This window comes from Papaver somniferum, chromosome 7 (assembly GCF_003573695.1).
Source record: "Papaver somniferum cultivar HN1 chromosome 7, ASM357369v1, whole genome shotgun sequence".
NCBI classification, from domain to species: Eukaryota; Viridiplantae; Streptophyta; class Magnoliopsida; order Ranunculales; family Papaveraceae; genus Papaver; species Papaver somniferum.
Window position 1 is genome coordinate 37097145 of NC_039364.1, and position 72089 is coordinate 37169233.

At 38.3% G+C, this 72089-nt stretch overlaps 2 protein-coding genes across 2 annotated transcripts; both read right to left on the minus strand.

The window, feature by feature from the left end:
• Nucleotides 1-19621: 19621 nt before the first annotated feature.
• LOC113296997 (CBL-interacting serine/threonine-protein kinase 12-like) lies at nt 19622-21802 on the minus strand. The gene has a single exon (XM_026545370.1). The coding sequence runs from the start codon at nt 21516-21518 to the stop codon at nt 19911-19913; it is 1608 nt and encodes a 535-aa protein (XP_026401155.1). The 5' UTR covers nt 21519-21802; the 3' UTR covers nt 19622-19910.
• A 3130-nt stretch (nt 21803-24932) lies between these two features.
• On the minus strand, nt 24933-34313 carry LOC113296996 (threonine--tRNA ligase, mitochondrial 1-like). The gene is made up of 20 exons (XM_026545369.1): nt 33967-34313; nt 33635-33872; nt 33493-33552; nt 33181-33270; nt 32312-32386; nt 32042-32170; nt 31842-31931; nt 31016-31104; nt 30836-30932; nt 30666-30752; nt 30013-30097; nt 29413-29507; nt 29007-29039; nt 28820-28906; nt 28252-28344; nt 27279-27371; nt 26942-27163; nt 26337-26408; nt 25777-25848; nt 24933-25334 (listed from the first exon to the last, which is right to left on the minus strand). Exons 1-20 carry the CDS (start codon nt 34269-34271, stop codon nt 25239-25241), a joined length of 2208 nt encoding a protein of 735 aa, XP_026401154.1. The 5' UTR covers nt 34272-34313; the 3' UTR covers nt 24933-25238.
• Between the last annotated feature and the right edge of the window lie 37776 nt (nt 34314-72089).

Below are 72089 nucleotides of genomic sequence, written 5' to 3' on the forward strand. Positions count from 1 at the left end.
CGCGCCGCTGAAGTACCTTCTCCGAGTGCGTTGAATGTGTTCCTTGTTGGCACCAGGGTCTATCGCGGCTCTTGTGGCAATCGATCAGTTAATGCTTTAAGAAAAGTGAGTATCTCTTTCTGAGTTGCAGCCATATCCGTTTGAGTCTTAGCAAGGACTTCCTGCCTCTCCATCAAATCTGCAATGGTAATGGGAGATGGCCCTCCTATTTCTCCTCTAGCTCCTCGTCCTGATGAAGGGGTGGCAGTTTCTCTGGTGACGGTTGGAGGCGTTACACTTGAAGAGATGCCAGGGTTTGCGGATGCTCTGTTTCTGGTGATAGGAGGTGTCACGCCCAATGGAATATCTCCTCCTGCTCCGCTGGTGCTGGTAGTAGAGGAAGTAATTCCACGAGATACATTGATGGTATTGACTGGATGCACGACGACACCACTGATTGGGATATCAACACCGAGAGTGTTGTCAACGCTAGTCCCGTCAGGATTGGTTGCTGATCCATACCTAAGATCCACCATTTCGAAATTGATAAGATTGAATTGGATTTGAAAATTGATTTTGCAACCGAGAGATTAATCTCCGACTGTGGTCGCCAATTTTTTATGGGTGAAAACTATTTCTGCCGGTTTTGGTAATTTGAGGTGTGTGGATGAGAAATGAATCTAAACCCTAAACAAATGCACTGCACGGGAGTGCTTGTGATTTGAGAAATCAATCTGTACAACTCTGGCCTAGACCAAGATATGGTCGTTCCAGACTTGCTTCGGTCACAAAGTGAAGGAGATGGGGTTGATGTTAGGGAGGGAAGCGAAGAAGGTGTTGAGAATGTGGAGGTGTTGGCTGTTTATGACTTATATCAGAAAGATGAACTGGCTTGCAGAATGTAAGCTATCAGTTCTGGTGTTTGGATACAGTTGTATCAACACTTGGTTTCTGTTGTCTTGTGTTGTTTTGAAATAGGGAGGGAAACCTATTTATACAAGTCATTGAGCCTTACCCACGTCTCTCATGGGAAGTGGAGAAAGTGGAGTGATGGAGTAGTGGAGTGATGGAGTAGTGGAGTTGCATGTGTTAGTGTCACACGATTAGTCTTGCCCACTTTTCCCATCATCACTAATCGTTCATGTCTTCCTGACACATTCTTGTGATGGCGCATTGTGCGATGCACGCTGTAAACCACCAGAGCAATACCCCAGAATGTATCCCCCAGTTTGTGACATGATTAATGTCTCGAGTGTGTGGATCGTGGGACCCATAAAAGGTAGCATGTGATGCTATATTAAATAACTAAGTTATTTAGGAAGTCGATATTTTTGAAATATCATGTGTATTCTATGCAGGTAATGCATCGAATATAATCAACATGTGTGAAGCATCGTTGTTTTAAGGCTTAACGGAGTAATTCACGATTAAGCGTCTTAAAATAGATGCATGTCTATCCATCTTCGAGTGATCGTTTGGAGGCTGTACAGGTAAGTCCTGAATTGGCCGATCACTTTTTGTGTAAGAGTGGTGGACGGTGATCGTGGCGATGCCTCACTAGTCGCCTAACTCCTGTATTAGGTTGTCCGACCAAGCTGGTGAAGTTGGACGGACGAGATGGATTGCGACCCACATCTGCGACCGTTGGATTAGGGTTTAGGAGGTGCTAAAACACCAACCTTTAGCTTGGTCGAATCCAAGCATGGGAGATATATTTGGCAGGGCCGATCGGGCATGCGTGTAGACGGCATGCTGGTGTAAGCGTTTATACCTCACTGTCTCATGAAGGTGCAATCTAGAACACTGAATTTGTCAGGCAAAGAGGAATGGCTGAGATTGATTTGCGACAGAAATCTCATGCCGCAAAGGCCGCGCGTCATGCCTACTTCGGGCGCGCGTTTCGAGACGACCAAGCCTGGTCGGTCTTGGCCGATCAGTCATGCGTGCAGACGGCGGGATGGTGTACACGTCTGTACCTTATTGTCCCATAGAAATGTGATCTAAGCCACTCAATTTGTCCGGCGAAGTTGAGTGGTTGAGATTGGTTCGCAATTGGGAAGTGTGACCACGCCTAGTTTGGGCATGCGAATCGAGGCAACCATCCATGGTATGCCTTGGTCGATCGGGTGTGGAGATAGGTGGGCCCACAGTGATCGTATTGATACTCACATGACCTTCTTAGTCTACTCCTGGACTCTCCATTCGAGCAGGAGAAAATGGACGCTCGTGATCGACTTGCGACACAAAACCCTAATTAGGGTTTTTGGCCGGCCGCGTGTTAGCTAGTTTGGCTAACCGAAAGTACGTGTTATATACCTCATCTGGAGAGGCCGATTGTGTGGAGCACTTATTAGGCCGGTGCTGAGTGTGGTGGTATGTGTCCAACCGTCTCAGGGTAAATCTAAGCCATCCAACCATGCTGGTGAAGTTGGATGGTCGTGATCAATTTTAGGTTTTTAGTGGAATTTTCTGCAACCCTCAATTCTCCACGCTGACCCAACTTCGGACAATCGTATGTTGCAATCTAGTCAGGTAAGGGAAGAGTCGGTCATGCAGGTAGGAAGAAGGTCCGCCGGTGTACTAGACAAGCTTTGCCTAACCGGTCATGGGATAATCTACGCCGTCCAACCATGCTGGTGAAGTTGGACGGTCATGATGAATTTGAGACTGTCGTAGGCGGTCTTGTGCGCACGAGCTTTTCCAAGCTGCTCCACACCAGTCTGGATATCCCATTCTGGGTTGGCGTTTGGTGATTATTTTGTCAGGCGTGACTTTGCACCTATGTGGCCGACTTGCGTGGTCGTGATTATTTCCAAGACTGACGTAGACAGTCCAGATGCTCGATCGGGTTAGTATAACACTCCGATAATTGCATCTTGTACGGGTATTTCGTATATGCTTCATTATTAACGCTTGGAGATTCGTGTTGCTCTGCTGACAGCAACACTCAGTCGTCATGCCGCACCAATAATGAGAGTGGAGCAGTACAGAAAATACAAGGCTGGTCATGCATTAATTGATAATGATACTAGGAATTACCAATAGGTACTATTCTAGTGTTCTTAGTTAGTGGAAGGTCCACCCACTAAAGCCCAGTAACGGTAGGTCCATAATTAAAAGAAAAGAGAAAAATGGACCTAATTTTTTAAGCCCAGGTCCTGCACACGTGTGTAAATATTATGTGCATTTTTAGAATTCCCAAAATAGCCTTTATTATATATAACAGAAACATAAGCCAATTTCTCTCCATATTCTTTTTCTTCTCAGATTCAGTTTCTCTTTCTCTCTCTCTCCCCCTCTCCCTCTCCTCTTCTCTACTGATGCGGGAAATCTTGTTTTTTCTTCATTAATTTTCTTCATTCTTTAATTTCTATTTTTTTGTATTAGGATAATTCTAGTGCTCATTAGATCTGATCTCATCTCATCTGAGTATTTGCTTGTTTTTCAGGGCAGGAGATGTGTTTGGAAGGAGAGGAAATCGACAGCTTAAACAACTCCGGAGACTTCGTGGATTATTAGAACGATTATCTGTTGCACTCATTGTTCTTTTGATCTGTTGTATCTCTCTTTACACTACTTTCAAGAGTACTACCAATCGCCCTGGGATTCACTCCGGTGTAAGTTCTCTCACACTCTTTAACTCATTTATGTTTCAATTCGCGTTCATAGACATGAATCAAGTTAAGCCCCAGGTATTCAGCAAAAAAGATTTTTATATTTGATGAGATTTAGGAATAAATTATCATCATCAATAAAATTATTGTTGTATTGTGTGCTGGACACAATCTGAATGATTGGAAATATTGGGAATGATGATGGTGATGATATGAATGGGAACCTATTTTCTTTTTCTTTTTCTTGATCTTGCATTGTTTGGTGATTTTTTCGATCTGTACATATATATGGTCCTTTTTGATGTTTGATTTTTCGATCTCCATGCTTGATTAGTTTATTCTCGTGAAAATAGGTCAGATCTAGATGGATCCTCACATTTTTTGTTTATTTCGTTATGAGATTTGCCTATACTAGTTTCTTTTTGTTAGTTTTAGATTTTTTTCACTTTGTTTTTCTTTATGAACCATCAATACATATATGATGTACTGGTAGTTTTTGATGAAAATAGTTCAGATCATGCTTGTTTGTTGTTACAAATTGTTTGGATCAGCAGTACATATATGGAATACTGATAAAAGTTGCTTTAATTTTGTTGTATTTATAGTTTTTTAAATTTTTTTTGCTTGATCTAGAAGTACATATATGCAATACTTAGATATAACTGTTTTGATTTTGTTGTATTTGTAGATTTATAAGTTTTTTTGACATGCAGTTGAATTTTACTTATGAATCATAGATACATATATGGAATACTGAAAAGAACTTCCTTAATTTGATTATCTTTTTGTTTTTCGCTTCAAAACCACGCTTGTTTGTAGATTCAGATGTTATTATCCACAAGTACATATGTCAGATACTGATATGAAGTGCTCTTTGTTGTGTTTGATTCATAGTTTTGTCACCTTTTTAGTCTTATCCTTCAGTAAGTATGTTAAATACGGTAATATGTATTTCGATTCTCTTATTTTTCATAGATCTGTCACCTATTCTTGTCATGCAGTTGATTTGTAATTCAAGAATCTTTAGTACATATGTCACATAGTGATAGTAAGTGCTTTTTGTTGTGTTTGATTCAGTACGTGTGTGAAATACTGAAATAGATTCTAGTTTTGTTGATGTGTTTTACGCGGTACGTATTCATATACAGGTTTGTACTCGCCATTTTGCAGGTACAACCATGGTTTAATTTCCCTCCTTTTGGTATTGCTTCTTTTTCTCCCGCTGATGTACCTATGAAATCCATGAAAAGTAGATTACTGTGTAGAATATGCTTTCATTGGTGTTTCCTTTTGCCGTGTGTTGTTTTTGCTGCTCAAAACCACCGTTACTCCATTGGTACTACCTTTTGGTATTGCTTCTCAACCATATGTATCAAACGACATCAAAGTTGGCTGGGAGACAACCGGCCGTTGATGATGAGCATATGGAGTTGGTACTATGGTGTTGAGCTGTTAATATTGAACTAAAGCCCCAACTGCTATGGAGTTGCATTAGCCAATACAGTCTCCATGAGTCGTGTATACAAATAACTAACCTTAAGTTAATTACTATCAAAGAATATTCCTATCTTGCAACGATTGTCGTTTTTAAGAATGCATTTTAGCTCCAGTCTGTTCTCCCTGACACCAATGTTGATCTTTTTTTTATCAACTCTATATACAACTAAATGGTTAACCATTTCTTTATTTTTCCTTTGCAGGAAGATTCGACCAAAGATGAGAAAAATGCTATTGAAAAATCGCCACAATAATAAGGATTTTCCGGTGTAGAATGATTGCTCTCACAGGTTTGGTTCAGTTAATATGTTAACTTAACTTTCTTATCATCTGGACAGTTGTTAATGCTGACTAAGTTTAACACATCAGATGAAACAATGCTTTTGATAAAGCTTAGGAAATGAGCATAAATTGGAGACATGGCGTAGAACTCAGGAATTGATTTAGATGTCTTTGAAAAGAATTCTTCTTCAGTGGAACATTAATTGATTTTTTCCATGACCATTGTCTTCTATATTGATATTAGCTGATTTAGGAGTTTGGGTTTTGCTATTTTATTATCCTATCGAGTATATATTTCCATGACAATAATAGAGCCTTGCAAGCAGATTAAATTTATTAATATGTGCGCATATCTGAGTTGCATAACAAATGTGGCATAGAGAACTTCGTTGTTGGAACAGATGTGTACTTTTCTCAGTAACACTCAAGGTTGGGGTTCCTTCATTGATCCACCGAATTGCAATCCATGTGCTTGCTTAGAACCATTTTTATTTTAGATGTTAAATTAATGTCTCCTGCGTTTCAGATTCGGCTCTTCTTAGATTTGATTAAGCTACTGTTGATAAAAAATTTCTCATTATGTGGTAACAATCAACAGGTAAAATCATTGATAACCTCCCATGGTAATTTGAATTTAATTACACCCATTTTAAATTCTTTCTGGCTATGATTGAGGAAAACTACTAATGTTAGCTTCGAGGTAAAGCGCAGCTTATGCTGTAAATGTCTTCTCATTGTTGATACTAATGTTTTTTTTTCTTTTTCTTAATGTATTAAGTGTTTGTGTATTAGATTCTTTGGATTAATGGAAGGGGCATCAAGAATGCCAATTATGTGCTTCCAGTTTAGTTTTTTGGTTGTCGATTAACTGTAAGAAACTAGCAAAAACAAAAAACATAGTTGCACGACTTATTTCAGCAGAAGTAATATAGTTTTTCAGTTATATTATGACTGGATTTCTATGAGATTGCTGCTTTTGTTGACCAGACTTCGATGTATTTCTGCAGGATTTATTGGTGGAGACCGCAACAGAGCAGGATGGCTCAGTCAGTAATATCACCGTGCAGCCCACAGTTTTTCAGGTTCATTAAATTTTGGATTTATTGGTGGAGACCATTTATCGTGCATTATGAGTTTTATTTGCATTGGTTTGTATGGTTCCTCAAATTAGACTCTGTATGTTTGGGCATAAGTTATGGCCCCTATGATGAACGTTTTAATTTTTGTGTGTCTGCAGGCATTGACACTAGCAGTACGTAAAGCGAGTCAATCTATATGCAGTTAAGAAGAAAACGATAATAGAAGATCCTTGGTTTGCCCCCAGAAGCATGGCAATACAGTCGAAGAAAAATTATAATCATCACAATGTATGTGATGTTACACGTTTTCTAATTTATTTGTCATTGATTCTTACAGATTTGTACTCTACCTGGAAGCAGTGCAGCAAATATGTACTCGAATTTGTAATCATTCAGATATATAATCGGATTTGTAAGCAGTACGACAGATATGTACTCAGATTTCTAAGCAGTGCGACAGATATGTACTCAAATTTGTAAGCAGTGTAGCAAATATGTACTCGAATTTTTAAGCAGTGTACCAGATATGTACTCAAATTTGTAAGCAGTGTAGACACACACGTTTGGTAGTAATGGGCATTATGGACATTTCCATGTTTTAATTAATTTTGGACCTCCGGGTAAAAAAAAAATCTGGTTGGACCCTACTATAAATAACTATATGGGCCTAGGACCAAACAAGAAATTTTCCATAATGATATAAGTTTATAGTAAGGAAGTATTCACCATTTTATCAGTGGCTTTATCCTTTGCAGGATGTTAGCGCATAATTTCGGCCTTTACAATTTTAGCCTTTAAAGAAAATCCACCATCAACACTAGGTAAATTAGCGAAGTGAAGAAGTATTCATCACTTATCAGTGGCTTTATCCTTTACAGGATGTCAGTGCATAAATTTGGTTTTATAATTTTAGCCCTGAACTAAAATCCACCATCAACACCAGGTCACATACTGGTGAAAAATTGTTATAAGTCCGGAACCGTAGTACTTGTACTTTGTACACGTACTGGAGTAGTTATATGTCGATGGTGACTTAGTCGTACGCATACCCGGTATCCATACCACAAAAAGTCTGGGAACTCGTGAACCTGGATTGGTACGCATACCTAGTATGCACACCGAAAAAGAACTATTGGTATTGAAACCGGTGTGGTATCCATACCCGATACGTAAACCGGAAAAGTTCTGTAAGATCCGGAACTTGTTTTTATCTTAAGAGTACACATACCCGGTATATTTACCATGATAAAAATAGTCATGAACAAGGTAGAATACATGTACTTGCTCTGTCGAATATTATCAGATGCACATAAAAATATTTCTGTGAGATAATTAGCATTTGAATAAATATCTAAAAACACTATATAGATATGATTGATCAAATTATAACCTATGGTTGTGATTCCAACTTAAAAGTCTCGAGTGTTTATGAAAATGATTAAGCTTATGGTTCAATCGGCTAGTCTTGGCTAACCGTCCATGAACAATGTCTTTATATATTGTTCGGTTACGGTTCATCCTAACCAGAGTGTATATCTTGTTATGTTAATCTCATTTCAAAGATTCATCTAACGATGGATATTGTTTGCTTGGTTCCGAAGATATCTTAGCTTAAACCAAAAGCAACATATACTTTAAAAGTCTATATAAGGGAGAACCTCAAGAAACTAGGATTTTTGAATCCCGACACTGTTCTTGTGTGTCCTGGTTGTAAAACCCTTATAGGGTTTAGCGACTAAAAAGATTTCATTGGGATTCGTGAAGCCAGGTCCAACTGTCTTTTATCTTGATAGTTCTTGTATCCAGATCTTTATTTGATTGTCGAGCTGCTCACTCGAACAACATAGATAGAAATCACAAAGTACTCTTCGTCTCAGACTTTTTGGTTCCACATGTTTAATACTTGTGAGGTGAATAATAATCTAGGCTGCTCTCCGGGAAGCATAAGTCCGGATTTTGAGGTTATCTAGACTTTGTCCATTTCTATCGATTTCCAGTCTCACTTTGATCTACGATCAAAAAGGAAATCACACATATATGCTTATTTGTGGGAGGAAGATTGGTTTAAAGTCTTCAATTGAGTTGAAGAAACTCTTAGGTTGTAAAGGACGTCAGCTAAGGGATTCATTTTCCCGGAGTCCTGCTAGGATTCAAGAGGCATAAGGAGTGTGACTGTAACTGAATTGTTGTGAGGGTTTAATTCGGTCCAACTACATTCCAGTCTGAAGTTAATTGGTAGTAGGCTAGTGTTTGTAGCGGTTTAATACAATTTGGTGTTCAAGTCTGAACTAGGTCCCGGGGTTTTTCTACAATTGCAGTTTTCTCGTTAACAAAAAATTTGGTGTCTGCGTTATTTCTTTTTCCGCATTATATTGTTTATCTTTATAATTGAAACATCACAGGTTATACGTGAATCAATCAAAGTAGATACATCCATCCTTGTTTGTTGGATACGACTTGATTGATTCTTGGATATTGATTTTTGAGATCGTCCAAGTACTCTCAAATAGTGCCAGGTTCACGAGCTTGGTTTTGTAATCTTTCTGATTGTGAAACAAAGAGATATAAGCTCTTCATATAATTCCTTGATTGAGATTCATTAAGTTGAACTCTCGGAGTTGTATTCGATTTTAGTCTATACAGGTTGCCTAAAAAAAAGTTGGTGGTGTATTTTGGTACCTCCACATTTTCAATGAGTCACACACATAAGTATTTAAGTGATCAATGAAGTCTTAGTAGTGTTTGAGAGAGTTCTAGCAATGCTAAACATATTAAAATAATAAGTCTTTAAGTATCTGCTAAACATTGTCGGGACAGTTGGTACAACGGTTTGCCAACCGTAGGGCTTGTTCACGAGTCAGGGTGCTAAGGTTCGTGAACCGGGTTCGCCAGCCCTACTAGACTACCGAACTCAGTTGACCACGGTTCGTGAACCGGGTTCGCCGACTGCTACCCAATTTATCCAACTTATAAAATCAGTTCGCCAACCAGGTTCGTGAAATGTTCCAACTAAACTTACGGTTTGCGAACTGGTTCGCCAACCGACCTGTATTTCTGTACCTCAGATATCTATGGTTTGCGAACTGGTTCGCCAACCTACCCTAAGTAGAAATTTCTGTAAGTTCATATTATCTCTTATGATGTTTGAAACATTTCCAAGTGATATAATAATTTGCATGGGTACTTTTTAATTTATCCACAAATTAATTCATAGAACTAATATTGTTAAGGAACTTTGAACATCTAATCGCCAAATCATATTTCGAGATTTTCCACAACACAAGCTTGACTCGAAACATATTCTTTGTGTATCTACTGTAAGTCATACGACATAGTTTCAATAGATAGAATGATGGTATAATGAGCAAAATAGAATGGTTCAGTCTTCACATACCTGATACACAAGTTCTCCAAATATCTTTGTCGATCTTCAGTCTTCAAGGGTGATCTCTGATACTCAACTACAATTCTAACATATCCGAAACTTGACTTAGTAGATTAGAAATCAAGATATAGTTCCGATCACCTAACATTGATAACAAGCTTGAGATAGTAAAACTTGTAGGTTCAACCGAGCAATACTCTAACAGAAGATATGCCATTAAGAATGACGCATCAATTGTGTAATGTATTATTTAGGAAAAATATGGTATTTGTAGTGAAGCTGAATGGATGTCTAAAATTCCTAAAGGGAATATTAGTCCACTATCTGGAAATGAGTTCTGCAGAGAAATGATATTTTTGTGCACAATGTCGGATTTAAAGTATAAAATGGGGCTTCTACTAGCTTATGTAAAGATGATTAGCTCATGTCAGAACCACCACGTAAATTATTTACTAATCTATATATGGTTGCTAGATCCACATTCATATTTATTGTTATTATTTGCAATGGCATTGTTTTTGAAATTTTGTGCAAGCTAATGACCCCTTAAAAAACTGTCTCCTGCTGCAACAATTGAGTTTGAAATAATTTCTAATTGTCTGGCAGATTTTAGCATATATTCTCAAGATGGTGATGTTTGCACGAGTCATGAACCGATTCGTACGGATCTACGCGTCCATTTTGAAATGGAAAATTTGTTGGTTGGTCCTGGGCCCATATAGTTATTTATAGTAGGGTCCAACCGGAATTTTCTTTTATCTGGAGGTCCAAAATTAATTGAAAATATTGAAATGACCATAATATCCTCTACTACCAAACGTGTGCATGTGTACACCCTTATTATATTGAGTACATATCCGCTGCACTGCTTAAAAATTTGAGTACACATAGCTTATATACTTATAAATTCGAGTACATATCTTCTGCACTATTAACTATCAAAATCAATGGCAAGAAGCTTCACTCTCTTAACTGGTTTTTCGTCCAAGTTTTACAAACCCAATCTTTGAATATTCGACCAATGTTTCCATGTTTATCTCAAGTTATAAATCAAGCTTTTGCCTTTGCCAGACATCCCTTGTGCACAGCCTCGAGCCAACACTAGAAGCTACACAATACTTGGGCAGAACTGTTGCCCTCTTTACTGATTACTCGCCTCAAACTCTTGTCGAAAGTCTGGTCGAACCCTTGTACAACCAATGTAACCATGGCTGATAACTGCAAAAGACTTACTTGGATTTGTGAATACTGGTTGCACAATCCCTTGTCTGCATTTTTAACATCTCCTACATCTGACATACTAAGTTGGTCGCAGCTGATCTTGAAACTGTGAAGAAATGCTCTTTCCGGCCTTTCTACAAACAACCTGTGTGCAGTTTGCTTATATACAGTTCTGAGCTTGATGTTGAATCCTAAGCTCTTTCAATCTCCTTCCCTGCGACAATAATTAAATTACACAAGCATCCACATTTCTAATTCATTCAAAAATCAGAAACATTCATCATCACTTATCATCATAACGGCAGCAACTTATCTTCTCTTCACTGCTTTCTCTTGGCAGAAAAACGACTTCAAAATCAAACCAAACTCTCCAAAATTGAATACCCAATCTTTATTTCCTTCTCAGCTTCGAGATCCCAGTCCTGATCTCCCTTGATCTTCATTCCAATCAATGACAGACAACAACTCTTTCCCAACTGGTTTCTCGGTATTAATCTCTCACTTTGTCGTGTTGTTCTGAGCTTCTGGATCACGCCTTTCCTCCTCAAACACGACCACAAGAACCGTGACTAGATGTTGGTCGACTTTGTTGGACAACGGTGAACTCTTGGCAGCAGCTCTTCGTATTTGGTTGTAGACTGAGATGAAATGAGCGGAACTGGTCGAGTGTATTAGGACCTAGCTTTGTTGTTGCTGCGTATAAGACTGGCCCTTATCACAGCAGGTGGCTACCCCGATTAATAAGTGTGACTGCCTTGGCTTCAAATCCATTAGCACCTAGCGTAGCCAAAATGATGAATTATGCCTCTTCTCATCTTCTTTCATGTAACATGACTCCAAAATGCCTGCAAAATAAAACAAACGTAATATACAAAAATACAATAGGATTAACTAAGAAAAGCATAAAAAATTGACATTCAAAAGATGTATTTAAGGCACTTATCACCCATTACCAATGAAAACTCTTAATACGTGTAGGCGTTTAGCAAACCATACCAACTAACGAAGAGTAATAATCCTGCAAAATGTTTTCCAGTCTATAAATGATGTACTCAATTTCTTGACGGTACATCTGCACTCAATTTATTCGGTACTTTCTTTTTCGAACGCAACAAATAACTATTTCTTGACAGTACTTATACACCCAATTTATTGACAGTATACCTACACTCAGTTCATGTTTTACATTTACACTTGAATAAATTCAATTCATACTGTATAATCCAAAAAAAAATCGTTCTCGAACCGACACATAAACTGCTTAATAAGCCAATTCCATTACCAACCCAAAAAGATCATATAACCAATGGATAATGCTAAGAAACAAAATTCTTTCTTTCACACCATGACAGTGATTGCGTTACAAAACACAACTAATGCTATCTAAACCTATGTGTAATGCTAAGAAAGGCAAGTCTTCGTTTCACAACTATCAGTACATATTGGATGCACTCATATTTTCAGTGGATTTTAAACATAATAACACGGATTTAATGTTAAGAAAAATATGTACAGGATCCTATCAATGTCTCCATAATGAACAATACTTCACTTAGTCCAACTTGGGTAATTATAGACTGAATATACTTAAAAATTGAAACTAAAATCGTTATGGGTTGTCCAGCGGATAGACGACGGTGCTGGTATACTAAGAGAAAAAGGTATAGAAAGGAGATAAACTGTTTATTAGTTGTTTTTTTTGGTATTCCTCTATGCGAAAAAAGAAACTTAAGCAAGAGTCTTACGTAGTTGTGTTGATAAGGTGTACCAATCTCTTCTTGTAAGAATGACTTTATGCAACCATATCAACTAGCACGTCTTGTTGATCCCCCTTCTAAGTGACCAACTGAGATGATCAAAAAATGTATAAAAACTCCAAGCGGATTACTTGGTTATGCGTAGTGCAGAATAATAGTTATGGAGCAAAAAACCAGCAGCTACTGTAATGTTCTATGAAGTGTAGACTATGATTTTTACAGAGTGCAACATTTATACACTGATTTCTCGTCAGTGTAGCGTATATAAACTGAATTTTCAGCAGTGCAGCATATACGCACTGCCAAATTATACCAAATGAAGCTGCAAAAACCTTCTACAATACTTATCTGGGAATAATACAGTACATTCATTATGGACTCCATCAAACTCACTAAAAATGCATGAGAATGCAATACATGCATTACACACTCTCATCAAAACACACTAAAAATGCATGATAATGCAGTACATACATTATGCACACCCATTAAAACACACTTCATACTAAACAAGATTACATAAACAGGAATATCGAAACACTTACATGTTTGCATTATATCGTCCCAAGAACTTCACCGGAGTTTGATCCTTCAGAGAAAGGACGCAACCATCAGGAAATTCAGGAAATCCCATTATACGCCACGGCCACCACGATCCATTCCTACGCCTAACCCGAACTAAACTACCAACAGACAAATCGTTCTTCTTCGACCTATATCCACTAGACGGATTCAAAAACTAAAAATCAATTGCATATCAAAACAAGTAATGAATATAACAAAAGCAAAACAATTCTTTTTCAGTACGCCATATATGCACTGCTGGATTCTTTTGCAGCACTACATATATAACATACTGATATAAACAGTACATCATATATGCACTGCTGGATCACACCCAAGATCAACTGAAAATAGAATCAACTATAAAAGAATAATCATAATAAAAAACTTAAGAGCTACCTACCTGAATTATGTTAGTCTCTAGATCCGAATAAGAACAGAGCATGAATCCAACGACAAAGGCCTGCACCAAATTAAAAGAAAGACATATACCAATGCTGATTCATTAGATTATCAAACTGATACTTATTTTTTTTCTACACAAAGCACACACATATACACATAATTTAGATGTTACACATTTTATAGACATACAACGACCGTATTATATTCAGTACATCACATATGTACTCCTGATTATGAAATTAAAACAACAAGAAAAAGTATGATTTTAACTGGGAAAAAAAATAATCTACCAAAAACGGAAAATTATCTCAAATTGACAATCCACCCAATCAAAATAATATCAATTACAAAACAGATTCATAAACAAGAAAAATTCAAAACAAAGAGATGGATTTTACACATCTTAAACATATACAACAATTATAATACCATCAGTACGACATATATGTACTACCGGATCCTGCAACCACGGATCTACAATCAAACATCAACAACTCAGATCTATACAACCAATCTTTAGCTAAAATCACCGAGAAAGGAAATGAGATTACAGATCTAAAAACTAATTGTGAATCGAGTTAGGAATTCAAAGTGAATTTAGTGCTATTAGGGTTTTTGAAACCATAGATTTTTCTGTAAATTCTTATCCAAACTGATAAATCAAGGATTACGACCGAATTAACAATCAAAATAGATGAAACTTATCTTATTTGTTGGATTTTATTGATGATTCATTCAATAAAACTCGTCGGTGATGCTTTCAAATGGAGTTTCTTCGATCTTCAACGCAGAGCTGGAGTCGTGGAAAGAGAAAATGAAAATAAAAATGAAAATCTCTGTGACTGATTTAGTCTTATCGTTATTATGTATGAAGGGTAATCCAGACATTTATCGAAAATATTTTCCTAATTTCGCACGTGTACAGGACCAAGTGATAAAAAATTGGGTCCATTTTTCTTCTTTCTTTTAATTATGGACCTCTGGTTATTGGGCTTTAGTGGGTGGACCTGCCACTAACTAAGAACATTATAATAGGATCTATAGGTAATTCCTACACGAGTCATGACCCCTTAAAAAACTGTCTCCTGCTGCAACAATTGAGTTTGAAATAATTTTTAATTGTCTGGCAGATTTTAGCATACATTCTCAAGATGGTGATGTTTGCACGAGTCATGAACCGATTCGTACGGATCTACGCGTCCATTTTCAAATCAAATGACTCGATTGAATGAATCGAATTTAACTTGAATCGTGAATTCTTCATTGACATATCAGCGATACAGAGATTTCTCTTTGCCTTTGCAAAATTTTGTCCCACAGAAAGTGTTTAAAATAATTTAAATTTAAGCATATTTACACATCCATTATAAAGGTGGTGAAGTGCATAATTTTTGGACTCGTACGAGTCACAAGTCGATTCGTACGAGTCTACACGTCCATTTCCAAATCATTGAATAAATCTGGTTGGCTTTGAACTTGGAGCCCAAGGTATGAAACCTATTTTGAGGCATACTAGATTTTTTTGAGGCATACTAGATAATGCCAAAATGGGGTCACTAAATAAAAAACAACATCACCCCTCATCCACCATTTTTGATAATGGCATAACTACCCTTATATAATTAGTGTAAATGATTATGATTATAATTGATTAATTATGAATTTTAAGGATTGATTAAACATTAAATTATTAGTGGTGAATTAGTAGAAAAAACAAATTTATGTGAGAGAGTTGGGATTTTTGAGAGGAAGAAGAAGAAGTGAAGAAAAAAAGCTTGGGTTTTGACTTTTGAGATTTTATTGATTAGAAGTGATCAAAATGTGTGATTCAAATCAGAGGTAAACTTCTATCGAGGTTTAATTTCCTTTTATAAGTTGAATATGCCAAAAAATTGAATTTTTAAAACTCAAATCTGCTGACCAGATGAACAGTTCGGCTGATAACTTTTGAGCCGAACCTCTATTTTTTTGAAATTATACCTAGGTTCGGTTGATAACTTGTCAGCCGAACCTAGGTATAATTTCAAAAAAACAGAGGTTCGGCTCAAAAGTTATCAGTCGAACTTCACTCAGAAACTGAATCATCCACTAGGTTCGGCTTGAAAAATTGAGATTCGGCTGGAAAATTGAGGTTCGGCTGGAAAATTGAGGTTCGGCTGAAAATATTGTAAAGTCGCATTTGCCGAACATAGTGTTTCTCTAAATCATACACTAAGTTCGGCTCAAAATTAATACTGCAAGATCAGCCGAACTGATCTTCTGAAAATCCTAATTTCATCTTTGAAATCATATTTTACTGATCAAACAAAATAAAATCAATCAAAAACAAGATGGGTTTGTTACGCATACATTCTAAAATACATCTAAGAGCAATTGAGATTTGGATTTCGCATTCCAACATCGCTCACTTCGATTCGTATTTCCTTTGTTTGATTAATTTCTTTATTGAATTGGAGTCATAAATGTTTAAGTTTAAAGTTTATTTTGATTTTTAATTTTAGGTTTTTGAGGATAAGGGAACTATGACAAATTGAAATTATTTAGGGATATATAGATAATTACACTACCTTTAGACACCCCTTATAAACCCACCCTAGATAATATAATGGATGAATATGCCTCAAAGAAAATGAATATGCCTCAAAATAGGTTTCTAAGGTATGCTAGCAATGACTTTTACAATTGTACCACCTAGTTGTTTTTATATATATTGTTTATATATTATATGAATACATTACTTTATATTTTATGCATATATAAAATACTATCATGAAAATTCGATCACGGTTTTATATACGAATCGATTTTTAAAAATGGAAAACGAGCCAGGATCACAATTTTAAAACCTTGGTGACATGATGGAATGGCATTTGAACTCTAAAAAAGAGATTCAGTTGTTTAGGAGGCTAGTCCAAGACACAACAAGTACTATACCCAAATAGAGAAGGGGCAAAAAGATCCTTTCCCAAATATCATTTTCCTTTTCTAGTTATCTCCCTCTTACCTCATGTTGACGCATGCCTCTTGCCTATACTCTGACAAGCGCTCATGTTTGGTATAGTTTATTAAGGGTTATTTCCAATCCTCCTCTGCTGATACATAAATTTCAGTTGGTTATGGCGTCATTTGGAAATTTTTGTAACTATCTTGCACTGTTGCCGCTTGGGCGGCTATAATTGGCCAGTACATTCTCATTCTCTGCAGAAGACGATAGAGTTGTATGCTACTTGTTTGTCCGCATGACTCTTCGTGAACGCGGTCTATCGTCTCTCTTGCCTCCTTCTTCTCGATATACCGCGAGAGGGCGCTTCCTGATGTCCTCTTAGGACTTTGGGCATATTACTCTCATATTTTTATGAGAAGATTTCTTTTTCAAGAAGAAAAAATCCTATCAAAATGGTTGGATTATAATCCCAAAACCATTCTTTCAATCTTCGAATTGCTTGGTACTCTTGTTGGTAGTTCGTTACTTCTCTTCACGAATTACTCTATATTAGTACATTTTAATTGTATTTCGAACTTTGATCTTGATGTTTTTGAAGTTCATGTAACCTCTATTTTACCATAAATGAAATTTTATGAAATTTATCGAGAAAAAAGAAACAAATTCCCAAGACTACTTAGAGTTATAGGAGGCTACTAGCACAGGGCTGCAGAGGAGCTAGATGTATGTTCATTCCATTTCCATATTTTGCGCACGAGTAAGTAAAAAAAGTTAGTGATGTTTTATCAAGCCTTTTTCTTCCAATCTTCAATAATTAGGGGTGGGAAGTGGGAACTCACTTGAAGTCTAAAGATTAAAGTTGGTTACATCACATTGCACTCTGTCATTTCCATTATATCAGGAATCATTTGATTAAGAAACACCATTACAAGAAATGAATTAAGATCTTAACCAAGAATCTATTATTATCCCCACCAGACATTCGTCACCACTTGGAAAAATATACACCAAATCAAAAACTGAAACGATCCATGTAAGGCCAGAAATTAATTACTTTAAAACAAATGTAATCTTTCATAAAAAGAAAAAGATCTAAATTGTAGTACACTAAATAATTGAAAATTAATACAAATGATGAGAGGATAGAAAAAATATCCTACCAATGATTCTTCTTGCTTTTGCTAAAGTTGCAATGTTCCATCGTTTTTGTCAGTAAAAGATGTGTTTCTTAAAGTTAATGGTGTTTTTAGGCAAAAAACTATTCATTCGTGAGTTTTTTATAAAAATATCTTGTGTTATATATGTTAACTTAAACACAACACCTAATCACAATATAAAGTTGCAGAAAAAAAAGAGTGATTTTTGTTTTGTAGTTTTAATGGATTGGAGACTTAAAGTTAAAGCCTAATGAGTTAAGTAATACAAACATGCATAAAAGAAAATATAAGTTAGTGTCTTTAGTTCCCCACAAGATGTCAAGAATAATCCTACAATAATCACTTGCACTAATTTCTGATTAGTAGTCCTTAAGTTATGGCACTGATGTTGACATACTCAGCTCTAAACCACTGGATTTTCTTTAACAATGGATCTTCTACAAGTCGGTCGTGATAGCAAATTTGCCATTTGCAAATGATGATATTACTTTGTAATTTATACATGAATGACGACAATCTTTATTTGTTGATTAAACAATTTAATGGTCCTTAAAACCTCTGATGAATAAACAAATTGTATCTCAAATCTGTATTAGTTTATGTTCTTTCTCATCACACACAGTTGACTTAGTCTTCACAATTTCTCTAATAAGGTTCAAGAAAAACTGTTAAGATTCTTTCATGATAAATTAAACAAACAAGAAAAAATATAAAAAAAACGGCTCAGATTCATGCTTCATTTCTCTCATTTCATTACTGTTTCTATCTGTGCTGTTTCATCTCAGTTTTGGGTCTCTGTCTTTGAAATCATCTTTTATATACTACAGAGTGGGAGTATTCTGGTGCAACTGATAATTTACAACTATGCTTTTGGCTCTTGTAAGAGACTAACCAAGTTTAATAAAGGAAATAGGCTATTGATAGCCAAGCAAAACTAACCAAATCTTTTGGAAGACTCTGCAGGACGAAATTCGGGTCATGAGAAGAAGAAAACAACTTAGCTTTCTTTCTTGAGTGGCGGAAAGCAATAACCAATTTTCTTTGTCTCTATTTTCCTAGGAAGGATGTTTTAAGCCATGTAATTGTGTGTTTCAAAAGTAAAATTCAATACTAGCACCTATCAATCAAAAGAACATACCAGTCTAAACACCACATGCAGTTTAGGAGCAGAAGTCTGTGTAACGGAGGGAAATCAGTGTCGTATTCAATCAGGACCCTAACTATTAGATTCCTCTTCAGACCACATCAACACTCAAAGACCTCACAGAAGTCTCGAATTCAATGATTCGCACATACTTATGTTCAACAACCTCCAATATCACATACCGTGTATCATTTCTATGGTAAAGAGGTCGGCAGATGTAAAACCCCAAGTCCTAATTTCAACTTCTAGCGACTTTGCCATATCTGTGAGGCACAACTGTCTGCTAAAATCAGACTTATCAGTGAGGTCTAACCATATAAGGAAGACATTCACTGCTAATGATAGCTAATAGTACCCACCAAGGGTTGTCTGCCATTACATAATCTCTTTAAGCAATCCCAAATTCAATTTGGTTATAATCGCCTTTCAAACCAAAACATATCACAAACGCCTATTTTGGACAAAACCTTTAATGCTTTAGTCATGTGTATACTTTTTCTCTTGTCAGTATGCTTAAATCTGTCAAATAGTATCAACTAATCAGCTACATGTACATACTCAAAGAAGGAAAACAAGACCAATAAAGAACGAAATTGGATGCCAAACAATATAGGTTTTCATTCATGTCAGTCTCATTTATGAAATTTCATATGAACATTGTGACAGTTAAGAACTTGAGAGACCCACTGTTGATGATCCTAATCTAATCCCTAATTCATGTATGTCGTCGAATTAAGAAACCAACCCCATTACAACAAAAAAATAAACTACGAACAACAAACAAAGAAGAGAATACAGATTATATTATACAAAGAACCCACAAAAGGTAAATTCATAAGTAACAAGGACATACTTGTGTTCTTCAAATATCTCTCTAACTCCTCATTCTGAATCTGAAAGAGTAAATATAACCGGAGAGGGTGTCGCCATAGACTCTGAAACAGCAGAAGCAACAGCAATTGGAGAAATGTCAGAAGCAACTTTTGTTAATGCAGGCTGCATATGGCCTCTGAAATGATGAAAATCTTCATAGTCCCTTCTATCTCCACCAAATGATATATCAGAAGCAACTTTATGCAACCCACCAGGTTTGCGAATTTCTTCACATTCTGCTGCTCTATCTGCTGCAACAGATAAATCAAAAGCAAGTCTTTGCAACCCAGGTTTCAACTCATTGTTACAAAAATCTTCATATTCAGCACGATCGCCGCCTTTTTTCTTCACCTCAACAACTCTTAACGAAGGAGTTAATTCGAAAATCTCAGCTGCAATTGTTAATGGACCTTTAATACCTTCCCTTGACCCTTCAATACTTACTCTACAGTCTTTAGTCCTTACTGTAAAACTAACAAGTTTAGCAATTTCTTCTAATTTCGAGATAATATTTGAAACAGGAGCACCGGAAACAATTCTAGCTTCTTCTCCTGTTTCCTCAAATAACCCGGATAAATCAAACCCTGGTGAAAACGAGATTATATCAAACGCATTCAAGCTGGCCGGTCTGGGCAACCCCAAAACTCTCTTAGGGTGTGACTGAATTTCATTTTCTACTGAATCTTGTTGTTCAGATTCGGATTCCGAATAAGATTTCTCAGATGATATAGACTCAATATCAGCTTCTTCAACACTACACAATTTATCATCTTCAATATAAAATTTGACAAGTTTGAAACCTTTCTTAAACCATTTATTCTCCATTACTTCTGGAATTGTAAATCTAGTAGCAGGATTTGTATCAAGCAATCGAGTTAATAAACGAACTAACTCAGGAGAAAACCATCTGGGACAACGAAATTCACCTTTATAAATCTTCTTGTACATGGACAATATATTCTGATCATGGAACGGCAAATAACCTGCCATCAAAACAAACAAAATCACACCACATGACCAAATATCAACTTTAGCCGCATCATATCCTTTCCTGGCAAGAACTTCAGGAGCAACATAAGCTGGTGTTCCACAAAAAGTATGAAACAACCCATCTTTCATTTGATCAGAAACAGTACTTAAACCGAAATCAGAAACCTTCAAATCACCATTTTCATCCAACAATAAATTCTCAGGTTTTAAATCTCTATGAAAAACACCTCTATGATGACAAAATAAAACGGCAGAGATTAATTGCTGGAAATATTTTCTTGCAATTTCTTCTTTTAATCTACCTTTAGCTACTTTCTTGAACAATTCACCACCGCGGACATATTCCATGACGAAATATATTTTCTTCTTAGTCGCCATTACTTCGAACAATTGAACTATATTAGGATGACGAACACGTCTCAAAATTGAGATTTCTCTTTTAATATGCACCATTAAACCGCCCTTCACAATTTTCTCTTTATCAAGAATCTTAATCGCAACAGATTCATTTGTTTTCACATTCCTAGCATGATATACCTTTGCAAATGTACCATGCCCTAATAATTTCCCGATCTCATACCGGCCGAGAAGCAGTGCTGTTGATTCTTTCTTCTTCTCAGCAGCCATGGCCCTAGGATTCTTCTCAAACCCTAGGATTTTGATTGATTGTTGCTGCAGCCCCTTAACCCTAGTAGCTGAGATTTGGCTCAAATCTAGGGTTTTTGTATCTTCTGAATTTTGAGGTTTGTGGAATTCGGAGAAAACAGAGAGAGAGATATCAGAGATGAGTTTGAGGAGGTTCAGGAAGATTTATACAGAGTGAATGAGGTGGATGGAAAAGTTAACGGATATATGTAACGGTGAGTTCTGTTAGACAAGATCAGCGAAGTGACAAATAAGGTAAATATTAACGGTAAGATATTGGGAAAGACTAGACCATGAGATGACTAATTAGGGTTCAAGTATCGATGGAAATGACAGCCTCCAGTTTGGTGCCACATAGAAGATGTTCTGTTTTTTGCTGATCTGTGAACCGAGTGAGATTCAGCAATCATGTATTCGTGTGCCACACGTTAAATGAGTGATAATGTGGAACGTGATTGACGGTATTAAGTTGGTACGTTTTATGATTTGAGTGAATCGGGGAATATGCCGATTGCGATTATGGTTTTTGATTAGAACGTGTGGGACCGGATGTACAAAGTGTGGTCCCACTTTACGTGGTGTGCATACTAAGAGTACCATCATATGCGATGTTGGGGTGATCTTAGTATTGGCATCGTTTTTTGACATCTTAACACCCGACAAGTTAAGTTGCCAAGTACATATTATACAGCAGCTTCCTATATTCTTCTGAGCTAGTAACTGCAGCTTAATATATTTCTTGGTCGGATGCAAATGTACTAGGAACTAGCTCCTCAATCAGTTTCAACTGTGGGACGCACCTTAGTTTCCTATGAATAATGATGCCAGATCCTTGGAAGGAAATATATGTGATTATTATTCCTGATTTGACAAGACTCAAGCCCGTTGAGGAGGGAAAGGTATGAATAACCAAGTCTAGGCGAGTCGGCGAGTCCAGCTATCATTGCATTCCGGTGTATAACGAGTATGCAGTATAAGATGTCAGATTTTACATCCATTTATATGCATTTCCTAAATTTGATAGTTTAAAGGTGTGTGTTCATTGTGCACTTAAGTGCATCGTAGCACTAGTCATTGCGAAAATAAGTTGAACTTCAGTTCTTAATGGCCTTTGGGCCATGGATTCCAGTAAACTTAATATTATAGCAGACTTGTTCATATACGCTTCGGCTGTATGAACCGTTTTTGTGCATGTCTTGACTTCTAGAGTAACCAACCAATCATGCTCTTCCTTAAAAAATATTTTCAATTTGTATTTTTGATGAAATGGAATTGGTTTTACAATGTCGATCAAGATAAAGCTGTTTACTGTAATCGTACAATTTATTGTTTTAAATCCAAGAATCAATCCTGCACAATGAGGAGGTGATATAGTTACGGAATCAAACTAGAAGTTATCTAGTATTGATTTTTAAAACTATTATTTGGAAAGGCCTAATTTGTATTCGTAAGATTAACTTAACTCAGCTGACTTTTATTTCCTGCCGACCAATATCTAAGAGTTTAACAACTTACAAAACAGTTGTTGGATTCAAATCAAAATCAATACACGTAAAAATGAATCAGATGATAAGAAGAGGTCTCATCATGTGAGGAAATTATACAAGTGCCACATCCATTGACCCAAATATAATGGCAAGAAAACTCTTTATCCTGAAAAAAAAAAAAAAATATAGAGTCGGTTACTGTTGATAAAGATAGATCATTAATACCGTATTACTCAACCAAAACATAAACAGAGAATTTAGATAAACCAACTAGTCAATGGGTTGACCAATATAAATGCGACGGTTGGATTGCTAATACTGAATTGCACCTATACAATGCAACGCATCTTAACAATGTGGCACGTCAGTGGGTCGTCAAGCTGCCAGATGTTTTCTATTTTGTCATGTGCAGTAAAACACCAAGAAAACCGGTAAACACATGGCAGTCTCACAAGGGATTATGATTATATCCTACGATTCCTACCTATAGCCAAACATTCTGAGTTTCTAATTTTAAGAAAGACAAATTATACATAGATTCTGCAAATCTGGTATTAATGAAATTGTGTTAGAAATTTGAAAGAATCGTGATGAAGCTGTAATTAGAAAAAATTGGGACCACCGTTTGATTATGACTAGCGTTGCAATTTTGAATACGCGATGGAAAAGTGTAGAGTTTTAAGGGACTTTCTAATGAAGCAGACAGATGTTTTTTTTTTTTGTCTTCTCAGGTTCATTTTCAAGGTGGTGTATGGTGGTGGTGGTTAGTGGTAGTGGATAGCATACCTGTGTAGAAAATGAAACGAGAAAATTAAGGGTCTTGTATGGAGTGTATGTTGAGTAAGTCGACTTGCTAAATATGACAGATCAGTTCCTTCTAAATGCAACCAACCAAAACTCAACTTGCACCAAAAACGGAACAGGGTGTCTGTGACTGTGAAGGATGAAGAATCACTTTTTAGGGACATTAAAGAAAGAACCTTATTTTGTTTGTAAAAAGAAAAACATCTGGGATGAAGTTTGGTCCACATTTTGAATGAATTCCGTGGAAAACCAGCCTGGGAAGTAGTTGTTAAGAAAAGATTAAGATTAGATGTTCTGGCATTTATTACATGAGCATTTTTTTCCTGCTTGAATCTATTATCCAAAATGAGTGTTGTGTGTTTGCCACCAGCCCACCACCATTAAAACATATTTCTGCGTGACCTTTCACAAATGACACCAGCTCTCAAGAACCGACCCTTAAAAAAATTTGAGCATTAGCTTAATAAAATCTACAAGATCAGAATTGGAACAATCCTGCCACAATAGTGAAGGGACAGAAGGAGGTCGCTGCAAGGGACCATCAGTTCGTAAATAGCTCTCCCTGTCTTTCATGATACTCATTTACTACATAAAATCTGTGCAGCATTAAGTAGGCCGAGCACATGTGAATGCGTGGACAAAAGCCCCTTTCTTCCTATACCGAGCAGGAAAAAGAACACCATTATACATGACGCTAGCTCCATATGGTGATGCAAGATCAACCATATCACGACATTCAGGGTCTAGAGCCCGTCCATGTACAGAGATTATAAAAAAACAAGAGTAGAAAACCTTAAGAGATGAAGGATACAAACAAAGGAAGCTAAGCATCAACCTTTTGGAGCAAACTTACCTGAAGAAGCAGAAGCAGAAACGTTACCCGGACAACAGGGTTTTCTACTGGAAACCGAGATAACAAACCGGTTATCAGCCATCTCCAACAAAAGGAGAATTCAAACAAGGCAATCCCGGACGATAGAAAGCCTCTAACAACAATAGCTTTTGGATTTTTAGCTCCTAGGTCTTCAAAAGGAGCTGTCGTAGACAACTCTTTTGTTGTGCTGTATCAACAATTTTACGGGCTATTATACAAGTAACTTTCAAAAAAAAAAAAAAAGGTTTTGCTTGATTCTAATATAGAGTGGAATTTTCAAACAACAAACTTAAGATAGCCTGCAAAATCACTAGCATATCAAAAATGATTCAGATAGATTGAGCTCATCAATCATAGATTCATATCAAAAATGATTCTTATACAGAGCTTATCAATCATAAATTCATACGTGAGAAACCAATTAACCATCGCTGACAATTCATTCCCAGCAAACAAGAAACACTTGCTTCTCATTTTCGTTAATCACTATCTGGTTCTCCTGTTTAATCCAAAAAAATGTTTTGTTGTGATGACATTTTAACGAAAAGCTGCGGCCTCTTCCTTGAAGAATGTGAGTAGCTCTTCAACGCTCATAACTGAACGATCTGCGTGGTCTCTAACTCGTCGGCTCACCTACAAACCATTGAAAAATAAATCCAAGTAATTAAAAATAGAAAACAGAACAGTTTACAAGGCCATCTGCAGGATAAACATGACATAATTAAATTTGTAGATAATGATCATGACCAGCTTATCATATGCAACTGGCATCAGACGTAACATCATCAAAAGTACAGCCATACTCAGCCATGAACTGCACTGAGCAAGATCTGAACCAAGACTCGACAGCACTATAACAGATAATTCTTGGACAGTTTATTATCCTAACAGATTAAGCTAGAACAGGAGACCACTGAGAACAGTTTGTCAAACCCGACCCCACACCCCTATGCCAGGTTTTTAGAGCACCAAAGGTACTCACCATAGACTATGGGCAACATGATATATAACAGGACATCATGGATGTAAACATTGTAAAGTAAGAATGCTTAAACTGCAAGTGAAGTAAGCTAACCGTTCCATTATTGGCTTCTTCCTCGCCAACCACCAGCATATAGTTGTATTGGGCCAACTGCGCCTCTCGAATCTGTAGATTGCCCAAAAAATAGAACCAAAAAAACTTTCAAGGAGTGTAGCAATAAGGACACATCGACGCAAATGTGTAGCACAGGTTAATAAATTTTACATGCTCTTAAACAAGAGAAAATAAAAAGAGATCTGGGAAGTGAATTCCTAGACCCACAAAGTTCCATGGAAGGACAAAACAAAAATGCCCAAAATATAAGTTCAACCAAATGCTTTGGTGCACTGAAAACCCACGGCCAAACCAAAAATAATTGGTGTCATTTGCATTTTGAACAATGCATGAACTGATAAAACTGAGGTTCTACTTTTTAATTTTTGTAATAATAAAAGGCTTCCTATTTAGAAAGGAAAACCCTCGTAAAAATTGAGCTGAGGCCTATAAGTGCCAGATGAAAGAAACAGAAAAATTCCAGGACATGCGATCCTACTTTTGATCCTACAAGCCAATAACATAGCTGGATGCAAGTCTGAGATGATTAAAAAACAAACCTTTTTGTCGATCTTTCTATCAGTAATGTCAACGTCGACATAAAATCCAGCTTTGTGGATCTGATCTTGCAACTACAAGATAAACAGAAGTACCCCCTTTTAGATGAAATGAAAAAGGAAACAAATAAAAAGGATGTGCAGAAAAAATACTTGCACACCCTTGAATTCTTAATTACTACTGAATAATATGAGAAAACCAAAACTAAAATATTTGCATACCATTAAGTTCAACTTATAAATGCCTAAAAATTTACCCAAACAAAAAACTAAAACACCACAAGAGATTACTAAAGGAACGCAATCCCCACTGGCCACCAAAAGAACAAACTTCGTTACACCTCAATAGAAACTATCTTTTAAGCATATTCATCAGCACTACCACACACAGATATAGATAGTCTGTTTTAAGGGTGCCAAATATGTTATTAAACATCACAGTAACACCCATGCATGCTGCAATCAGATAACCTATCAGGATATCATCCATCTGTGTGTATGATTCATATATCATACAATTCTCACCTTCAAAACCTAAATCTAATATGTAGCTGCATCTCCTAATGAACATAATGGAGAAAGTACGACTACTAGTCGATGCTACTTACTTTTAGGGCATACGGAGTCGACTTTTCCGATATAGGGCAGACAATCGCTTGTCTTGGACTAAGCCAGAAAGGCCATTTTCCTTTGTAATGTTCCAGGAGTATAGCGAGCATCCGTTCAACAGATCCAAGGATAGCCCTGTGTATCATAACAGGCTTTTCTCTCTTAGCTTCATCTTCCGCTGAATACGACAGGTTGAATCTAGATGGCAGTTGAAAGTCCAACTGCAACGCAAGCATCCCCAATTAGCCATCAAATGGTAATAGTTGAGAAAGAAAGGCAGATGAAAGAGAAACATAAAAGAAAAGGGATAAAACCCAAATGGGTAGAAATATTGACCTGTAATGTTGCACACTGGAACTTCCTCTTTAAGGCATCAAATACGCTAATATCTATTTTGGGTCCATAAAAGGCACCATCTCCCTCATTTATCTGCAAAAACATAGATTCATAAACGGCTACTGAGAAAAGGAAAAAAAAATTAAGTAAAAACAAAGAAAATGCTACAAAAAGCTGCTTCATAAAGATAATATCATCATTGATAAACGGAACTATAGAACTTATTAAATAGCAACAAGATTGGTAAAAGAAACAGCATCCGTTTCGTTTGAAACCTCCAAATGAAATTCTATTGACTCTGCTGCTGCAATATCCAGAACAATGGACCCGCAAATCATACTCGTGCAAAATTCATTTCCATTGAGAAACATATATTTTCCATTGTGATGAACTTTCCGTATGTTTTCCATTGTAATGAACTTTGTGTGTGAGTATTGGGGGCCATTCTCTTAGTGTTCAACCTAAAGAATTATATGACTACTTAAAAAGTCACACTGAAGGTACCAGATAAAACAGAAGCATGGAAGGACACTTTCTCAAATTGTTTGGCAGTCTAAAGAAATGGAAAGAAACTTAATGATGTAGCAAATCAAACTCGTATCACCAGACATGAAACACAATACAAAAAATTAACAGAGACACTAAACAAAATAAAGGAACCTACTCAGAATCATACCACATGGTAAAGACCTAAGATGTACGGCACTCAACTTGCTATTTAATCAATGTGTGGAGGACGAAGAAACGGAAGAAGAGTGTTAGCATAGGATTAGACTTGGCACAGGTATTTTTCATATAATATAGAGCAACGCAGTATAAACTACTTTTAAGTAGATCAATCTACTTTACTTTTTAATTTTAATCTATAATAGCCCAAATATCTAAGAAAATCAAGTAAACCAAACTGTTTAACGCCAAATAAAACAACTCTACCAAGATTCAAGATTTTTTGATCCAAAATAAAATAACTCACCTTCCATGGCCTACCAAACTCGTTCAGTGCTTCAGTGAGTGCACCTTCAGCTTTATCCCAGGTCTCTATTTCTCCTAGGTATTTCTCTGGTCTCTGTACAGTAAACGGAGATACAAGCAACACAAGTTAGTCACTTCATATAACCATAAGAAACACAAGACCAAACAGAACCAAAAATATTTAGTCTAACCTATGCCATCGAGCATAAAATTCTAACAGTCTTATGATGAGTCAAGGTCTCACTAAATAATTATGAATCACACTGTTCTTTGGAAACCATCTCTGCTGTGATAATTTGTTTTTATTAGTTGCTTTTACAAGGCTATATTACTTAACCACAAAGAACTACAGTACAACAAAGCTTACAAGTAAACAAAGTTTTCATCAAGGCTAGGTCGGAGTTTCTGATTCATCTAAGATGAGATGTAAAGTGCAACTATTATATTCTCACACTGCAGTTGCCCATGCGGTATCCGACCAATTTAATGTCTTAATATTTTTAAAATAACATGTGGTAATCCTTATTTAAATCCCATGAAAATGAAATACAGCTAGCACAGTTTCTTACCGTTGATAGTTCTAGCTCAAAGGTAAACCCAAAAACGTCATATGCGTATCTTATAAATTCCAAGACACTCGTGACTTCATCTTTTATCTGTAATATGGAAGGAAGACAAATGGTTACTTCCTAGCTTGCATACATAACAGAATTTTCCATACTTCGCAAATCAGGCTTTTAGTAATCATGAACTCACCTGGGATTCCCTGCAGAATATATGAGCATCATCCTGAAAGAGTAATATTTATATTGTGTCAATTGTCGGAACACATTATTTACATAAAGAAGCAATCTGGCTCATCAAAAAGGAAATACGGATTAATAAAAGAAAAAACAAGAATTATTTGGATTCAAGGACAGAAAAGGCAAAGAGACATGCTAGGAAAAGCCTATGCTGGACAATAGAGTGGACCAAGCATCTGAATGAGGTCTAGTGGTTTCTCGGAACTATTCTAACAGTTAAAGCTTAAAACCTAGGGACCAGGGTCTGGATTACGTTATGCACCTGAGCGGGTCCTGGTTTTGGGATCCAGCGTTTTCATCAAATTGTCGAATTACTTCGAGAAAGAAAAAAAACGGTAACGACATTAACAAAAAGATACCTGCTGGAATCTCCTAACACGTGTCAATCCAGTCAGAGCCCCACTAGCTTCATTTCTATGCAAAACACCAAAATCCGCCAGCCGGAGAGGTAACTCTGAAACAGAAATAAGGGAACCACTTTGATGAATGAACATAAATGCAAAAGCAGTGTATAAATTTAATGATGCTGAAGAAAATAACTTCTTTTTACATACAAAATGAAACGACATTTAAGAGAGCCAAGTCAAGAAACCAGTGTTTGACCTATTCATAGTTTGGATGGGGAAGTGGCAATGATAATGATGATGGAGAGAAGTTGAACAATGGCTACTGACTACATATGAAGAAGCCATGTGAACAGGAAACATATTCCCAGAACGGACGCTGATACCAGCAGCAGGTTTACTTTATGACCACAGTCAACAAGTCTAATCTTTTGCCAAAGGGAAATTAATGACTCAAGTCTCTAATAAGCCCCGATGTACATGCAGAATCCTAAGTATAAATCAGCAAATTATTTTTTAAGTAAGAATTAGGGATTTAATTTATTTTATTTTTAATAAGCACTATGAAACGTGTCTGTTTCTTAACAGCCCATGAAAAGTTCAAAAATAGTTTACCTCTATAAGAACGAACTCTATGATCAAACATCAAGCAGTGACCAGGACAATTCATCGGCTTAAGTCCAAACTCCTGTTTCTCAATCTTCAAATAACAGAAGATATAAAATCAACAATGTCAGTACAAAAATTATATTCATGATATACAAGGAATAAGAAAAGGATTATCTGTAAGACTATAACAATATCATGGTGTCTGAACTCAGGGAATGTGAAATGCATCAGTACAAGAGGACGGAAATCTTGAAAAAGACTAAATTTTTAAGGCAACCAGACAAATAATGTAAAAGCCACAACAGACCCTTCGGCATAGAGAAGATGCCCCGACAGACTATAGGACAGAGGAGTGCTTTCAAATCCTTTTATTCCCAATCTCAAGTGTATCTTACAACGACGAACACTTGAAGAAGATGTTGCGTTAGGACAAATGTGTACTGCATTTCAGTCACTACTTTCTTCTTTGTCTTAAGGATTCAACATAGAATTACACAATTGAGAAGTTAATTGACAACTTGATAGTATTCAGGTTTGGGCTTCTGGTTAACTTCTTCATCTAATTTAAGCCAAATAGTTTGATATCTGGTGAAAAATCATGTTAAGCCACCAGAAGCATAATACTACCTGCAGAGCAGTATGAATTATGAGATCCTTACCTCAAACACAAACATGTTCTCTTTATAGTTTGCAGCATGACCAGAAGTTTCCCAGAGTTGCATATTATACATATTTGGTGTTACAACCTGCCAAGGAAAACTAAATCAGATACGGGGGTACTTACCATCGCAAATTTCAATTAGATGGAGAACAAAAAATAGAGTTTAACCTCTTCATAACCCCTCTCCCTGTATTGGACTTTTATGAAATCCACTAATTTGTTGTATATGCGAGTTCCATAAGGCAAGAAAAACCAGCTTCCTGGGCTGAAAAGTCATTATAAATGCAATTAAGGAACACCATCCTTCCCATAAATGACTAACAAGTGAAGAATCTGTGAATCAAATACCTAAGAGGGTGACAAAAGAAAAGCTCTTGTTTAGCTCCCAGCAATCTATGGTCGTACTTCTTTGCTTCCTCCAGCTTAGTAAGATATTCCTGCATTAGAGTTTCCAGTTGAAGAAGTCACTTTAATTTAAAACCTAGAATATGCAACAAAAATGATGATGATAATAATAATAATAATAATAATAATAATAATAATAATAACAAAAGAGGTAATATCTTTGGTGTAATACAAAAACAATTTTCAACCACAAAAAACATGTTGAATAAAAACTAAAAAAAAAATACTAATCGACCTCGAATATACGCCAAGAAAGATAAAGTCTCAATCGTGGAAATATTAAGAAAATATTTCCTGGTTTGGACAGTGTTAAGATTCGCAACATACCATGCACATCAGAAATACTATAAAATCTTGGTCAAAGGAAACAGTAGCACAACATCTAGTCAGCCAGTTGTCTTCTATACTAAAAACATTCCGTAAACTAAAATGCTCTTCTTACATATAAAAATGATGTTTGCTTACAAACTTGCTATAAACTCGAGCAATCATAAAATTGATAGAGATGTCTAATAAATGGTCCGAAGGTTACTGAAAAAGATGAATTACAATTATGCAGGTCATCAAAATACATTTTTATATAGCAAGTAGGTCAACATTAGAGGTACCTTCAGAAGTTTTCTATCTGGATATGATATCCCGTAAACTCTTATTTATTTGATAGAGATATCTAATAAATGGTCCGAAGGTTACTGAAAAAGATGAATTACAATTATGCAGGTCATCAAAATACATTTTTATATAGCAAGTAGGTCAACATTAGAGGTACCTTCAGAAGTTTTCTATCTGGATATGATATCCCGTAAACTCTTTGCAAACTTTCTCGGTCCTTCTTTCCTCTCCAATAAGCAGAGGAAGCCTGAAATTATGTGCACATAGTTCAATATAGTGCTCTCTTGACAGGGAATAGGATTTATGAAGAGAAGAAATAGATAAGAGTAAAAGCTTCTTTAGCCATGTGATCATTACCTTTAAACAGGCAATTGCCTTCACAAATGATGTGTTTGGTATATGAGGACCACGACATAAATCAACCAAGGGTCCACATCTATAAACAGTGATTGTCTTGTCTTCTGGCAATTCGTTAATGATTTCAACCTACACAAGGCATTTAGCTTCTTTGCTTTATTCATATTCATATAAAAACGAAAAGCAAAGGTAACACCATACGGAAAGAATTACTCACGCGAAAAACAACAATCTAGGCTAAAGTATAAGAGTACGTCGTAGTACACCTACCTTGAAATGGTTTTCTGAAAACAATTCAAGGGCTTGCTGCCTTGTAACCTCAATGCGCTCAAATGGTTGTTTCTCCTGCAATATAAAGGAAAAATGAGCTACAAAGAAAACAGCTAGCAACACAGATATTTCACCTACATTTGGAGACAACTAATGACATTCATATGCTGTCACCAGATTCATTTTCTAGCATGTACATATGTTAACTTGTTATGTGGCTAGGTAAGCCTTACACTATTTCCTGCACAGGAGATTTTTTGACGTCATTCGTATGATCATAACTTTGTCAGCTTGGAGAGAAACTGTACTTATGCTCAAATGACATGATAGTTAGAATTTAGCTCTTACAGATGGAGCAACTCAGATCAGCATTATTTTGTATGCTTTCTCTGCATTCTCTACCAACTGTTGCTTCTTGCTAATCATAGACAGGAAAACGTGTGTGTTCCCTTGTCACCTTTGTTAACTCTTGTAATATGTATTACTTCCTACTAAAACATCACCCAATTACATAAACTATGATGCAACAAAATGGATCCTTTATGAACCGTAATTTAGACTGTTGCTTGAAAAAAAGTTCAGCCGCACAGCATAATGTATATCTACGCAAAGTTATAAGTTAGAATTATTGCATCGAACAAGCACCGTTGACATTCACTTCACAATAAACAGGACAAGCGCATACCTAAACAGTGAACTAGGATGATACACTGTTGTCGCTTATCCTTATAATGGACAAGTAAACAGTGTCGTGATTTGAACTTAAAAAACAAAAATAAAAAAGCAGAAAAGGTCCCAAGTGTGGTGCGATAAGACAAGTTATGTTTTCAAGATACTTTCAAGTTTCTATAAAAGAGAAAATAACGAACCGCGACAGCTTTCTCTGCTGCTTTCTCGATGATTTTAAAGTGATCCTCATTCAAGCCAAGATCGCCATAAAATGCATCATAGTAGAATCCCTACACAAACGACAACTAAAATTTTAGTAAGCTGACCCGCTCTTGGATAACAATATTTATCCAGCTAAGATGAACAACACTATTTTATAAATCCTCACTAATCCAGCATTGAGCTTAACAAATTAAATGTAAAAGCATACTGCCATGACCTTTCCAACTTTTATACTCATTCCCATTCATATTCAACAAAAACTGCCTGTACTTTAACAGCAATATCATTACCTCTCCTCTTGTCGTACATGGACCAATACACAGCTTGCATCCATACTGCCTCTCAAGTGCCTGCAAATAAAACACCCCAAAAACACTATCAGACCAACCTCACCTACAACTTCAAAAACCTTTTGTAGAAAAAGAACCTTACCTCTCCAAGAATATGTGCACTTGAATGCCAAAATGTATCCCTCCCTTCATCAGTGTCAAATGAAAATAACTTTAGTTCACAGTCCTCTTCTAGAGGTCTATTCATATCCCACAGGCTTCCATTTACTTTAGATATCAATGCATTCGATGCCAACTGTTTATGTATCATCATAGCAATATCAAATGGCGTTGATATCCATTTTTTTCCTTCCTTAACATTCCCATCCGGCAACGTTATTCTAAAAAAAAAGAATCAAACTTACTACGTTAAAAACTAGAGCATAAATTTATTAAAATACAAAGAGAAGATAAATTAGGGATTTTAGATTTTACTTGATAGATTCCCCACCAATGAGCTCACGCTCTTTGATTTGTTGAAGTTTAATAGAATCGAAAAATTGGATACGTTTTTCCGTGATGGAATCGAGATAAGTTTGGTCTTTAGGAACAGTTACTGAATTTGAGTTTGACTTATCTTTTGATTTCTTATTGTTCGCACTAACATTACTAGATTCAGGTGTTTTATCTCCCATATTATCTATTGCTAATGAAGAAATTGGTTTCAGAAGAGATGATGATGAATCTGCTGGTTTCATTAGTAAAAGCGGGAATCTGAAAACCCTAGATAGAGAGAGCATGAAAGGGATACAACAAAGGTGGGTGAAGGAGTTATTCAGTGCTGGTTTTTGCAGGGTTTTTAGTTGGATTTGTTGTAATAATCAGCTCAAGTAAGGGTAATTTCGGGAAACAAGTAGACGGTTTGAGATCACGAACATAAACGATCAGGATTGAACAGCAATTACGAACTTAGAAGGGGTTCGTAAAATGGATGAACCACGCAAGAAGGATTAGTTATCAAGGGTTGCTTATAGGAAAAATAATAATTAAGGGTCAAAACTTATCTTACAAGTAACAGACTCAAAAAAGGGCGATACGGTGAGAAAACAGCCTGATCACTAAGATGTGATTCAGCCGCATAGAAACAAAGATATTAACTCAATTATAGTAAAATATACTGCACATTACAAAGGACCCATTCCAGCATTCCAATTACTCAAAACCATGTTAAGAGTAATTCCCTCAAAAAAAAAAAAAAAATTTGAACCCGCACACCAATTATACATGAGAATCTTAACATTATCAATGATACAATCTAAGTTGGTATATTTGCCATTGAAAACCTTGTTATTTCTCTCCATCCAAACTGCCCACCAAATGGCGAATGGAATCAAATCACATATGTTCATTCTAAGAGACTGATAGTTACTTTTTTTCCTATTTCATTCCCGATCTTCTTTATTGTCTCATGAAATACCCATTGAGTGTGATACCCGTGCAGAAAGTAGTTCTATATACTTCTAGTGGTTTGACAATGAAGGAAGGTATGTTGATTAGATTCTGAATCTTTCTTACAAAGGAGACATCCATTCACAGCAAAAAAAAATTTGTCGGAGTCCATTGTAGGTACAGCATTATAACATAAATTTCAAGCAAAGAATATCACCTTTTGTGGAATTTTGGGATTCCATGGACTTTTATGTGGGAATGACATCAGGCCATCATCTTCAAGAGCTTTATATCATCCCGCAACAAAAAATTGATTACCAAGTTGTCAAACGCACTAATCATCACCACTTTCAGGAACAATGTTAGGAAGTAATGGAAATAGTTGAGAATTTCATCCACTTCATCATCATTCAAACTCCTACAAAAATCCAAATTCCAACTTCCATCGGTGGTAGCACAATCTTGGATGGTTGAATCCTTTTTTCTACTCAATTTGTAAAGGTCAAGCAAAAGAGACATTAAAGAGTGATCATTCACCCCACTATCCTTCTATAACAAACTTTTGTTACCACTTCTTATCTGAATGATAGTATTTTGTTGCACTATAGGTCTACATTTTAATATTCCAGATCATAAGCTTTTACCAATTGAGTTATTAGTCTCATTTGGAAGAAAAATTTTCTCATTACCACCAAAATTCTGCCTGATAATTTTCATCTATAAAGCTTTTTGCTCCTTCCCATATCTCCATATCCATTTGGCATGAAGTGATATGTTCATCAATCTCAACTTTTTTATACATACTCCTCCTCTTTCCTTTGGAAGGCAAACGTTGATCCATCCAACCCAGCTCTTCTTTGGTTTTTGATTAGATGAACCCAAAAAAAATGCCTCATTATTTTCTCCAATTGCTTCTCAACTGAAACAGGCAATTGAAACAGAGAGATAGTATAATGGCAAACTTGAGAGTACATGCTTAGTAAGCATTAGTCTTCCACATTTTGATAAGTATCTTCGCTGCCAAGAGCTCAACCTTTTGTTTGAAATCTTTGTAAAATGACATCCCAGATACCCACAACTTCGAATTTACTCCCTAGTGGAATGCCCAAATATTTCATTAGAAAAATTATCAGTTGACACCCAAAAATAGTAGCACACTCAACTGCATTGATTGTACAGCTGCAATAACACTCTTCTTGAAATTGACTTTTAACCTAGACACCAATTGAAAATCCAGTAAAACATTCTTCAAGTTTCTAATTTGTTGCACATCATCATCTAGAAATATAATAAGATCATCTGCAAATTATAGGTGATTGATTGGATTTGCATCTTGAGCAGGCTTAAAACCAGCTATAAGGGGTAGAGAAGCTGTTTTTTTAATCATTAAAGATAAGACTTTAACAATCAAAATAAAAAGTAATGGTGAAATATGATCACCTTGTTTAACCCCCTTGTCACTACTAAATAAAAATGAAACAATACCATTTATGGTCATAGCAAACCTTGTTAAAGAAAGACACCATTTAATCCAGTTTCTCCAGATAATGCCAAAGCCAAATCTTGCAAAGTGTAATCTAAACAGCTCCAACTAATGTTATAAAATGCTTTTTCCAGATCAATCTTCACCGCCAGACCAGGAAGATTCAACCTTTCTCTTGAGTGTATGAGCTCAGAAGCAGTGAGTATACCATCTGATATTTGTCTACTGTCTACAAAGGCACCTTGAAACTTCAAATTTGACCACCAAATTTTCATTTGAACTAAAAAATCAGGATGAGATACGTAATAATTCTCAAATCTAAAAGGAGGTTTGTGCAGTCCGGTAAAATTGGAGAGTGATCTGAGATAGGTCTTCTCAATTTAAATTGAGCCAAAGAAATACATTTTTTTCTCCCAATCTACTGTGAAAACAAACCTGTCCAATTTGCTCAGAAGAGGTGGATTTTGAGAATTTGTCCATGTGAAATAACCACCTGACGTTGGTAAATCCATTCAGTTGTGAGAGTTAATTTTTCTCTTTTTCTTGCAAACTCCCCCTTGATTCCTTTCTGATTGGTACAGAATTGCATTCCAATCTCCACCCAAACGTCAAGGACCATTCATAATTGCTCTTAATCTGTTGGATCAGGAGCTCCATAAACTAAAGTAAAAAGCCATCCAAAATTGTCACGAACATTTCTGAGCATAAAAGTAACTGAGAAGGTACCTAGTAGCTAATCCTCCACTGATATTACTAATGGATTCCACATGAAAATTATACTACCAGACATACCCTCCGAAGGTAAATAAACATAGTCACATCCATTGTTACCCCATAAAGATCTTATTAGGGAGTCATCCACATGCTCTTTCTTAGATTCTTGAATGGTATCAATTGATGGTTTATTTCTTCTGAATGCATTACGAGTCGCAGTTACCTTGGCTTCATCACCCAGGCCCCTAATATTCCAGGACAATATTCTACGATCAATTAAGAACATTAGGATCCCTAGAAATAGAATCCAATGAATAAGAAGAAGTATAAGAATCATGATGATCATTTGAATAATTAGCAGAGTTATTACCCAAATTTTTATTCCTCTTTCCTCTTCAGCCACCAAATCTTCATCGACGGAGTCTGTATCATATGCATCTAAACCATTATGATTAGCCTTCTCAACATGAAGCTTGTAATTTTTTATGCAACATGTCTCTGCATAAATCCCTTGAAAATTGGTCTTCGCCCTTGATACACTTGTACGTTTGTTGAACCAGATATGATAATCTACCAATTTCTCAATATCAAAATTCAGAGCAAACAATCACGAACCATAGAAAAATCTTTAGTTGAAGTAGTCGTTATGTTTTTTGTACTAGCCGTTATATTCCGAGAATTTAAAACACAACCATCCAACGACAAAGATTTGTTCTCATGGTTCAAGACATGACTCGATGATATATCTAACGACACATAATACTCTATGTTCAAAAAGATATCCATCGGTTCATGATGACTCTAATCATGGATAGGGGACATAATTTCGGCCGAAACTTGGACTTTTATCCGAGCAGCACCTACTCATCTGGTTCATATAACGATCTGAGTTCCCTGAGTTGGTTGTATTAGAGCACTGCTCGGTCGAACTCGCAAGTGTTGCTATCTCAAGCTTGTTTATCAATGTTAGTGATCAGAACTATAAGTCTTGATTTCTAGTCTACTTATAGTGATATCTCGGACTATGATAGATTGTGTAGTTGAGCATTAGACTTCACGGCGTTTATCAATTGAAGACGAGTAACTACTAAGGAGAGCTTGTGGAACTTCATCAACAAAAGGTATGTGAAGACTAAAACTCATCTATAACTTGGAAAGTCTATTTCTAGTCTATCTCTTATATTGAGACAAAAGTCGTATTATTATATAGTATTCGGTTATACACATTTGAGATTTCGAGCTGAGTTTAACTCGCTTTCATATTTCTCGAAATATATGTTGGTAAGCTTTCGCTTCAACCAAGTTCATCTTATATTCTTGACGAAAGTCAAAATATGATCATGTGAAAGTCGTCGAGTAACATCTTACATGATTTGTGTGATACAATCATTTGGTGTAGACTTGGAATGTTTTTTATGATTATTTCAATTACTTGAAAATTGTTTTGATGCTAATAGTGTGTGAAAACGGCTATTGTCATCTTCTAAGAAAGTTTCAATGATTGAAATAGAGTTTAGAATACTTAACCATCACTGGATTATGAACATAGTATGCATTCTTGCATGTATGTGATCCATGACCGGAACTATAATATGCATACCCATATGCGTACTTGTAGTTGTGGAATTCGGGGTACCTAAGTACACACACCCGTACACGTACTGGCGAAGGGTTTGGTTCCGGAAATTTTTGTTGTGTTTGGAAGTATGCGTACCCGTTTGCATACTGGCGAACCCAAACTCAGGCCGAGTACTTAAATATGCGTACCCATTTGCATACTTGAGTGGTTAAAGTTCTAAAATCGGTTTGTTCATGAACTAATACATTTATATATTAAGGAATGCATTCTTTGCAAACCGTGGCTATAATGTTCATGAATTGATTCGAGTGAATCAAACTGATTTTACTTCAATTGTGTTCTTGTATACTTCTATGATAATATAGAAATTGAACAACTCTATAACTAGTTTCATTTGAGTCATTTGAACTAGTTGTGGTTAAGATGAATAAGGTTGATATGAGAGTGTTCATATAGCTAACCTCGGTTAACTACTGTTGAGACAACATAGTGTACATGTTTAGGTACGGTTATTCAAACCTAAATGAAGGTACATTTCATTTGTGTATAACAAGCTAAGTTCGATCTAACAGTTGAAAGATATTAGCTTGAGTCTAATCAGGTTTTCATCTAACAGTGAATATTGAAAGCTTTGTTACCAAGGTAACTTAGATTGCAAACCCTGATTTGAAAACTATATAAGGATGAACTCTAGCAACTGGGAAACCTAATCCCCACACCTCATGTGTAATACTAGTTGCAACTAGAGTCGATTCTCCTTTAACCTTAGGTTTTTCACGAAACCCTATATGTTAACGACTTAAAGACTTCATTGGGATTGTGATGCCAGACCCAACTATTTTCTCTGTAGTTGCGTGTTTTGATCTTACTTCTACTATCGTGATTGAGTATTATCTTTGCGAAGATTTGCTTGAGATTTATCTTCGATAGGTAAGATTAAAAGTAGTAACAAACATCTTCGTCTCATCGTTTGTGATTCCACAATATCTTGTTTCGCTACCATGCGATTAAGATTATTGTGAAGTGATTGATAGTACTAGGATGTTCTTCGGGAATATAAGTCCGGCTTATCAATTGGTTCTTGTGCACCTTGATATATCAAAAGACGGAACAAAACTAGTAAGTATTTATGTGGGAGACAAATTTATCTATTCCAATAGAATTTTATGTGTGAGACAAATTTGCTTATCAAGTCTTTGACTTTGGGTCGTAGCAACTCTTGGTTGTAGGTGAGATCAGCTAAGGGAATCAACTGCGTAGAATCTTGTTGGGGTTCAGAGACGTAAGGAGCGCAACTGTACCTTGATCAATGTGAGATTGATTAGGGCTCAACTACATTCCAGTCCGAAGTTCATTGGTAGTAGGCTAGTGTCTGTAGCGGCTTAATATAGTGTGGTGTTCAAAGCTGGACAAGGTCCCGGGGTTTTTCTGCATTTGCGGTTTTCCCGTTAACAAAATTCTGGTGTCTGTGTTATTTCTTTTCCGCATTATATTTTGTTATATAATAGAAATATCACAGGTTGTGCGTTAAGATCAATCAATTAGATAATCCAACCTTTGGTTGTTGATATGAATTGATTGACACTTTAACATTGGTCTTTGGTACCGTTAAAGTTGTTTAACATAATAATCAGGCTCGCGGATTTCTATCTGTTTGATTTGCTGATTACATTATGAAACAGAGATATAAACTCTTTGATATACTTTTTTCTAGATTGAATCTGACTGTCTAGTTGATTCTCTTGAAAGTATATTGGAGTTTGTCTATTTAGATTGCCGAACGAAATATTGGGTGTGGTTGTTAGACCCCCGCTTTTTCAACTGGTATCAGAGCAGGCAAACACATTTAAGACCTCATAAGTTTGTCTTTGTAGCAATCTGAATATGGACAGAAGTGTTATCTCTGATAAACGCATTACCAGAAACAAAAGTTATGTTTCTATAAAATCTGTTAAAAAGAAAGATTTGTCAATCTCGAATATAGACGAACCTAGAGTTCCAACGAAACAGGCTTCCATTGACAAGTGTTACCCGGATTACCTTACTGACGAGTCTGACTTTGAAGTTGAAATGGAAGCAGCCAAAGAGAGTGCAGTGATTCTTAAACTTGTTAGAATCCGGGCTGATGATGTCAGTCGGTTGAAACACAAAGTCAATGCCCTTTTTGGTATGGTAAATAAACGTGACTCTCTTCTAAAGGCTTTCGAGAGGAAAACGCCTTTGTTTGTTCTTCACGAACTCTGCTTAAGGAAAAACTCAAAAAGGATGCTCTGGAAATTGAACTTCTTTTGAGTAAACTCTCTATTCAAGAATGTTCCAAAGAGTCCATTATACCATTTGCCTCTGATATAACTGTAAAAAATTCAGTTCCAGAAGCAAAATCGAAATCCCATCCTGTTGAAAAAGATGTGCTTGTATCCTCCTCTAATTAATCAAGGAATATCCACATCACTTTGAAGGAAAACATCTCCCAACGATGGTGTTAATACTGTTCTGTCTAATCACTCAGGTGATCAGAAAGTGTGTCTCTTTTGTGATTCAAAAGGACATGTTGAACAAAAGAATAAGTCGAGGTTGAATGACAATTCTATTGTTCGTCTTCAACACACCTTAGAGTTACTTCTCAAAGGTGTAACTGACATTCGTATATCTAGACCAATTGGTTTTAGTACTCACCCTGTGTATCCTACCAGGAAAGTCAGTTCGATGTGTTCCTCAAATGTTCAAATACGAAACAGTCTTCCTAAACCAATTCGTTCAAGAAGAACTCATGGGCCTTCTTCAATCAAAAAGGGAGATAATGTTATTTATGATGTGAAAAAGGTACCAGAAGAAGAAAGCAAAAATGGAGAGATGGAAGACAACCTAAAAATGATAATTGAAGGTTATAAAAAGATTATTAACAGACTGTCAATTCCCTCTAGTCAAAATTCTTCAGGTAAGAATGCATACTATGCGTCGTATTTTTATGATAGTAAATTTTATGATAATTTTTCGCATCATAACGGTTTTCCTCCAAAGATCGGGAGAAAGAGGTTTAACCGAAAACAACGTTCATTTGATGAACTCAAGGCTCATACTTGTGCTAATTAATCACAAGGTTGAAATCTCACTCACAAAAAATTCCTGGTTGAGTGAGATATAATCAGGTATACTTGATGGAAATGTGTTTTCTGATGCTCTAGCTATTTTCTTATCGTTCTTAGCTAGATTATCATTCACAAACATTTTTGCATAAGTATTTGTGTTTTTGTCTTGTCAAGCGTTTGAATTTTAACTTCTTTTTTGTTATATCAAAATGTTACTCTCGTGCTCTAAATTTTGTCTCTAAGTGAGAATGTAAAATTTATTGAGCTAAAAATCTGTAAAATTATTCACGTAGCAAAACTCTGCCGATTAAACAGTTTTCTTGCGTTATGTTCAGGGGCGGAGGAAGGAATTTTGCTATGGGGAGGCAAAAAAATTTAAGGGTAGGCAATAAGGCATAAAAGGGCTTGGGCTTCTTATTTTTCATTAAAGTTGGGGAAAATTAGGCTTGGAAGCCAGCCCAGCAGGGTCGGCAACTGCCCACCCTTGCCGTGGGCTGGATCCGCCACTGGTTATGTTTTTCGCTAATGGGGTATTTTCCGGATATAGGTAAAGTTTGTGTTCGTACGGGTACCCATGTTACATATCACGGACCAACTTTGGAAACCCTAAAATTTGTTTCTCAGAGAAACTATCTAAAAAACACCAAAACTCTTTTGTGAGTACGCATACTCCATTTTTTTTTATTTTTTTTATCAACAATGAGTTCTTCTCCTTGTTCTTGGGATTTTCCGGAAGACTTTATTGATGATGCTGTTTATTTTGAGTTCGTCCTGAAGAAGAGATGGACCATTGTTGAAGCTGATGAACACAATCCTGATGCATCATGCTATTATGCATATTCTCATTAGGATAGAGAAAAGGATGAGATGGTCTCTGTTGAAGTAGTTCATGGTTTACTCAATGATCTCGGGAAAGCAAAACTGAAGCTAGGAAACTCTCTGAAGGATCTTGATGTGTTACGACTGAGTTGAAAAAGGTTAACTCTGACCTTGTTCTCATGAAGTCACATGTTAAGGATCTTCTCAAAGAGGATATCTTCTCCAAAGGAGCTGTTGATGCTGTCAGTCACAAGCTTGAAGGTCTTGAAACCCGTGAAGATAATGAACACAAACTCTGATTAAGCGTGTGTTCGGTTGTGTTGGTCTTAGAGTCGTTTTGTTATTTTGATTATTGACTAGGCAACTTCTTATGATAATTTATTCTTGTGTTTTTAAGAAGAATAACTAGGGTTAGGAATAGCCATTATTGTGAGTACACATAGCTATTGCCAACATTTTTCATCTTGCAATGTTTTTTAGATTTATTTATTTAAATTCTAAAGTTTATTTGAAAGATGATTTTTCAGTATTAATCTTTATGGTTTTATATATCACAAATTATTATGGGATATGTTGTTTACGTCTGTGAACCTTGACTGTCCCATATGTGTTCAAAAGTTAACTCTATTATATGTCGGTATGAAAGTATTGATAAAAGATAGAATGAACTTTTGACTACAAAAGTTAAGCCTATTATGTCATCATGCAAATATTGATGAAAGATAGGATGAACTTTTGTTTACAAAGATTAAGTCTATTATATGTCATTGTGCAAATAGTGATGAAAAATAGAATGAATCTTTGATTATTCCGCGGTATTGGTCTTTCCCTGATCCACATCTTTGTGTATGTACTGTGCGGCTCCTTAAGTTCTCTTATGTGAGCATGGCCAATTGAATTGATCATTTTCCTTGTGGTTAATTCAATTGAGATTTTTGGATACAAATTCATGATTTATGAGGTTTGTTAATGTCCAAAGAAATCCTTATTTTCTTGTAAAGTAAGGTCGCTCTTGTTGTTCTTTCGGGAATGACATTTTATGGGGGAGAATTCTTAATTGAACTTGTGCTTAATTGCCAAATCTTTGTAGGGAATACGGTTGTGGAATATTGTAGGAGTTATCTTGTATCTTTATAAACTCCTTGATGAATATACTAAGTTTCGACTATGTGAAATCATCGAAACAAGTTGGTATTATTCTCTTTTGGTCATGAAGCATCTCTATGAAAATTTCATGAGGATCCCACTAGTTTTCCTACCTTTGCCAATTTACATTGACAAAAAGGGGGAGAATTAATGTGTAGTTCACACTACAAATACATATGGTTTACGGATCATTATGTAAGAGGGAGTGGTTTTCATTGCGAGATGAAGTATTGACTAAGGGGGAGTGATACATATCACCATAGTATTGTTGTCAAAGTTGTGATACAATTGAACTTTGATGCTGTGTAATAATATTATGACATTGTATAACAATGATTGAGAGTAAATGTTTTCTCATTGTTATAGCGACGGATCTTCAACAACTATGATGCTGAGTTGAACACATTTAGAATCATTGGAGTACTTGGAAGTGACGAAGATTTCGAGTAATGTTGAAGAACCAAGGAGATCAAGCATTTGGATGAGAAGCTACAAAGTTTATTTATTTTGTAATCCATATGTATTGATAGTTTTGTCACTAAAATTAACAAATGGGGAGATTGTTAGAGCACTGCTCGGTCAAACTCGCAAGCTGAAAAAGCGGGGGTCTAACAACACCACCCAATATTTCGCTTAGCAATCTGTATGGACTAACTCCGAAATACTTTCTAGAGAATCAACTAGACAGTCAGACTCAATCTAGGTAAAAGTATCTCAAAGAGTTAATATCTCTCTCATGTTTTGATTTACTCAAGCTAATAGAAATCAGCGAGTCCTAATCAAACACAAGGAATAACTTGGACGGTACCAAAGACCAATGTCCAAGGATCAATCAATGACAATCAAACAACCAAAGGTTGGATTATACCAATTGATGATCTGTACGCACAACCTGTATTATTTCAATTATAAAGATAAACAATATAATGCGGAAACTGAAATAACACAGACACCAGAAATTTTGTTAATGAGGAAACCGCAAAAGCAGAAAAACCCCGGGACCTAGTCCAGATTGAATACACTGTATTAAGCCGCTACAGACACTAGCCTACTCCAAGCTAACTTCGGACTGGACTATAGTTGAACCCCAATCAGTCTCCTACTGATCCAAGGTACAGTTGTACTCCCTACGCCTCTGATTCCAGCAGGATACTGCGCACTTAATTCTCTTAGATGATCTCACCCACAACTAAGAGTTGCTACGACCCAAAATCGCAGGCTTTAACAATAAACAAATCTGTCTCACATAGAAAAGTCTATCAAAGTATCAATCTGTCTCCCACAGAAAAACCCTAAAAGTTTTTGTTCCGTCTTTTGATAATAATCAAGGTGAACAGGAACCAATTAATAATCCGGTCTTATATTCCCGAAGAACATCCTAGATTAATCAATCACCTCACAACAATCTTAACCGTATGGTAGTGAAACAAGATATCGTGGAATCACAAACGATGAGACAAAGGTGTTTGTGATTACTTTTTATATCTTGCCTATCGGAGAACTCTCACGATCTCGAGCCAATCAATATGATTGTACTGTTACGATAGAAGATGCAAGATCAGATCACACAACTACGATAAAAGTAGTATCGGTCTGGCTTCACAATCCCAATGAAGTCTTTAAGTCGTTAACCTGGTTTTAGTAGAAGAAAACCAAAGGTTAAAGGAGAAACGACTCTAGCACGCAAACTAGTATCACATGTAAGGTGTGGGGATTAGTTTTGCACAATACTAGATGTCTCCTTTATATAGCCTTTCAAATTAGGGTTTTGCTTAGTTACAAAGCAATCAATATTCACCGTTAGATGAAAACCTAATTTAGATTCAAGCTAATATTTCTCAACCGTTAGATCGAAAACTTAGATTGTCATACACAAATGACTGTACGCTTCTAGGTTTGTTAACCGCACCCAAACGTGTACATTGTTGGTTCAACAGTAGTCTACCCAAAGAGGTTAACCATATAGCATTTCATACCAACCATGTTCTTCTTCACCATAACTAGTTCAATTGACCCAAATGAACTAGTTAAGAGAGTTGTTCAATTGCAAGGAAATCTTATGTAACTACACAAGACACAATTGAAGCAAAGATGATTTGATTCACTCGAATCGGTTCATGAACTTTAATATCCACGGTTTGCAAATGCATTCCTTAGTCTTTTAAGATTAAGTTCGGAAATCATCTTTAGATATATAACCTTCTCAAGTTCGCAGACTAGGTTCGCGGACTTAAGACACCGGATAGAATTTACAAACTCCAACAGAAATTCTCGGGTTCGAGAACTACGCCGGTTCGCGGACTGGGTTCGCAGACTTGGCTCACGCAAGTAGTTTGTCAACTCTGACAGAAATTCTCGGGTTTGAGAACTTCAGCAGTTCGCGGACTTGGCACTTGCCATACTTCTGGTTCTCTTGATCAACAAAGTTCGAAAACTTCGGTTCAAGGAATCCATTGGTTATGTAATCTAAACTCTTATTCCAATCATTGAAAAATTCTTAGAGGACGTTATATAGTTGTTACACTATTTCTCGTCAAAGAAATTTTCAAAGTGATTGAAACATTCACGACTTCCGTCACTAGGTAAAGATAAACTTGGTCGAAGCGAAAAGCTTACCAACACGTATTTCGAGATATAGATAGGCGAGGTATACTCGGCTCGAAATACCAAATGTGTATGATCTAGTCTATATATATAGCATACGACTTTTGTCTCAAAGAGTAGGAGATAGAATAGATAGACTTTTGAGTGACAGATAAGTTCAAGTCTCCACATACCTTTTTGTCGAGAAGTTCCACCGGTTCCTTGAGTAGATCTTCTACTTGTATGATGAATCGCCATGAAGTCCTTGAGCTCAACTACACTTACTATCCTAGTCCGACACTTAGTTATAAGAGACTAGAAATCAAGACTTATACTTTTGATCACTAACATTGAAAAACATGCTTGAGATAACAACGCATGCGAGTTTGACCGAGCAGTGCTCTAACACAAGCGTTGTTATCTCAAACTTGTTTGTCAACGTTAGTGATCAAAACTATAAGTATTGAATTCTAGTCTACTTATAGTGATGTCTCGGACTAGAATAGATTGTGTAGTTGAGCATTAGACTTCACGACGTTCATCAATTGAAGACGAAGAACTACTAAGGAGATCTTGTGGAACTTCATCAACAAAAGGTATGTGGAGACTAAAACTCATCTATCACTTGGAAAGTCTATTTCTACTCTATCTCCTATATTGAGACAAAAGTCGTATTACTATATAGTATTCGATTATGCACATTTGAGATTTCGAGATGAGTTTAACTCGCTTACATATTTCTCTAAATATGTGTTGGTAAGATTTCACTTCAACCAAGTTCATCTTATATTCTTGACGAAAGTCAAAAGATGATAATGTGAAAATCGCCGAGTAACATCTTACATGGTTTGTGTGATACAATCATTTGGTGTAGACTTAAAATGTTTCGTTATGATTATTTCAATAACTTGAAAATTGCTTTGATGCTAATAGTGTGTGAAAACGGCTATTGTCATCCTCTAAGAAAGTTTCAATGATTGAAATAGAGTTTAAAATACTTAACCATCATCGGATTATTAACATAGTATGCACTATTGCATGTATGTCATCCATGACCGGAACTATAGTATGCATACCCGTATGCGTACTTGTAGTTGTGGAATTCCGGGTACCTAAGTACACATACCCGTACGCGTACTGGCGAAGGGTTTGGGTCCGAAAATTTCTGGTGTGTTTGGAAGTATACGTACCTGTTTGCATACTGGCGAACCCAAACTCAGACCGAGTACTTAAGTATGCGTACCCGTTTGCATACTTGAGTGCTTAAAGTTCTAAATCGGTTTGTTCATGAACTAATACATTTATATATTAAGGAATGCATTCTTTGCAAACTGTGGCTATAATGTTCATGAATTGATTCGAGTGAATCAAACCGATTTTGCTTCAATTGTGTTCTTGTATACTTCTATGAGAATATAACAATTGAACAACTCTATAACTAGTTTCATTTGAGTCATTTAAACTAGTTGTGGTTAAGATGAATAAGTTTTATACGAGAGTGTTCATATAGCTAACCTCGGTTAACTACTGCTGAGCCAACATAGTGTACACGTTTAGGTACGATTACTCAAACCTAAATGAAGGTACATTTCATTTGTGTACAACAAGCTAAGTTCGATCTAACGGTTGAAATATATTAGCTTGAGCATAATCAGGTTTTCATCTAACGATGAATATTGAATGCTTTGTTATCAAGGTAACTTAGATTGGAAACCCTGGTTTGAAAACTATATAAGGGAGAACTCTAGAAACTGGGAAACCTAATCCCCACACCTCCTGCGTGATACTAGTTGCGACTACAGTCGATACTCCTTTAACCTTAGGTTTTTCACAAAACCCTGTAGGTTAACGACTTAAAGACTTCATTGGGATTGTGAAGCCAGACCCAACTATTTTCTTTGTAGTTGTGTGTTCTGATCTTACTTCTACTATCGTGATTGAGTATTATCTTTGCTAAGATTTGCTCAAGATTTATCTCCGATAGGTAAGATTAAAAGTAGTCACAAACATCTTCGTCTCATCTTTTGTGATTTCATAATATCTTGTTTCGCTACCGTACGATTAAGATTATTGTGAGGTGATTGATAATACTAGGCTGTTCTTCGGGAATATAAGTCTGGTTTATTAATTGGTTCTTGTGCACCTTGATTTATCAAAAGACTGAACAAAACTCGTAGGTATTTCTGCGGGAGACAGATTTATCTATTCCAATATACTTTTCTGTCTGAGACTGTTTGAGGATAAAAACTGGTTCTACTGTTTTTGGTAAATTTGGGTGTGTTGATGAGAAATGAAGTCAAACCCTAAACAATGCACTGCACGGGAGTACTTTTAGATTCGAGAGATCAATCTGTAAGACTCTGGCCTAAACCAAGAAATGGTCGTTCCAGATTCAATTCGGTCACAAAGTGAAGGAGAAGGGGTTGATCTTAGGAGGGAAGCGAAGAAGGTGTTTGAGATCAAAATGTTGAATTATGAAGGGGTGGCTGTTTTATGACTTGTATCAGAATGTGGAACTGGCTTGCAGAATGTAAGCTATCAGTTCTTGGTGTTTTCTGGATACTGGGTTAATAACACTGGTGTTCCTCTTGTCGAAATAGGTTGAAAACCTATTTATTCAAGTCATTTGAGTGCACCCTTGATCTCGTAGGAAGTGGATAAGGTTAAGTGATGGAGTAGTGGGGTTGTGTAGGAGACGGTGATCATCATGTGGTCACTCCTTCACCCACTTCTTTCATCGTGTTTAACCGTTCATCTTTTCCTGACACGTTCTTGTGATGAGCGCGTTGCACGCCACACACTGTAAACCGCCAGACCGATACCCCAGTAAGTATCCCCTAGTTTGCGACATGTGTGATGTCTCGAGTAAGTGGGCCAAGTCGTGTGACTTGCCGCTAAAATCAGCACATAGTGCTTTTAGGCTAAAATGATGAATTATTCGTGAAATCAATTGCTTATAATCGATGTGTATAAAGCATCGCTTTTGAATAAGCAGATGAAATATTCGATGTGCTAGAAGCATCTCTGTCTTTGAGCTCGATCGAAACAGTCACGGATTGAGCGTCTTAAAAGGAGCGTGACCGCTCTCTTTCACGGAGTTGGTACGAGCTACTCACGCATCCCAAGGAGTGGCCGGTCAGTCCCTATAGGAGAGTGGCGGCTGGTGGCCATTCTAAAATCCTATCGGTCGATCCAGTTTAGATCTGGACCGCTTAAATTGGCCAACCAAGTTGAGTGGCTGAGATGATTTGCGGCAGTTAATGACTGTTGTTGAAATAGCGCGAATGACCACTTTTGGGTGATCGCTCGGAGGCCACATGAGCAAGCTGTGGCTTGGCCGATTGCTCCTTATGGAAGAAGGGTCGCAGGTGATCACAACGTCACCCTATTGTCCATCTAAATCCAATCTGAGTCGTTTGACCAAGCTATCAAAGATGGACGAACGTGATTGATTTGCAGCGGTTGCATAACGTCGTTTGTTCGATTTAGGGTTTACGCACGCCCCTACTTTGGCTGGTCGAATCCAAGCACTAGGTGTTAATTTGAACAGACCGATTGGGCATGCATGGAGTAGAGCCGCCGGTATGCATGCCTGCAACTCTTGGTCCATCAAAATTGGATCTAGGCCACTCGATTCGGCCGACGAAGATGAGTGGCCACGATCAATTTGCGACTGCCGCAAAGTGTAAATTAAGGTTTTGGTCGGCCGTGGCTACTCTAGTTCGATCGAGCAATTAGATGCTTTATTGACCTCCCACAGGTAAGTCGATCGAACATGGATGGAGTTGGGACGGCGGTGAACTCGTGTGCACCTTCCTGATGGTCCAAAATGCGATCTAAGCAATCCAAATAGGTTGTCTAAGTTGGATGGTCGTGATCGATTTAAGACGCTAGTGTACTTCCGCGACCCAAAATTAGGGTTTAGAAGCATCACGCCTGCCATAGTTTAGGCAAACGTTTTATTGCTCTATGGTCTTGCCGTGGGCAAACCGATCGAGTGGGGGAAAAGTTGCGCTGCCGGTGGACACGCCCGCGCTTCTTTAATCGCTCAAGATGCAATATAAGCCGTCCAACTAGGCCGACTAAGTTGGACGGACGTGATGCGTTCTGAGACCATCTTGACCGGTCTCAATTCGTTTGAGCTATTTTACGCAGTGTGAACGCCCATGTTTGGGTAAGCGATTGAGCACTCTATAGGTTTGTCGCATGCAATTCGATTGACTAGGGCACTAGTGGGCCCGCCAATGATCATGTTAGCACTTCCTTAATCGTTCATAGGAGGATCCAAGCCGTCCAATCAGGCTGGAAAAGTTGGACGTTCGTGATGCTCCTGAGACTATTTTGGACAGTCTAGCTCGTTCGAGCTTCTTTTAACAGCGTGATCACCCTGTTTAGGGTTGGCATTTGACAACGCTGGAATGTGTTTAAATAAAGTCTGATTGGTTGGGACACTAGTAGGCCCACCGACGGTCAATGCAGTGATTACCTAGTTCTGCCAGGAGTGGTCTGGGTTTGCTAAAACATGCGGCCAAATTGTATGGCCGTGATTGTTTATGAGACTGATATTAACAGTCTAGATTTTCCTTAAGGAATTCAAGCGTGATCGAGCCAACTTAAAAGTGCGCCGATACGAGATTCTCTTTGTCAGGGAGTGATGCAGATGTGTGGGTATTTTCATGCAGATCTCGATACTGGCACTTCGGGAGATTCATGCTACTCTGCTGAGAGTGAACACTTCATCGTCATGTCATGTCAATAACGAGAGTTCGGCTGAGAACACAGCACGGAAAATACTAGGCAAGTCATGTATCAATTAATAATGCTGGTATAGAATAGAATTCACAGAATATTTGGGATTGCTACTACACGCACCATTCTGAGTGAATTTCATATACATTGAATTGTTCAATGAGCGAGGAGTTAATTTTTTTTTGCACTCGTCACCTTGCAGGGTGACAGCGCATTAAATACTGGTTTTACAATTTTAGCCTTGAACTAAAAACCACCATCAACATTAAGTCCCCTGCTTAACACGTAATAGTTACACTATTGCGGGGTAAGCACCAGATGGTGACAAATAAAGATAAAACTTATGAGACAAAGTTAGATGTTACCAGGAGAGATGAGTCGTCCTGTCTTTGGAACATGTCACGTTCAAGAGGCGTCCAGGTGAGCGTTCCCCTAGCATGATGTCTGTTGGCCCCAGGTAGATTAGGCATATGGTTGGTTGGGATCTCAAACTATTCATGACGATGTCGTAATCCTCGACTATGATGTGGACGAGCCTTATCATGAGGAATATCCTTAAAGGGCTGCTGAAGCAATTTCTGAAAAAGATGTTGAAGCAGCTCCCAAAGAGAACGTTGATGCAACTTTCGAGAAGGGTGTCGAAGCGGCTTCCGGAGAGTATGTTGAAGAAGCTCCTAGAGAGGACTCTAGTGAAGGCACCATTGGCCCTGGCGTTGAAAACACTTCTTTGATATTTAGTATTCTTTGTTTCATGCGGCTGGAGCCAGGGCCTGATCGAATAATAATCCCTCATTCATGTTGTAACTTTCATTTTTTATATCACGTGTGTTGTGCTTCCATGAACATGAGATCCAGGAGTCGTATTTTTTTGGTGCGGAGGCTCTATCTCCAATTAATAGCACGTGTGATGTGATTGGACATGTCTGAAGAAGTAATTGCAATCTAGGAGTACCGCGTGCACTAGCTCGTTGCTCCCTGATTTCGTGAAGGGATCTAGGCACAATGAGATGGTGATTGAGAGGTTATTTTGTCATTGAAGCATCTGCACTTCAGGTTACAAATGGTTCTTGCCCTAAGAAGCATGTACTGGCTTCTTGATGATTTCTTTCATTCATCTTGCTCCTTCTGATTGCGATGATGATATGCTGGGGATGCTTGTATGGGAACAATCCTCTGGAGCCGTTAAGTGAAGTAGACAAGCTGAGAGGCGTTGTCGTCGTGCCGCTATCAAGTCTTCAAGGACTTCGTTTCAAGAAACATCCTTTGAGCCGTCTTTTGAATTCTTGGATGGTTGTATGGAATGGGATGCGATGAGAAGTCCCAGTTACACTTCAGAATCGATGGCGTGGCTGGACATGTGAAAACATCTCTGATTTGTACTTTGGAATCTTTGATGCACACGTACGTCTTCATGTTGAGAATTTTTTGCGGCTCGTAAAGCTTCAACAGTGATGATTGCTGATATTAGAAATAAACCGGTTGAGGGACATGAAGGCATCCTGTGCTGGCAGTCCCCAGGTGTAATTATCCCGAGCTTATTTTCTCTTGAAAGACATACTTCCATTACATTTGCTGGTAAAGTGTTGAAGCAGCTTCGGGAGACAGAGCGGTTAAGCGGCTTCTTATGGAGAGAGCGTTGAAGCGGCTTATTATGGAGAGAACGTTGAAGCGGCTTCATGAGAGAGCGTGCGTTGAAGCGGCTTCTTCTGGAGAGAGCGTTGAAGCGGCCTTATGAGAGAGAACTCCAGTGAGGGCGCCCTTAACTCTTGATTTCGAAAAATGAGTTCTTCCAATTCTTTTGATATGGCAGATAGGAGAACGACACACAAATAGTGCTGGCCGGCAAGTCGTGTTTTCTCCTAATGGGAAAGAATACCATTTCTATTGTAACATCTCAACGCATACAACGCTCTCTTCCAGTAATTCGAAATAGGGGAGATAACAATAATGGTTAAGGATTCGACCAACCTTCAGTTTGATTTTCTTTTGCAAATTACATGCTTCTTGATTGACAGTCTCTCTTGTGTTCAATAATTCCTTGCCAATGAAGGGATTCTGTGTCGAGCCTTAGTCCCCAAGCGTGAGTTACTTGGCTCTCTGTTCGTAGTGGTTGTTGCTATGGTGAAGCTCTGGCGAGCAACAACGATTCTTGGCAGCAGCTGTGATCAGAAGAGACCGGCAGGGAAAGGCGTGGTAGGTACTTGCACGAACTTGGAGGTTTTCATATAACGGTTGAGATCGTCTCGTTATTAAAGGGAGAAGCTGATGATGGAACTGATAGATTCCTTGATGTTTCCTCATGGAACGGAAAAGAGGGAGACAGTCCCCTGACCATGAGTATCTACCGAGCTTTAAACTTGATAGATGTTGTCACGCTGGGTTTCTGAAGAAATGATTTGGATGGGAGTTGGAGTTGAACCTAACGTTGATGAGGATCGTACGAGTTGCTGACCATGAGGTCATCTTTGCGTCTTCGTTGTGTTTCATAGACATCCAGGCCTGGTCTTTAACAATACGTATGCTTTCTTGAGTATGTTTACGTCTTTGGACATCTTGGAATCATAACGATAGCGTGATTTCTCTCTAAATTCAGCATCTTCGAGATGGGTAGTGTTGAGCACTCTTCAGTGACGCTCCTTTGCTTTTATCATCTTTGGATCGTGTCTTTGAGGAGTAGGGAAGTTCCCTCATGCGAATGACTTAACTAATATGTTCTGCGAATATGATGAAGCTCTCGACATGGGGAGTCTTTATGTACCTCTTAAGTCCCAGGTGTGATCCCCTCCAGTAACGCAACTACTTCTTCTATGAAAGACGAAATTCTAAAAGCGTCTCTCACTGATGTTGTTGCCGTCGAACCAGATGTGGAATATCTTAGACATTGTTTTATCATTGTGCATGTGGTACTGAGGTTGGAGTCGGCGGTTTTGGACGCGCGGGATGTTGTATCTTGGTGGTTTTCCTCGTGATGCTTCAGTGAACCTGCTTACAGAAGGCTGAAGGTTGTATTGCCCGTTGGTGAGATATATGTTTCCACGAATATCATGAGGCTCTTCATTCCTATCAGGCCTGGTTCTTTCTAGCATGGCAGGTGTTGTTGTAGCCGAGCGTTTAACAGCTTCACGAAGTCCAGAGGATGTCTGAAATTGCAGATTCTCCAGCATAGCACGATAGATGGGTACCATCCTATTAATGCATAATTCCACCAATCGTTGCTCAATCATATTTGGATCATGACAATCCATTGCCTGGATTTTGAACCTCTTGACATAATTGTTTCGTTGGAACATCCTCCCCAAATATGAAAAGGTGATTTGCTCGGATACGAAGAGATACTTCTTGTAGAAAACGATTATCATCTGATACAAGTTGGATACGCAGAGTCATAAAGGGAAAATTGAGGAGAGGAGTATCCTCTCGAAAGAGAAAATCTTTGCACATCAGGAGGATAAGGAGGCCGATTTTGGTGCAGGTCTACCAGGTTTTCTTTGTCTCGCTGCTGGAGAAGTCGTTCTAGATCCTCACGCGTGATGAAATTGGACGGCTGATTCCTTTCCCTTGAGCGCTCATGAGCAACACGAATCTATTCATATATCAATGCACTCCCTGTTGAAGTGCTTGCACCAAAAGTGTTGAAAATACTCCTTATTGGTTCTATGGGCTGACACGACTCTTGTGGTAATCGCTCCATTTGCGTCTTGAGGAAAGTGAGTACCTCTTTCTGAGTTGTATCCATGTCCATCTGAGCCTTAGAGAGAACTTCTCGTCTTTCCATTAAATCAACAATGGTGATAGGGGGTTGGACTCCTCTGGCTCCTCCGGTCTCTCGTCCTGGTGGGGAAGTGGTAGCTGCTTTGGTGACGACCGAAGGCGTCATACTCGAAGAAATGTTGGTGGCGGCAGCGGCTCTGGCTCTAGTGATCGGAGGTGTTACATCTAAGGGAATGTCTCGCTATTGTCCGGGTTGACATAATAGGTGAAACCTTTATGATGATTAGAAGATGGGTCAAACCTCCTTTATTGTTGTAGATGTACGAATTCTAGGAATTACGCCATGTTCTGGATCTAGACGTTTTGTTGATGAAGTGGTAGCGGATATTCCTAACTTTAAATTGGTAGCAACGGTGGAATAGAGATAGACCTTTTCTTTTGTGATCTCTGCAGGTGTCTCCTTATGACTCCAATGGTGTTGAGATGTGTTGTCGACTATCTCCATGCTGGAACAACAGTTACGCGAATCTTCACTTCGTCTGGGTGCGGACCCCTTGAGGCATTTCTGACTTGCTCCATAGAACACTTGTGGTGTTGCAGAAAAGGTGATTGCTCCATCCGGATCTCGAGAGAAGCCGTTGCTCTCTTCTAAATAGTAGTCGCGTCTTGTGTCTTCACGCGGCTTTCTGGTCCTTTCATCTGGGAGATTTATTGTTGCTCAACTATCCAAGGTATTTCCAGTAGCATTGCTTGAAAAAGCATTTTGTGAAGCTTCTTAGTGAATGAAACACCGGAATTGAGGTTGGTTGTTGAACCTAAATTGAATTTAATGATTGAATTGAATCTAAGATCTACCTTTTGAAATTGAGAAAATTGGAATGAATCTTGAGAAACTTATTTTGCAACCGAGAGATCAGTCTCCCACTGTGGTCGCCAATTGTTTGAGGGTAAAAACTGTTTCGCTGTTTTTGGTAAATTTGAGTGTGTTGATGAGAAACGAATTCAAACCTTAAACAATGAACTTCACGGGAGTACTTTTAGATTCGAAAGATCAATCTGTAAGACTCCGGCCTAAACCAAGAAATGGTCGTTCCAGATTCAATTCGGTCACAAAGTGAAGGAGAAGGGGTTGATCTTAGGGAGGGAAGCGAAGAAGGTGTTTGAGATCAAAATGTTGAATTATGAAGGTGTGGTTGTTTTATGACTTGTATCAGAATGTGGAACTGGCTTGCAGAATGTAAGCTATCAGTTCTTGGTGTTTTCTGGATACTGTGTTAATAACACTGGTGCTCCTCTTGTCGAAATAAGTTGAAAACCTATTTATTCAAGTCATTTGAGCGCACCCTTGATCTCGTAGGAAGTGGAGAAGGTTAAGTGATGGAGTAGTGGGGTTGTGTAGGAGACGATGATCATCACGTGGTCACTCCTTCACCCACTTCTTTCATCGTGTTTAACCGTTCATCTTTTCCTGACACGTTCTTGTAATGAGCGCGTTGCATGCCGCACGCTGCAAACCGCCAGACCAATACCCCAGTAAGTATCCCCCGGTTTGCGACATTGTGATGTCCCGAGTAAGTGGGCCAAGTCGTGTGACTTGCCGCTAAAATCAGCACATAGTGCTTTTAGGCTAAAATGATAAGTTATTCGTGAAATCAATTGCTTATAATCGATGTGTATAAAGCATCACTTTCGAATAAGCAGCTGAAATATTCGATGTGCTAGAAGCATCGCTGTTTTTGAGGTCGACCGAAACAGTCACGGATTGAGCGTCTTAAAAAGAGCGTGACCGCTCTCTTTCAGAGAGTTGGTAGGAGCTACGCACGCATCCCAAGGAGTGGTCGGTCAGTCCCTATAGGAGAGTGGCGATTGGTGGCCATTCTAAAATCCTATCGGTCGATCCAGTTTAGATCTGGACCGCTTAAATTGGCTAGCCAAGTTGAGTGGCTGAGATGATTTGCGGCAGTTAATGACTGCTGCTGAAGTAGCGCGAATGGCCACTTTTGGGTGATCGCTCGGAGGCCACATGAGCAAGCTATGGCTTGGCCGATTGCTCCTCACGGAAGAAGGGTCGCCGATGATCACAGCGTCACCCTATTGGCCATCTAGAATCCAATCTGAGTCGTTCGACCAAGCTGGCAAAGATGGACGAACGCGATTGATTTGCGGCGGTTGCACAACGTCGTTTGTTCGATTTAGGGTTTACGCACGCCCTACTTTGGCTGGTCGAATCCAAGTACTAGGTGCTAATTTGAACATACCGATTGGGCATGCATGGAGTCGAGCCGCCGGCGTGCATGCCTACAGCTCTTGGTCCATCAAAATTGGATCTTGGCCACTCGATTAGGCCGACGAAGATGAGTGGCCACGATCAATTTGCGACTGCCGCAAAGTGTAAATTAGGGTTTTGGTCGGCCGCGGCTACTCTAGTTCGATCGAGCAATTAGATACTTTATTGACATCCCACAGGTAAGTCGATCGAACATGGATGGAGTTGGGTCGGCGGTGAACTCGTGTGCACCTTCCTGATGGTCCAAAATGCGATCTAAGCCATCCAAATAGGTTGGCTAAGTTGGATGGTGGTGATCGATTTAAGACGCTAGTGTACTTCCGCGACCCAAAATTAGGGTTTAGAAGCATCACTCCTGCCATAGTTTGGGAAAACGTTTTATTGCTCTATGGTCTTGCCGTGGGAAAACCGATCGAGTGGGGGAAAAGATGGGCTGCCGGTGGACACGCACGCGCTTCTTTGATTGCTCAAGATGCCATCTAAACCGTCCAACTAGGCCGGTTAAGTTGGACGGACGTGATGCGTTCTGAGACCGTCTTTGCCGATCTCAATTCGTTTGAGATATTTTACGCAGCGTGAACTCCCATGTTTGGGTAAGCGATTGAGCACTCTATAGGTTTACATCATGCAAGTCGATCGACTAGGGAACTAGTGGGCCCGCCAATGATCATGTTAGCACTTCCTTAACTGTTCGTAGGAGGATCCAAGCCGTCCAACCAGGCTGGAAAAGTTGGACGTTCGTGATGCTCCTGAGACTGTTTTGGACAGTCTAGCTCGTTCGAGCTTCTTTTAATAGTGTGATCACCCTATTTAGGGTTCTAGGCCCACCGGCGGTCAATCCGGTGATTACCTAGTTCTGCCAGGAGTGGTCTGGGTTTGCTAAAACATGCGGCCAAATTGTGTGTCCGTGATTGTTTCTGAGACTGATTAACAGTGTAGATTTTTCTTAAGGAATTCAAGCGTGATCGAGCCAACTTAAAAGTGCGCCGATACGAGATTCTCTTTGTCAGAGAGTGATGCAGATGTGTGGGTATTTTCATGCAGATCTCGATACTGGCACTTCGGGAGATTCATGCTACTCTGGTAAGAGTGAACACTTCATCGTCATGTCATGTCATGTCAATAACGAGAGTTCGGCTGAGAACATAGCACGGAAAATACTAAGCAAATCATGCATTAATTAATAATGCAGGTATAAAATAAAAATCACAGAATATTTGCGGTTTCTACTATACGCACCATTCTGAGTGAATTTCGTATACATTGAATTATTCAATGAGCGAGAAGTTTTTTTTTTCACTCGTTACTTTTCAAATGGCTTTACCCTTGCAGGGTGACAGCGCATTAAATACTGGTTTTACAATTTTAGCCTTGAACTAAAAACCACCGTCAACAGAGACATATTTGTTTATCAAGTCTCCGACTTTGGGTCGTAGCAACTCTTGGTTGTGGGTGAGATCAGCTAAGGGAATCAAGTGCGTAGAATCCTTCTGGGGTTCAGAGACGTAAGGAGTGCAACTGTACCTTGATCAGTGTGAGATTGGTTAGGGCTCAACTACATTCCAGTCTGAAGTTCATTGGTAGTAGGCTAGTGTCTGTAGTGGCTTAATACAGTGTGGTGTTCAAAGCTGGACTAGGTCCCGGGTTTTTTCTGCATTTGCGGTTTTCCTCGTTAATAAAATTCTGGTGTCTGTGTTATTTCTTTTCCGCATTATATTTTGTTAGATAATCCAACCTTTGGTTGTTGATATAAATTGATTGACACTTGAACATTGGTTTTTGGTACCGTTCAAGTTGCTTCACCTAATAATCAGGCTCGCGCATTTCTATCTGTTTGATTTGCTGATTGTAGATGGGGAAAAACGATTTGCTGGTTTTTAAGGAATTGAGGAGACAACCATACGGAGGAGACTCCTCGAACCGAGCGAAATGTTAAACCTCACACAGATGCACCAGTACAAAGGGGGTGCTTTAGATTCGAGAGATCAATCTGTAGTACTCCGGCCTAAATCAAGACAATGACCGTTCCAGAGTAAATTCGGTCACAAGAGAGGATGGGTTGATCCGTAGGAGGAAAGCTGAGAAATGCGTGGAATCAATGGTAATCAAAGATTGTGGGTGTGTGAATTCTGAATATGATAAGCTCTGAATGATTGAAATTGCTCAATTGAGAGTAGTTGCTCAATTGATGAGTTGATGATCTCGTGTTGTCGATGAGACGTGAGATTGATGATACTATTGATGCTGATGATTCAATCATGATTCAGAGACTTATTTATATTGTTGGAATTTTAGACACCATGATTCCATGAAGTGTGACAGTTGATGGAATCAAGGACTGGGAAAGTGGAGATCGTGTTTGAAACCAGTTGCTCAACGTGTGGAGACTTGGTCGATTTTCCACCCACTACCTCGTGAATTCCTTCAACTGATTGCACGACTTGCTCACATCCATCGTGTGTTTGAACACACGTGTCGTAGACCGCCAGACCAAAACCCTAAGTGATATCCCCCCAAGTGACACGATTGACGTCTCGTGGTTTGTTAGTCAATTGATGACTTCGTGGTTTGATGGGACGATGAGTCCATGTAGTTGCTGGGTTGAACATGATGTTCTGAAACTCATGAATTGAACATGTCATGAGACAGAGGTATAGTTCTTACGATAAAGTGAGCAAGCATTGCTCATTCGATGGAACGTTGAATATTGATTGTTGAACCAATATTCCTTGGTTAGAGCAAATATTCATCATCTGAGTAAGTGTTGCTCATGTGATGAATTGTTGAATATTTGATCGTCTGAGCATGTGTTGCTCATCTGATGGATTATTGGCAGCGTACCAAAAATATTAATTAGAATATCGGTCGTTGAACCGAGCATAATTAATAAAATTAATGACCATGAGGTCGTCGTAAAATTATTAAGGTTGGAATCTGGAATGATGATCCTTGGATTCAGAAACCCTAATTTGAACAATTGATGATCAATTCATGGTTCGTCAGAAGTTTAACCATGGGACGAAGGAGGGAGCGACTACATGGGACCGTGGATCAACTATGTAGTGTCCATATGCTCACGTGAGAAAATACGAAGAACTCCTGAAGAGTTGACGATTTGTTGGTGAAACAATGATCAAATGATGGTTTAATCATTTATTCGAAAATGCTCGTCTGAGCCTTAGGTGAGAAAACCTAATTAATTATGACGAGGCGAGGGACCGACCATGGGGTCATGAAACTGGCCCTGGGTTGTCACGTGACCGCCTGACGATCACTTCATGATAATCCAAAGTGTTTGGAAGAATTTTGGACCTAATACGAGCAATTGTGCAAATTAGGTCAAAACTGTGAAAATTGATGGGACCGGCTTCCGTGAGCCAAAGAGCCAATCTTGGTCGGTCAAGATAGCATGCTCGTGTCCCCAAGGCGTCCGCGTCTCGGTCCTGAGAATTTTGATATTTTCTGGCGTGCAATTGAGCATCCATTCAAGAAAATATGCCAAAATTAGGGTTTCGACGTAACTGAGGAAAACACCATGAGATGATGAAAAATAATTATAAAATAAGGACTGAGGAGGCGTGGGACCGTCGTGGTCAAGTCATGGTCGGCAGGTCGTGACCACGGTCCCGTGGTGCATTTTCCTTAATTTTATAATATTTTGATGATTTTATGAAAAATTCATGAATTTTGAGAAATTTGATGAATTTAGGGAGTTTCCATGAATTGAAGGAGTTTTCATGAGTTCAAGGAAGCAAAAAATATTAAAATAATAAAAAAAGGGCGTGTGGGACTGTGGAAGGCATGGCCGGCCGGCTTGGGCCCGGTCCCACGAGTTTCCCTAATTTTTGTGTATTTTTCATGTATTTTTGATGAATTGAGGGAATTTTTCCTAATTTGAGAGAAATACCATGAAATCAAGGAATTTGATGAATTCAAGGAAAACTAATAATAAAATAATAAAACAAAGGGGCGTTAGGGACCGACTAGAGCATGGCCGGCCGGCCAAGGCCCTGTCCCACAAGTTTTCATAATTTATTTTATTATTATTTGATGATTTGTGCAAAAATACCATGAAATCAAGGAGTTTTTTTCATGAAATTATAGAAATAATAATAATAATAAAATAATAAGGAACCGTGGGGTGTGGGGCCGGTTGAGACCAAGGCATGGCCGATTGGCCAATGGTCACGCCCCACACTGCTTTCCTTAATTTTATATTATTTTTTATGGATTTATGGAAGTACCATGAAACTGAGGAGTTTCCTCGAGACGAAGGAGATTTGATAAAATGAGAGAATTTTCATCAAATCATGAAAAATAATATAAACATTAAAAATATAAAACTGGCGTAGGATTCACCACGACGCGGTCGGTCGGTCGTGTATCCGTGATCCCAGCACCCTGGTCAATATTTTTAATTATTTATTATTTTCTTCTCTATTTTGCATAGGTTCATCGTTTCGTTGTATTTTTGAAATACTCGTTCGTGCGGTGATTGTTAGTTTATCGTCGTTGAATACACCTTCACCATTTCAATCGGGGCTTACTTAGAGGTAGCTCAGACGCCCGGTTGTTGATTATTTATTACTAATTGTGGAATTCGGTGGAGAATAATTCACAAAACTGAGCAATAAGATGTTTATTATTAATTCATAAGATCAGCTGAGGATTCGACTACGAATTCAGAATAATAAAGTGAGCATTACCATTCCATGGGATTGTATATTCGACCATAGAATCGGAGTAATTAAGATTTATCTATTACCATTTATGAGACCAGTTGTGGATTCGATCATGAAATCAGAGTAATGAGATAATATAATTATTGCTATTCTATGAGATCAAGCTGTGGACTCGATCGTAGAATCGGAACAATTGTTATTGCCATTCCATGGGACCAGTCGTGGATTCGACCATGAAATAGGAGCAATAATACATTATTCTGGGAATTCAGTAGTGAATGTCACGGCAGAATTAATCTTAATTAGGAATAATTAACTTTGTGGCTCTATACTAGTAGAGCAAGCTGTCTAGGAGCATTAATTATCCCGATATGAGCTTGTCGGTAAGTCATATCCTTTATATAGTCAGGGTAAACTTATTGTTTGTTCCTGAAGACGTTATGCTCTATACTAGCAGAGCAAGCTGTCTAGGAGCCGTCCATCTCGTGATACTATATAGAAATAATCACTGAAAGTATTCAGTATTCATGAGATATGCCGTTGTCCAGTCGTGAGACTACAGATCTACATGTACTCTAAGATAAAGTACTATCCATTGAGAATTCGATGAGAGACTCGTGTCTCGATACTCACGTCTGATTGCTGAATCAGAGCTTCGTATAATTATGAGTTTACGATTTTAGCCTTTGTCGAAAATCCACCATCTACATTAAGTCCCCTGCTTACTGAGGAAAGCTGTGTTCCTCACTCAGCATTAAATGGTGATTTTCCGGCCATAAATAATAATACCAGTAATTAAACTTAGTCGTAATTTGAGACGTTACCGGATTTAGAGAACATGAGAAAACCACGACTTGATGAAGGCTTCAATGTCATGATTGGAGCGTCGTTTGATGAGCATAAATTGGTGTTGAACCGCTGGTTTGGACGACGAGTCTGTGGTCGGTTATGATTCGCGGGTAGGGCCCAATAAGGAAATCCTTAGAAAATTAGGTTTTGGAAATAAAATTGATATAAAAGGGATTAATCTTTTTTTTTGATTTTTTATTTTCCTCACACACGACCAACACCTTCATCACCTTCACGCCAGGGAAGGAGAGTTTTTCCACCGGAGCCGCCAGCCGCCACCGATCGCCGGCGCCGTCCGACCGTCGTCCGGACAAATTCCGGCCACCACACGTTAGGTAATTTATTTATTTTTTTGCTGATGTTTATGATCCTCATGAGTTGTTCATGTTTTGATCATGATGAAGTTATATACATGTGTGTATATTAGTGTGAGTTTTATGAAAAACCCTCGTTTTTTGAAAACGTACGTTCGATCGTTAGTTTTGAAAACTAACTATAATCCCTGATTTAGGAGAGATTTTTTTTATATATATATGAACCTAGGTCCAGTGATAAAACTTAGTTTATGAGTCTTCATGTATACCAAGGTTTTATCATAAAAGAAGTGAATTTTCATGAAATCGGAATAATCCTTCGTTTTAAAGACAAATAACGATGACATGAAGGAAAATATGTATGATGAACTTGTGTCCAGTGATAAAATTTTGCTTATGAGCTTTCATGTAAATACAAAACTTTATCATATGTATGAGATGTGAGCTTTCACAATATTTTTTGAAATAAACCTTCGTTTTAAAGACAAATAATGACGATAAGAAGGAAAAATAGTTTTTATATATATATATATGCAGCCGTGACATATATTGTGCAAAATATGATGATATATTTTATTTTCATGAGTTTGTTTTCGTTAGATAAAATCCTTGAGAATTTATGTATGCAAGTTGCATTAATTGCTGTTTTGAAAAAATCAAAACGTGTGTTTTGAGGAACCTTCGAAGATAGACAATATATTTATGATGAAATATGTTATTGTTATAAACTTCATAGGTCAGTTGTGTGGATGTTCACATTATGAAAATTGTGTTCGCGATTTCATGAAAATCAGTCTCGGAAATTAATAAAGTCTCGTTCATTATCGCAGGTTTCGAAGAGACGAACGATTTTGAGGTGTTAACTCTAGCATTACTATCACTATTGTTAGTGGAAGTATAAAAGGTAAGAGTTAAGAGATACCATTTTTGCTGATGTTGGTTTGTTTACATAGTAGTAATCTTTGATCTTCCGGTTCCAGAAAATGTCGACCAACAATAACAGCAATTACGATTACTGGTATTCCTCTTCTTCCTCTGGCTCTTCTGATGAGGATTCCGACGCTCCTGTAGCGAAATCAAAGGCTAGGGTTACCTAGAAAGGGGCGAAGCCTAATGTTCCCTTGGGTGAGCGAAGAGTCTCTTTTGCTGAACTCGAAAATAAAAGAGCTGAAGACAAAAAGGAGGATGCCCGTCAACGTGAAAAAGATCGCACCCGGCGTAAGAGACAGAGGGTTGAGGAGAAGCGTCAATTCTTGGATGGGGTGCCTTCTGATTCTGATGCTTCTGAAGGAGAGATCACATGGTAACCATCCGAGCGTTACATTAAGCCTGATCGATATGAAAGAGAGCATCAGAGGATGATGAAGAAAATTGAAGCTGAAGCTGCAACAGAAGATAACTCGGATTCAGATGATGATGTTATCTTCCGTCCACATGACTTCACCAATGATCCTGACAGTGACTCTGAAGAAGATGATTCCGAGAAGGACAGTGACGATGAAGCTGACAATTCGGATGAGTCTGACGAGTAGTTTTACTTCCATCTTCTTTAGACGTTAGAGCATTCCCTTTTTAGTCTTCATAGTGGATATATTTCTTTTGATTGTTTAAACGACTTTACTTCAATTAGACTTTTCTTCTGAATGATGAACATTTTGTTAACGTCGATTTCTTCTAATCCATGACATGGACCAATGTCCATATATCCAAATTCATCATGGCTTGTCGATTTTCATGAGAAGTAACATATCACGGCTGAGAATTCATGACGTGTACAAGGCCGCGTGGCCTATCCTTTGACCCGTGATGTTCAGTCCCCAGTGTGTTATTTTCCTCCGCGTCTTTGGTATCGATCTTTGAAGCCTAGGGTGTCAGTGAAAATCGTATCTGAGTTGACTATATGACTATCGCCTGATGTATACATCTTCAAGACTACAAATCTATGATCCACGCAAATATTTCTTCCATTCCTGAGTCAGTTTCATCATGCAGAGAAGTTTTGGTCCTACCCTCTTGCCGTCATGTCGAGAAATAGCATTTCTTCTCAAGATGATCTTCAGCCAAAGCGTGAAATAGCAACGTCTATCTCAGTAAGTTGTACACTTCTTCTTCTTCTTCTTCTCCTTTCTTGTCTCTGTTCAATCGAGATTGTTGATCACAAGAGAATGATTTGTCATAGGACTGTAAGAAGAATGCTACTCCTCATAATGCAAGGCCTAAGCGGACTGTTAGAGATCTTGTCCGGTATGGATCAGATCGTGCTGAAGCTGAATCGTCTGTAAGTAAACCTATGACTCTTGAGATTGTACTGAGTCCCGGGATTAACACTCCTTAGTTTCATCGTAGGCGGATGTCCGTGTCGTCGTCGATGCTAGACGAAGAAAGAGTGGAAAGTCCGTGACCGTGGTTGAGGTTAAGGAAAGCAGTAACCAGGCATGTGAAGATTCTGTAGGATCCGTGGAGATCGGAGACGGTGTCCATGCTCGTGAATACCCAACCGCTGGACTTTTATTCGAAGCCCCATTGATTAATACCTTCCCAGACAATGAAATGGTTGGCGGATTCGTGATTCCCAAATGTCATGCATCTCTGTACACCAAGATCTAGAAGAATTATGGTCACATTGCCACCACAGAAGTGTGGAAAGGTTTTCTTCCAAACCTTTTAACCACGGTAGCGGGGCTATTGCCGATCATCGAGGAAATGAATCAGATGCACTTGCGAGACGTCAAAAACCATGAACTGCACCAATGGGATGAAATGATCTCGAATTGTGATATATTGCGATTCAATGTAAGCTGGCTCCGTCGTCGTCTTGAGATAATCAAGGTTCATAAGGCAGCAAAGGCTGCTGATGCAATTTCCATGAATGCAGCTTTACTGGATGAGGAGAGGATATTGGATCTGGATTCAGCAAGGGTTGAGAAAGCGGTCGAAGACTTGAAGGCAAAGACCAAAAATTTTCAGAAGAAGCTTGACGAGGCTTCTTACAGGGATTATCCGTTGCTGGATGGTTTGCTCTGAGTGAGCATTTGTGGTTGTTGTTTTTTGAGTAAATCTGAGTTTCTAGTTAGGTGAAACAGTTGATCATGATATGAACGAATTTTTCTCATGTATGAAATGTTTAATGAACAAAGGAGCATTCACATGCTCTTTGGAGGAATGAAATTACATTTTTGAAAATGCTTGAAATGATGAAGAGGTAGTTTGTTTCATGGATCAGGCATAATAAGCTTTGAGCCATTTGCCATTGATGATGTTTCCTTCCTTTCCTCCATTGATTGATAAAATTTTGTAGTATCCGCTAGACACTACTTTGATAACAACATATGGCCCTTCCCATTTAGGAGAGAACTTAGGAGCGGACATGTCTTGTTGAATGTGCTTTGCCGTCTTTAATACCAAATCTCCTACTTGAAATGTTCGGGTCTTACCATTTTGTTGTAGGCTTTGGAGATCCTCTGTTTGTAAGCTTCCACATATTTTTCCACCTTGGTTCTCCTTGATTCCATCATATCTAGCTCAGCGATTCTTGATCTGGAGATTTCGACCTCATCCCATTGTACACCACTGGATGCTGCAATCCTGGCTGAGGGAACTTTTTCTGCTGGAAGTATGGCGTCGACTCCAAAGACAAGTGAATATGGCGAAGTACCGATCGAGCTCCTTGGTTCAGTTCTGTAAGCCCATAGAGCCATGGGTAATTGCTCATGCCATGATCGAGGATTGTCATGAATCGTCCGACTGATAATCCTGACCAAAGTCTTGTTGGTACTTTCTGCTTGACCATTTTTTTGTGGATAGTAAGGCGTGGAGAAGATTTGTTTGATCCCATATTTATTGAGCAGCTTCTCAACATCTTGATTGGCAAAAGGAGTTCAGTTATCTGTGATGATATGCTTAGGAACTCCGAATCTGCATATTATGTGCTCTTTGATGAAGGCGGCAATCGTAACTCCAGTGGTGCTTCGAAGAGGAATAGCTTCGACCCACTTGATGAAGTACTCTGTCGCAGTGATGATGTATTCATGTTGTTTTGAAGATGCTAGATTGATCTTCCCAATGATATCTAGTCCCCAGCTGTAGAAAATCCACGGACTATTCACAGAATTCAACGGGAGACAAGGAGTGTGGATGAGATTACCATGGGTTTGGCATTGGTGACACCTCTGAACGTGTGCGTCTGCATCATCTTCCATGGTTGGCCAATAATATTTCTCATGAATTTGAATAAATAGTTTCCCCTTTCCTTGATGTTCTCCATCATGTACTTCCTTCAGGATTGTAGGGATTTCATGTTCGGCTAAGCACCTCGGTAAATTTCCACCAAAGCTTTTGCGGTATAAGATCCCATCGAGATAGACGAATCTCTTAGATTTCTGAATGAGTTTGACTGCTTGCTTCTTTTCCAGTGGTAGTTCGTTGTCCCGGAGGTATTTGATGTAAGGCTCCCTCCAGTCCCCAGTGTGGTGGACCGTCAAAACCTCTAAGTGATGAGGAGGTGTTTGGCAATCAGGACAAGATCCTTGTAAAGCTCTTGACTGAGTCTCGATGGATGGCCAGTAGTACCCCATTCTTTGAAGCTTTCTGTAAAGTGTTACCACTAACGTTTGCCCATAGAGTTCCTCATGTATGCGCTTGAGTTGTTCTTCCGCTTCGTCGCTCCCAAGACATCATGATAGAGATCCATCAGGGTTTCGATAGTATATCCCTCCATGAAGCAAGAAGTAGTTCTTCAATTCCTTGAGGATGACTTGGCCTTTTGAAATAGAGTTGCTCAATTCATGAATGATGGGTGCTCTCCAATCGTTCGCTGGAATGTCTTCGATCTGAGTGAGCCAAGTTGAAGATATCGTACGCCTCTGTACAATGATCGTTTTCTGTGCTCCTTCGAATTGCATCTTGGAGGCAAGAGTTTCTAGGCAATCAGCATGCCTATTGTTAGTCCGTCCAGTATGGACGATCATTGCGTCAGCAAAATAGGTCAACAGTCGCTGAGCTTCGGTTCTGAATGGAGCAAGTGTGATTTCTTTGAGAGAATACGTTCCATTCATCTGGTTGACCAATAATTTTGAATCTCCCCTTATATCGAGGTGTGTTGCTCCTGCTTGCTTGGCCAAGGATAATCCTAATAGGAAGGCTTCATATTCCGCTGAGTTTTTTGTGCAGTGGAAATCCAACTTGAACGAATGTGAGAAAACTTCACCAGATGGAGACACCAGCACTATGCCCGCTCCTCCGGTGTCACTACTAGTGGTGGCAGATCCATCAAAGTATAGAAGCCATGTTTCTTCCTTGATGACCAAGATGTCTGGGAATTCGCCGGGCACTTCTTCATGTAGTGTTGTTGTGTATTCCCCTGGAAAAGCGACGAGCAAGTCTGTGACCGCTTGACCTTTGATGGCTTTAGGTGGCGTGCAAGATATGTCAAATTCTGACATCTGGAGTAGCCACTTCGCTGGTCTCCCTATCAAGGCTGGCTTTGATAGCAAGAACTTTATGGGATCAGCTTTGGAGATGAGTACGACCCTGTTAGATAGTAAGTAATGTTTGAACTTCTGGATTGCATGTACCAATACCAGGCATGCACTTTCGGCCTTTGGATATCGGAGTTGAGCATCTCTCATTGTGCGGCTGAAGTAGTAAATCGGTCGTTCGACGCCTTCGTCGTCTTCTTGAGCGAGAAATGCGCCGATGGCGACGTCACTGGAGGATGTGTAAAGAATCAGAGGTCGTCCCTGCACTGGAGACCTCATGACGACCGGTGACAATAATATCTGTTGTATTTTATGGAAAGCTTCTTGTTGAACAGCTGTCCAGGTGAAGCCTGCTCCTTTCTTCAGCAGAGGTGTGAACGAAGCAATGAGTTGAGCTAATCTAGGAATGAAGCGTCGAATATAATTTACTTTGCCCATAAAGCTCTGTAGTTCCTTCACGGTACGTGGAGGAGGCATGGTGGTAATAGCTTTTGCCTTGTCTGGGTCGACTTTGATCCCTTCAGCTGTGACCAGGAATCCTAAGAATTTTCCGGAAGAAACTCTGAATGCGCACTTCAAAGGATTCATTTTTAATTTGTATTCCCTGCATCTTTCAAACACCTGCCTTAGAACTTCGAGATGAGATGCCCGGGTCTTCGATTTTACCACCACATCATCAACATAGTCTTCTACTTGCTTGTGCATCATGTCGTGGAATATGGCAGTCATGGCTCGTTGATAGGTGGCACCAACATTTTTTAATCCAAAGGGCATCACAGTGTAGTGAAAATTCCCAATGGGAGTACGTAACGCAGTCTTGTTGGCGTCATGTTCATGCATCTTGATCTGGTTGTACCCACTATAGCCGTCCATGAATGAGAACATACCGTGACCACTGGTTGCATCGACGAGCATGTCAATGTTGGGTAGAGGAAAATCATCCTTTGGACAACATTTATTCAAGTTCCTGAAGTCGACACAACATCTGATTTGACCATTTTTCTTCTTAACATGTACCATATTTGCTAGCCACGTTGGATGAAGAATAGGCATGATGAACCCTGTTGCCAGCAGTTTCTGAATTTCGACCTTGATTTGCTCCTCGACTTCGTGTCTAAATTGTCTGGGCGGTTGTTTGACAGCTTTGGAACCAGGGACAATGTGCAGGTGATGGGTGACGAGTTTTTCATCCAGACCCGGCATTTCTTCGTACGTCCAGGCGAAGACATCTTGATATTCTTTCAATAATTTTACCAGCTCGGTCCGCTCCTCTGGTGATAGCGCTGAACTGATCAGGATTGGCCTTGGATCGTCTTCAATCCCAATGTTGATTGTTTCAAGATCGTCAGTGGTAGAGTCAGTGCCGTCCTGTAGTTGTCGTGGGGCATCTTGGACTTCTTCTTCAAGTGATAGCTCACTCTGACACGATTCTTCATGGTGGGGAGACTTTTCATCGTTCTCCCCGATTAATTGCTAATCTTTCCGTCGGCGATAAATGACTCTCCCTTCCACGTCTCGATCAGTCGTGAAGTTTGTCCCTGGAGTTGAGATTTGATCATTATGGCGTTTAGTCGGTCCAGTAGGTGACTTGATCATTTTAGCAGCTGAGGATGACGGATCGTTATCAGCCTTCTCGATAGTCTTCCAGCTTGGAAGTGGAGTACTGTGAGTCCTGCTTGGAGGTTCCGGGACGCCTTTTTGAGATTCAAGGAACTCAGTATCATAGACGGGAGCATAAGGAGATGATGATGCCGGAATTCGAACGATCTTGTTGTCGAGCAGGGCCTTCATGCATTGATGGTATGTTGAAGGAACCACCTTGTTATCATGGAGCCATGGGCGTCCCAGTATTATGTGGTAGTCAGGTTCTTGCTCGATCACATGAAACTTTGCTTTCGATCGAATCGGCCCCACCCTCAAATCTATGTACGCATATACATATGTATGGCTTTGACTTCCTTCAAATCCTGTCATTAGGATGGGATAGCGAACGATTTTACCTTGTGGGAATCTGGCCATCCTGAGAGTCTTCATTGTGACAATGTTGGTGGAAGCACCGGTGTCAACAAGAGCTCTTCTAAATTCGGTTCCTTTGATGAAACCAGTGACATACAATGCTCGGTTGTGTCCTTCATCCGTCATGCGATCTTCTTCTCCAAAAGAGATGTTTTCGATCGAATGCCCAGGCACTAGGGAGACTTCTTCAACTGATGGTGTTGGTGGCGTTATTTGCACGCTGGATGATATCTGTTTGAATGCTGAAAATGTGTCTGTGCGCTGATCCCTGGAGAAGTGCAGGAGTTCACATAGATTTTCAATCAAATGTGTGACCTCTTGATAGACGCATTTATGTTTCTAATTTGTCCTCAATGTTTCGTATTGTTAGTACTCGATTTCATACTTATTATGGTGTTTTGTGTGTTTGTAGGCATTTTTGGGAAATAAACATTTTTGGAAAATTCGGCTCGAAAAGTTGCCCGGGGCACCCTTGGAGGACACGTGTTATTCAGACTCTCACCGTTGGTTAAGGGGCACCTCAGTTTATAAGGGGCACCCTAACTGGACAGTTGCTATTTACACTCCACAGAAGGATAAGGGGCACTTCTTCTTCTTCAGGGGAGACAGAAAATTGGCGGGAATTCTTCAGTTCAAATATTTTGTTACGGCAAATTTCTGGCGGAAGATTTTGAGGCGATTAATTGAGACTCAATGCCCGATTTTGATTGTTACAACCCTGTTTCGATTAAACAGGGGTGGTAATGTGTTTTATCTCGGCAAATTTGGGTTGTGTGCATGGGAATGACGTGAAACATGATTGAGAGACTCACGGGATTCTGTTGGATTCGTTTTGGAAAGTTGGAGCGAGTATACAACGTTGTCATCTCATTCTGGAACGTGTATCAATCAGTTTGGAGTGTGTAAACAACAGCTAGCTGCGTGAGAAGTTAAAACAGGGAAGAAATTCCCGTATCTTGTATGAAAATAATTTTTATTGATTACCGGGTAATGGAGGATATTTGGGGAGTAATGGCGAGATATTTTGGTCCTGTTGAGTATATATAGGGTGTTGGGAACTCATAGAAGGAGGATGGAGAGTTAGGGGAAGAAAAGAGAGGAGTTTGATCGAGTTGCAGAGTTGGTTCTGCTGCTGCAGAAACCCTAGAAGACGAAGAACATCGACCCACACAAGCAGTCATTTATGCTACAGTGAATATCACAGTCGCAAGACAGTCTTATATGCTACAGTGGTAACGACCCACATCCGAGGGTCGTAGTTCTCTGGTTTGTAACAAATATAATTGTTACAAACCCGGTTTTGAATTATTTCTCCCTTTTCATCATTTGTAAACACCCTTTGAGCAATAATAATGATTTTTGAGCGTGTTTCCAACAACATGATGAGCTAGACCCCATCACTGGGACAATGGAGGAAGCAACTTTTCATGATTGTGGTAAATGAATTAATTCTTTTATTGACTTTTTGCATAGATTTAATTGCTTTATGATTTCTATTAATTATTTGTTATTTTGTTAGATGCCGCATGCTTAGTTCTAAATACTTTAGATCCGTCATGCTTTTAACTTACAAATAATATTTTACGAAATCTATTTTTGGCAAAGAACTAGAGTCACAACTTCTTTTGTTTGAGCTATATTGTCTAGAGTTAATGACTGAACCATAACAAT

Bases quoted from the DNA above. Each gene is read 5' to 3' on its own strand.
- LOC113296997 (XM_026545370.1), bottom strand. From the start codon at position 21,518: ATGGCTGCTGAGAAGAAGAAAGAATCAACAGCACTGCTTCTCGGCCGG.
- LOC113296996 (XM_026545369.1), bottom strand. From the start codon at position 34,271: ATGCTCTCTCTATCTAGGGTTTTCAGATTCCCGCTTTTACTAATGAAA. The intron at 32,171-32,311 runs GTAGGTGTACTA...TGCCTTGTGTAG, and splicing joins TTTCAGAAAACCATTTCAAG to GTTGAAATCATTAACGAATT. The intron at 28,345-28,819 runs GTAAGAAACTGT...TTTACTGTACAG, and splicing joins TTGAGCTAGAACTATCAACG to AGACCAGAGAAATACCTAGG.